Source organism: Quercus suber, unplaced genomic scaffold (genome assembly GCF_002906115.3).
Source record: "Quercus suber isolate HL8 unplaced genomic scaffold, Cork oak 2.0 scaffold_929, whole genome shotgun sequence".
In the NCBI taxonomy this organism is placed as follows: domain Eukaryota; kingdom Viridiplantae; phylum Streptophyta; class Magnoliopsida; order Fagales; family Fagaceae; genus Quercus; species Quercus suber.
The window spans coordinates 162-72,250 of record NW_027070352.1 but is presented as its reverse complement, the minus strand read 5'-3'; the positions used below and the strand labels follow the sequence as shown (position 1 = coordinate 72,250).

The 72,089-nt window shown below is 36.2% G+C and overlaps 2 protein-coding genes, 1 non-coding gene and 1 pseudogene across 3 annotated transcripts in view; all 4 read right to left on the bottom strand.

Moving 5' to 3' along the window:
• Positions 1-3,658, bottom strand: part of LOC112033864 (uncharacterized) — a 5,338-nt gene extending 1,680 nt beyond the window's left edge. The window contains exons 1-4 of the transcript XR_010626976.1: positions 2,930-3,658; positions 2,627-2,827; positions 816-1,061; positions 1-368 (exon numbers count right to left, since the gene is read on the bottom strand). The exon at positions 1-368 is cut by the window's left edge and continues 1,680 nt beyond it. This is a non-coding gene — a transcript (uncharacterized LOC112033864). The remainder of the gene's footprint in view (positions 369-815; positions 1,062-2,626; positions 2,828-2,929) is intronic.
• A 50,885-nt stretch (positions 3,659-54,543) lies between these two features.
• LOC112005070 (fusarinine C esterase sidJ-like) lies at positions 54,544-57,560 on the bottom strand (annotated as a pseudogene).
• Positions 57,561-64,918: 7,358 nt separating this feature from the next.
• LOC136065333 (G-type lectin S-receptor-like serine/threonine-protein kinase At4g27290) lies at positions 64,919-66,247 on the bottom strand. The gene has a single exon (XM_065768402.1). It carries the CDS (start codon positions 66,245-66,247, stop codon positions 64,919-64,921), a length of 1,329 nt encoding a protein of 442 aa, XP_065624474.1.
• Positions 66,248-70,820: 4,573 nt separating this feature from the next.
• LOC136065330 (RCC1 domain-containing protein RUG3, mitochondrial-like) lies at positions 70,821-71,501 on the bottom strand. Its single transcript, XM_065768399.1, has 2 exons — positions 71,147-71,501; positions 70,821-71,058 (listed from the first exon to the last, which is right to left on the bottom strand). Exons 1-2 carry the CDS (start codon positions 71,452-71,454, stop codon positions 70,821-70,823), a joined length of 546 nt encoding a protein of 181 aa, XP_065624471.1. The 5' UTR covers positions 71,455-71,501.
• Between the last annotated feature and the right edge of the window lie 588 nt (positions 71,502-72,089).

Here is a 72,089-nt window from a genome sequence, read left to right as displayed (position 1 = left end):
CTGTGAACCAGGATTCCAGACAACATATACTTTATCCTTAACAAGCTGGTCGGCAACTTTTGCCCATCCACCTTGTATGACAACATCAGAGTCTGGAATCTTCAATGCTTTGCGCCAAGATGTTAAACCACTCCTCCACTCATCTTTCCAATATCGTGCAAAATCATCCTTCCCTGAGTACTCATCAAGCCAGAAGTAAGAATGCACTTTTGTACCCAACTTATCAACCAATCAATCAGCACATTGATAAACAACAGGGTCCTTCTCATTCAACAACCTAAGCTTCATCTGGCTGTGGTAAAACTCCATTGCTGCACATGTCTCCTGGCTCGCAAGTGGAAGAGATTTTAGTGCCGCAGTCCATGCTCCTGAGTCCTGAGTCAGAACAAAGTCTCAAGTCAGTAATTTCTTAATAAAAGAAAACAGACTTATATAGAAAAGCCAATGGACCCCATAGTATTTTAGAGTAAGACTTCATATCTTTCACCTCATACGATCAAGTTGATCTTTAATAATTAAGATTACTAATTCATTGGGTGACCAAATCTTAGGAACCCCAAACCAAGTACAAACATACATAAACTACACATACACACTCATATATAACACAAATCTTGATCAATACTTGGAAATGACCACCCATTCAACAGTGTAAATTAGCAGTTTGGCAGTAAATGTGGAAGACTGCAATAAAATATATATATATATACACACACACATATGTATATATTTTATAAGTGAAATAAACAATATATATTTTCACTTCCCTCACACAAGGGAAAGAATTCCTCCATTTAGAAAAGACAGTGACCAACCTATTCTAGGATACCATATCGCCTTAAAGGAATCCATAAAATCTGACTCATCAATAAAATCTTCCAATAAATCCTCAAACAAATTAACTGCTCCTTGTCCTCGGCAGATGTTATCCACTGCCTGCTCAAGCCGTCTTGATATCTTGACTTGCATCATAGTTTCCAAAACATTTCTTTACTAAGTTTTTATGCCACGCATGACGGACCCGCCAGAAGCATATCAGTACAGAGCACTCAAACACATCCCTGAGAAAATTGCATAAAACATATATAAATTCAACAATTCAAGTATGTACAATTCATTAAGAATATAGAAGAAGTCACAGCCACCACGCTAAAAGGTCTGGCTCCACTACGGTAAATTTTCAGCATGCTTAGTAATCCAGGCTACCCAAGTCAAACTCATATATTGGACTAGAACCACCAAAAATTATTGTTAATTTGTCCTTTCAGCTTGATCAATGCAAATCTTTTGTCTTATGCAACTATATACGAAATATAATACTTCCAATGGTTAAATACATATTACTGAAGCTACTTTTGAGCCATAAAATACAATAAGAGATGAGACACCAACAAGATAGTCTGAATCAATAAGCATGTACACCCTATATTTGGGAGCTTTGAAATGGGAATTTTAAGGGTTGGTCACTGATTTTGATTTTGTGTACCAAAACCCTACATATATTTATGATTAAACTCAAGCAAGTGCATCATAAACATGCGAATCAAGTTATTGGGTAACCAGCTTCCCATTGATGCAGGACAATGAGCTCTCAAAAGGGGACTTGGTGCTTTAGGGAACAAAAAGATAGGTAGGACCCTAGGAATCACCGCATAGGGTTTGCTTGAAATCACCATTAAGTGATGAAAGTAGAAAATAGAAACGTATACGGTTACTTGGAATCATCACCAAACATGAGATAAAGGTAGGAACCTAGGAATCTAGGCTTCCTTGGAATCACCACCAAGCACTAGAACTCTAGAAGTAATCTTCCAACACAAATTTCATTCATTTAGGATCAATTGCATTTTCAGAGCCTAAAAATAGGCCTCCCAAACTACATCATAGAAGGAAAGGAAATAAATTGAAACTGATTACATTAAATACAAAAACAAAAACAAATTAAATATTAAAAAGTGTTACCATCCATTAGCATCAATCTATGTTAACTGTGATCAATCAGATTAATGGGCATATTTGGTGTCTACACCACCACCCCTATATGGAGAAATTATCAGTCCTCCTGGAGGACCATGTTAGCAATGCCTAATGGTCCGCCCATCCAATAATAAAATTTCATGTGTATCTTAATCACAACCCTAATCACAATATTGAATTAAAAAAATAAATAAATAAAAACCTTTCACGAGAACAGCTAACATCATTGTAGCCTTCTTTGACTCTGGTGTTTGCAGATTCCTTACACAAGAATGCTCAGATAAATCAAACTGAAAGCCAACCTACACCAGCATTGTGGTGTAATGAACTTGCAGGTGCAGGTGTGAAAGTTAAAGGAGGCAGCGGTGATAGTAGGTATTGCCGTGGACTTTTTATTTTATTTTGTAAATGCTGTGATTAGGATTTGACTTAATTAGTTTGAACACATGGAATTTTATTTTATTTTATTTTTTGGATAGGTAAAAACATGGCATTTTATTATTGCTGAACTGGTCCTCCTAGAGGACTGAATAATTTCTCCCCTATAAGCCAATGAGATCCATGGAATAATTTTCTACCAAAATGTTTATTAAATCATATAGTTATTAATATACAGTTTGAAATGTGAGTGGTCAACTTAGCAACCAACCTGATTGTAAGGACATCAACTAGAGGATCATCCACAATGAACCCAGCCAATTTCCAAGTAGGATCTTTTGTGCGAACTCTATTGTAAAAGAGCCCTCATCCATCTATGCACATCTGAACTTGCAAATCTGGGTGCTATAATCCAAGCTACAGGGATTGCCTTGTTGTCCGAGTTGAATACAACAAGACTGTGAATCGGATACTAGATGAATTTGCAAAAAGTGCAGTTAGTTTCTAAGGACACTAAGGACTTAGGTTACATAAACTTTAAAAAAAATGATATATAGATAAAATAAAATCAAACCTTCAATTTGTTTGTTCTGAACCTTGAATCAGAAGCCAGAAGGCTGCAATTGCCAAACTGAATCATTTGCTGTAACTGCCACTCTGTTTGAATTCCCAAAGTGAAAGGCTCTGAATCAGAGAAATCTTCATAAAAGAAAACATGATTCTGATGGCTTGCAACCCACATGCCGATGCTGACTGCATCATCTGCATCAAGTTCATATGTAGAACGTCAGATGCTCCTCTCCTGTCTTCGAACATACCGGTGGCTTAACTGGTCATCACAGTTACTTGGTCCACCTTGTCTTACTACCGATTCACTGTGTCTTTGCATTATTGTCTCCACAGAAACCCCAACATGTAGTAGAGATAAGACCCGCAGATAGAGATCCTCTAATATGTATGGAGCAAACATAGCACGCGTTCCAGCAGCCTTAGTATCCTATGGACCATGGCATGGCAACCCCTTCTTATCTACATGCTTATCTTCAGTATATATGATTAGTGCTACTGATGGTTCAGCAATTAAGCGCTTCATGATAAAGTGGCATGTGCACCCTCTCTTAGTATTTGGTTGGCCAGCATTTTTCTTATTTGGGACATAAGTTGTCCTACTGGGTCATACAATGCCACCCTTACGGTGGTCATCAAGACCAAAGGAACACTAATACCTTCACAATCAACAAGCTATGTGAAAACTCATGATGTACTAGTTACTAAGAACTCCTCTAAAGGAACAAGTTTGAACTTATAGAATATATTCAAGAATGCCATCAACCTTTGGCTTGCACGTCATCTCTGGATGTCGTCGTTGCCTTGCTTCAACATGAAATCTTGATGGACAGTCTTTATTTTCTGATTCACCCTTTACAAAATCATTCACTCTAGCAAAAGGGATTAGAGCAACTCTATTGATTTTGTCACGCCAACCTTCCACCTTTGACCACACAAGGTCAGCAGCAGAAAATTCCAAGGTTGGAGGATTCTGTACAGGAAGGGATAGAATCTCGTCCCACCTGGCCATCTGCAACTTACACAGCCAAAAATAAAAAGGCAATAATATCAAATCAACCAACTAGGTCTATTTGCTTCCGTTCTTTCAAACAAAAGCTCTTTAAAACCCCACAATTTTCTAGATACAACTATTTCAAACACCAATTTTTCAAAAGGGCACTAAAAAAAATTTGTACAAAGCTGACACTTAATAAGCCAAAGTTAATCTTTTTAAAAACTCACGTTTTTCTGGGTACACCTTTTTCAAACGTGACTTTTGCAAAAAGCTACAAAATAAGAAAGAGAACTAAACTAACAATAAACGCACATATCATAACATCCAAAGAAGCAAAAACAGCTGCGCAAGACATGTTTGATAATGAATCCTTGAACAATTTTAGTAAAAGGTGGCACAACACAAACAAATGGCAATTACCCAATTCAAACATAATATCAAAAAATACACTTAGAACACACACACGCACACAAAACAGAGCATCATACCCCATCATCAATCATCCAAATTTTCGCACACATCTCATCATATCACACAATAAAAACAACCCAATTTTGGGTAGAGGAAAACCGAAACAGAAAAAGGGTACCTTCAATCGGAGACGACGGTTGAAGAAGAAGTGGTTTGGTTTGGTTTGGTTTGGTTTCTCTGGGGTTTAGGATTAGGGTTTAAGCTGGGTGGCACTGTGGTTTTGTTGTGTATATCTTTCACACTATCTACAATCACAAAGAAACGGTAGCAAATGAATATCTCTATTTTATTCCCTTTTAAAATTTAGCCACCTGTCTCACTAAATAACTCAACTAAATGCTGGTAACAAACAGTATCTATTTATATGTTTTTCAAAACTCTAAATTCAATAATAAAATAACAACTTAAATAATTTTTGAAAAAATAAACAGCAAATAACCAGTGCTTAACATCACCTCCAACATAACTGAGACAAACCTAGATGCTACCATCAGAGAGCATATTACAGCGACAATATCTTGTTCTCATAGTCAATAATACCACCTCGACATTACATCATACATAACTCAGATTCTTTTTTAGGGGGTTGGGAGGAGGGAAGGCAGGTGGGCAAGGGGGGTTTTGGGGATATAGAGAGGCAGTGCTTACCTATGGTTTACGAGGAGCGGCGGCGAACTACTGCGGCTGCTGTTGCTACTGCTTCTTCCTTTAATGGGCCTTCTCGAGCTACGACGACTCCTTGATCTCCGAGGTAACTTGCGTGGACTAGGTGATTCAAAAAAAAATAGTATTAATTTAGTATTAAACAAAAACCTCATTTAAAAAAAAAAAAAAAAAAAAGAAAGAAAAGGCTGGATCAATGCGAGTGAGTGAAAACGTGTGGGTTATGGGTTATGTAGGGTAGGGTTTTTAACTTTTGTTTTTATAGTTTAATTAGATATTAGATATCTAATTAGTAATTAATTTAATTATAGCTATTTAATTAATGATAAAATGAAAACATTGAAAAGGCCGGATTATCCTATCAAAAAAAAAAAGGCAGGATCATATGAAAAAAATAAAAAGAAAGGCCCAACGGTCTTAAAAAAAAAAAATGAAAAGGCCAATATATACAGGAAGCCAAATATTTATAAAATTTATATTATATATTTAATATAAAATATATTATAATATGATTCGATTCGGTTTTGGCTGGTTTAGTGCATTCAAACTTGCCACTAAAACAAAACCGAGTATTTTCAGTTTTTAAAAATTGAAAATTGAAACTGAACCGAACCAAAACTGAACCAAAATTTTGGCAAATGTTCAATCAATTTTTACAATTTGTCGGTTTTGTGCACACCCCTAACAATCACAAAGAAACAATAGCAAATGAATATCTTTATTTTATTCCCTTTTAAAAGTTAGCCACCCGTCTCACTAAATAACTCAACTAACGGTGTTAATAAACACCGTATGTTTATATGTTTCTTTTGTTAGAGAACTCAACCACATCCAAAACAAACCTAATCCCCAAACCCACATAAAATCAAATGAGAGAAGAGGAGAATAGATAAATTAAAGGAAACTAGAGAACAAACAAAGGAGAAGGAGGAGGAGGATCAGTGTGCTTTATTGCCTAAGATGGAGGCAGAGCTCAAGGGTTTCAAGCTTTCAAGCCTAGGCTAGACTTCAGTGAGAAGAGAGAACCCAAAAGAGACACCATAAAAGTGGCTAATGGTGGCCTACTATGGCCACCCCTAGACAGGAGCCATAGAGATCCGATAGTGGAGAGAATGAGAGATCTTCAAGAGTTTGAGATGAGAGTGAGATATTGGAGGGATATGGTTAACAAAATTAGAGAAAGAGAAGGTGTTAACACCGTTAGCTAAGTTCTTTTAACAAGATAGATGGTTAGGGTTCCAATTAGCTCAATTTATAAAGACTCTAATTCTTGAAAGTATTCACATCAAAGATGTGAAAAATGCTAAAAATTCATTTTAACACTAAACCACCAAAAAAACCCTCTACATCAATGTTGCTAATCCTAAAAATTTTCAGCAACTTGTTATAGTAAGTTGTTACTGCTAACAACTTACTATAGCAAGTTGCTGTGTTTTTTAATTAATTTATTTCTTTCTCTCTGACTCGTGTCTCTCTCTTCTCTTTGCAAAATTACCTCTCTTCTCTTTCTCCCATGCCTTGGTTCGTTGGTTGTGGTTCATCGATTATGGTTCGACAATTCGTTGGTCTGATTTGGTGGGTGAGGTCACATGGTGCTTTCGTGGGTTTGATTTAGTGGATTTGGTGGGTTTTGTGGGTTTGATTTGGTGGGTCTCAGTGGCTAGTGGGTTTTGGTTGTTTTGTCTCGGTGGGTCTCAGTAGTTTTTGTCTTGGTGGTGTTTCTTAGCGGTGGTGGGTTGTTGGGTTGCTCGATAGATCTCGATGTTGTTGTGATTGGTTGTGTCATGGGTTGTGTTGTGGGTTGAAGCCAGTTGTTGTGGGTTTGTGGTGGCTTGGATGGTGAGAGTGAGTGGGTTGAGTTGGTTTTGTTGTGGGTTGTGCTATAGGTTGAGACCGATGGTTGGTTGTGTTGTAAGTTAAGGCCAGTGGGTTGAGGTTGTTGGTTCTAGGTTTGTGGTGGCTTGGGTGGTGAGGGTGAGTGGGTGGTACGGATAAAAAAGAATTATAAATCATAAATAAATAATATTTTAATGAAATGTTAAAACAAATAAAACCTTTTATGTTGGGTTTATAAAATGAAGTGTGAAAATAGATAAAGTAGTATTTTGGAATGCTGCTAAAAACTATATTTTTTAGTATTCTTGATGTGAATGTTCTGAATAAAATATTTGGAGTTCAATCTCCATCTACACCAAAAATCAATTAATGTTTTGGTATGATAATAAAGAACTATCATTAGATGGTTGAATTTTAAAAATGGTATCTAAGGTACTGTATACTATACTTAAGTTTTACCCTTCAAATATATATATATATATATATATATTTGGTTGAAAAATATATTTATTTGAGTGTAATGTTAATGTAAGGACTAAGTTGAAAAATGCTAAAAAAATTATTAAAATATACCATTGTCCCTAAAATTACCCATAATCGATATTAGTTCCTGCAATTTAAAGTCATGGCTTTTTTAGTCCCAACAAACCTAATTAAAGGGAACATTTTTTTTAGACCTAGAATACTTTTTTTTTTTTATGAGAAGAAAGACAGTGCATATTATTAATAAAGGAGGCTATTGAAATCAGATTGAAGAACAAGAATAATGTTAGGTGAAACATCTTCCATCTAGAGAACCATATGGGAAGAACAAATGGTTCTCCGTGCAAGTGAATGTGCTACCGTATTACAAGGCCTGCTTACATGAGAAAAATTAAAATCAATGAAAGATAGGGAGACAATGTGCTGCACATCAGTTGCTATGTGACCAAACTGTGCTAGTGATCTACAGCCACTTCATAGGGTGTTGATGAGAATCAGGGAGTCCCCTTCCAATATAATTCGATCCGAACCATGTTCTGCAGCAAATTCCACTACCCTTCTACCTGCAAGTGCTTCCAATTCTACAACCGTGAATGGCAAGGGAATATTTTGGGAGAGAGATGCCATCACCAAGCCTTGCTCATTTCTTATCACTGCCTTGATTCCTGCTCAATTTTCTTTAGCAAAAAGGGCGCCATCAGAATTAATTTTATACAATGAAGCGTTTGGAGGTTTCCAAGAAGTTGCTGGGAGGATCCACGATGGAGGTTTGCTTGTAATGCCGAGAACTCCTGAAACCGATCCTTGGCCTGTTGAAGAAGCTGTCTCAGTGTAACAATTTGTTTATCTAGGCGTATATTGTTTCTTCGGTTCCACACTGCCCAGATGACCATTGAGAAGAGACTGGGGTCCTAATTTTCAACCAATATGCAGCCAAGTAAATCAATAAAATTGTCACACTGTTTTAGCCTGCTGTGATTCTATAGGGGGACTTCTTGTCATAATTCAACAAGTTTCGGACAGAGGTATAGGGCATGGTGAACATCTTCATGTTTGTCTTTGCATAGATCACATCTGTCATCCGTGATAACCCGGCGTTTCACTAGATTCATCTCTGTTGGAAGGGAGTTTTGGCATGCTCTCCAAACTAGATTTTTGACTTTGCCACGTACTTTCAGTTGCCATATAGCTTGCCACAATGGTTTTAACGAATCGGAACTTGAGGGACCCGGTTGTTGCTTGTGAATTTTTGCCAATAAAAATTGGTATCCAGACTTCACAGTATACTCCCCATCTGCATTAAAAGGCCAAGTTAAGATGTCACTCTGCTGGGTGCGACAGAGAGGTATTTTTCTCACCTCAGCCGCTTCAAAATCCAATAGGCATTGGTCAAGCAACTCCTCCTTCCATACCCCATTTTCCTGATCGATAAACTGACATACCTTTATTCCTATGTCCATATTCTGGATTGGTGATACAATCTTTGGCCTATACTTGACAGGAACCCAATTATCTCCCCAAAAATTGATTGATCTTCCATCTGCAGTTCTCCAAATCCCACCTTTTCTAATAACATCTCTCCCTTTCATAATACTTTTCCAAGCATGCAAAGCAGAGCTTGAAGTCTTCACTTCCATAATAGAGCAATTCGGAAAAAATTTGGTTTTAGTCCTTATAAGATGATGGCACATCAATTTTCAATTTGACTCTAGCATTTAAGGTGCTGAAACTGATCTCATTAAATTTTAGGAACTAATCACTTATAGGCTAAACATTAAAGGATGAGTGTATTTAGTTCTAAAAATTTATGCTATAAGAAACCCGGAAAATTGTTACGTGGTTGATGGATTGGCTGTTTTACAAAGTAGTGGTGACATTATCATACTCATAAATTAATTCATCTATGTAAAGCCCATTAACACACCATTGAAAACCCAACAAAAAGACAGACCCTTCCCCCACTAGTATAAAGCCCAAGTTAAGCCCATACAAAGAAAGGGAATGCAAGGAATGTACAACAATATTTTCTTTCCTTAATTTCAAACTTTGTTTTGGCACTGAATTTAGAAGATTAATTGGTCAAGTTGATAAGTTGAATACAATCACACACTTTAATTGTATGTTTGTTTCTCAAAAAAAAAAAAAAAAAAAAGATTGGGTAATTATCCCACATTTACTTAGGAAAGTGTGTTGTATATGGTATAACTTACGTCACGCTCCCTTAAAAGTTACCATGGCTTTTAAGTGGAATTGTAGTGTACCTTTGTGTTAGAATCCTTTTCCCTTTCCCTTATGTGTGTGTGTTTGTTTCTCATAAAAAAATAATTGTAAATAAAATATAGGTTAAATTACAAATTACACCTTATAATTTTGCTTAAAATTTAATTTAGTAATGTAATTTTAAATCTATTCAATTTATTCCTCTGTCTTTTAAATTTATTAAAGCATGGTCTATTTATAATAATTCAATTCTAGTTCCATTGTAGACAAGGAATACATTACTTATTTGGAAATTAATTGATTTACATTTCAGTACTCCAAAAACATAGTGTAGGGTATATTTTTGTGGCCCAAGCTCAAAAGGTTTGGATTATGAGCCCAATGAACACAGAACAATGAATTTGTAGAGATTGGGTGAAGAACTAGGTTGATTGTAGACTACGCAATAGTTAACTATGGTGCTAAGAAGGAATTGATAAAAAACACACTTCACAGTCTTTCAAATTGATGTCCGAAGAGGAATATTATTCAATGAAAAATCAATACAACCCTCCAAAAGTCCATTTTTTCTCTAGAAGCTCTTTCTTTATATAGCATCCTCCCTCATCATCTTCATCGTCCACTTGTTCTTCATCTAAGTGTCCACTTGAGTATATGTCATGTCAGATTTCTTCCTCGGCTTTCTGTGAGTGGTGGTAGCTGGATTGACACTGTTCAGGGGTCTTCTCCACATTAATGCGGCCAGAAAAGCAGATGTAGTGCATTTAATGTGGTGGTGGCAGCTTTTCCTTTTAGATATTTCTCCATTCTTTTTATCTCCAGGCATGTCCAAAGCTTATCCAGATTGCTGAAGTCATTAGTAAGCTTATTCGAACCCCCCAGATATTTATTTGACCAAGAATCTTTACATCCGAGGAGAATGATCTCTTTGGAACTGGTGTTTTCTTCAGACGGATCTTCTTCAATCCCAGGTATCTTTCTTTCGTGCGGAATACTCCTCAACAATTTTCACATCTTCGAACATACAGTAACCTTTACATAGGGCTTTGGGCTCAATACATAAGCTTGAGTTTTTGCCCCCCACAATAGCCCCTCAAAATTTTAATTTTTTCCTTCGCATCCGAGGAGAAAAAATAAGATTTTGATTTGCTACGAAGTAAAAGTCAAAAATACAAAAATATCTTAGTTCATACGTGTAGGAGCATAGATTTATGCGCTTCATAACTGCTGCTGCCGTTTCAAGATTTCCAAAGCGCTATTAATTACTTTAGGCGGCGTTTTGTCTTTGCCATCTAACGGTGGACTAATGATCCAACGGATGTGGTTCTTCCTCGAAATTTGGGCGGGATAACTTCTGCCCCTTCATTTGTCTCTATATAAAGCCCTAGAGGAGGTTTTTCTTCCTTTACTTTACATATTCTCAGACTTTCCAGCGAACAAAGGCATTCAAATCGACCAAGCTCTACAATCATCAAATCCAGAATCTACAAGCATCTCTACGAGTTCAAAGATCATTTTCCGATCCTGTTTGTGTAAGTTCTCATATACTCGTCTTTAATCTGCTCTCGGACACCTTTCTTGGCCTTCGAGTAGTCGCCCTCTAGTCACTGCATTTAGAGTCCCTTCTTTCTCGTTTGTTTAAGATGGGTAGATTCCAGTATCTGGTGGACAGCCCCGCTCAGATGGAGTTTAGGGCCACATATCGTATACCTAAAGATGTGGGTTTGAGATATTGCCCCCTAGAAAAAATACTAATAGATCGGAAGTTGGGTGAAGTGATAATCCCCATCATCATCTTCCTGGAAAGGGGAATAACTATTCCTATGGGCTTCATCACCACTAACTACCTTTGAAACCATAGGCTTAGCCCCGAGCAATGTCCGCCCAATGTCTTTAGAGTCTTAGGAGCCATCGATGATTTGAACCGCCATCTAGGCTTGGGACTCACCTGGCGGGACGTGGTACATATGTACAAGTGCCACAGTCAGAAAGGAGCAGGATATTACTTGAAATCCCGATCCGATGCTGTTAGGCTCGTCTCCTGTCTTCCCAAGTCTAACAAAGGGATGAAAGATGACTATCTAATCGTCTCGGGCACTTGGCATGACGGTCTTCACTGCCCAACCCAACCAGGAGAGCCAGGTAGGGGCATCCTAGATTCAGGCTTGCTAACAGTAGACTTAGGATTGACATTTCTTTGCAATTTTGTCCTCTCTATCTTGTTATTTTCAAGTTTCTGATTAAGTTTTATTGTGATGTTGACAGATAAAAACCATGTCTCTCCTCGACTGAGTCTTACCAACACCACCGCGCTCAACTATCTATTACGATCGAAAATTTTTGTGAATGAAGACGGGCAACTCTAGTCGGTTCCCCTCATTCTTGGTTACACACCCAAACCGTCCGATTTCTAGCCGGTCGGAAACGCGATAAGACAAGGAGACTATCGCATCAACCGAATTGACGTTGCTCGGAAGGATTTTTTGGCTCCGTTCGATCTTCCCCCGGTGCCACATCCAAACCCGCAGGATGTACCTCTGCTCATCCAGCCGGTTCAACAAATTCCCCTCGAGCCAGCAGCAGAAGGCGAGGGTGTTGCTTCTTTGACTTCATCACTCGAAGAATAAATTGACAAATTCACCTTCGGAGAGGCCTCAGAAGAGGTTCAAGTGATACGCGTTCCGGATGCCAAGGAGGAAGTTGACAGGCAATCCAGTGTCCATCCTCCTATCTTAATAATAGTTATTCCAGAAGTCTCTTCGGACGAAGAAGACGATATGGCAAGTTTAAAGGATTTGATGAAGAATAGGAATAAGAAGGTTGGACCCAAGGACACTAGGACATCTCAACTAGTTGTCAGTCTCCCTCCACCAACTCCCCAAATTTCTGCTAATTTGGGCCTAAAACCAATGCCAGATATGAAGAAGAAGAGGCCCATCACGATCGAGGAGGAGAGGGAGGTGGTGCCTACAAAAGGGGCAAAGCAACAGAAGGTGGATAAAGGCCAGCGGGGTAAAAGGGCTTCATCCACCGAGAGCCGATATCTAAACCCCATTGAGCAAAGGGCCACGGGCTGGATAGCGGATTAAGGGTTCCCCCTGGCTGATGAATGTTTGGGGTAAACCGTTGACATTGGTCGCACTTCTTGACATATTCATGAGCTTCTTTTTGCATATTCGGCCACCAGTAACCTTGGGTAATGGCTCGATGAACCAAGGACCTACCTCCAGTGTGGCTCCCACAGATTCTTTCATGTAGCTCTTCCAGTAATAACTCAGCTGCTTCAGGATGCATGCATAATAAATACGGTCCTAAATAGGAACATTTGTATAATTTTCGGTCTTCGAATAGTCAAAATCTGGTCGCTTTCCTCCGAATATTTTCAGCTTCGCCCCTCTCTTTAGGCAAAATATCCTCCTTCAAGAATTTAATTATAGGATCCATCCAGCTGAGTTCGGCCTTGATTTGGTGAACTTGGGCTACCTCTCTTCGTGACTCTACAGGGCCATGCAGGTCCTCCATGAGGATAACCCTCGGCAATCCCTGCGCCGAAGAGGTAGCGAGGATGGCTAAAGAGTCAGCATGCATATTACCATTTTTGGGGATATGCAGCAAGTTAAAAAATTCGAACTCTGATTGCAGGTGCTTAACTCGGCTCAGGTATCCTTGCATTCTCTCATTCTTCACTTCAAACTCACCTTGTACTTGGCCAACGACTAATCTCGAGTCCAAGAACACCTCCACTGACTTTCCTCACATTCTTCGAACCATAGCCATTCCCATTAGTAGAGCTTTATACTCTGTCTCATTGTTTGTTGCCGAGAAATCCAATCTTAGTGACTTTTCAATGATGATTTTTTCGAGGGATATCAGCACTAGCCTCACTCTAGAACCCTTCTGGTTCGCTGCACCATCCACATACACTTCCCAATGTGAGGGGCTTTGTTGAGAAATTATGCCAACCGATTTTTCATCCATGTTCGAGGTTGGTGTTATTTCTTCTACCCTAGGCTCCATGAACTCGGCCACCAAATCTGTAAGGACCTGGCCCTTGACCGATGTGCGAGGCATGTACCTGATATCAAAAGCCCCTAAGATCGTGCCCCACTTAGCAATCCTCCCAGTGTAATCAGCACTTCGGAGTATGGACTTGAGCAGGAGCTGGGTGAGAACAAAAACTGTATGAGCTTGGAAATAATGAGGGAGTTTCCGCGTACCAAGTACCACAGCCACGATAGCTTTCTCCAATGGTAAGTAACGAATCTCAGCCTTATGCAGCGACTTACTTACATAGTAGACTGGCCTTTGCACACCGGGATCTGCTCGTATTAACACCAAGCTCACAGCACATGTAGGGGTCGTCAATGGGCCGGGTCGGGCCGGCCCGACCCATTTTTACTTGGCCCATGGGCATAATGGGCTGGGCATAATGGGCTATTAGCTAGTTAATGGGCCGGGTCGGGCTGGGCCGAAAGAGGAAACTTTAGCCCATGACCCTACCCATGGGCAATGCCCATTTTGTCTTTAGCGAATTGGGCTATCGGGTTGGGCCTAATGTGTCACCCATGGGCTTGTGTTAGCATATTATTTTATTATTTTTATGAGGAATGAATCAATTTTTTATAAGGAAATAATCAATCTATTTTTTAAAAGGAAATAATTAAAGAATATAATACTTAATTACAAATTTTTTTACAGTCAAATCTATTTAATTTTTTGTTTTGTTGATGAAAACCTATTTAATTTTTTATTTATTAAGGCTTTAAATAGTTTTTTTTTTTTAATTTTTATCTTTAATAAAAAAAATGTCAAATGGTTAATTCAAATTTGATAGACTACTAAAAAAATATATATTTTGTAAACTACGTTTATCACAATTACTTTGGATATCTTAGTGGTTGAGGAAATTCTCTTAAGAAATTCCTCTATGATATCTCAAGATCAATCCTTCATACACTTCTTATATATTTTTGTTATGAATTATGAGTTATTAGGCTGGGCTAATGGGTTAGGCCAACGGGCTGGGCAGCGGGTTGGGCTACTGGGCTAGCCCATCGGGTACCCATGGGCATAAAAACTAGCCCATGGCTTGACCTACTGGGCTAGTGGGCTACCCATGGGGCTCAATAACAACGGGCCGGGCTGCCCATTAACCCGGTGGGCCGTCGGGTTTCTGGGTCGGGTTGTGGGCCATGGGCTATTTGATGACCCTTAAGCACATGGAGCCACAGTAATGTAGGCAAATAGGACTTCGTCTGGTTCAGGACTGGACATGATGGGTGGCTGAGCGAGATAGTCCTTAAGTTGCTGAAAGGCCATAGCACATTCTTCAATCCACTCAAATCCCTTCCACTTGTTGATCAACGAGAAGAAAGGTCTACACCTATCTGCTGATTGTGAGATGAATCAATTTAGGGCAGCAGTCATTCCGGTCAACCTCTGAACCTCTTTAGGATTCCGAGGAGCCTGTAGATTATGGATAGCCTTTATCTGATCGGGGTTAACTTCTATTCCCCTGTAAGTCACCATGTATCCCAAGAACTTGCCTGACCCCACACCAAATGAGCATTTGGAGGCGTTTAGACGTAGCTTGTGCCTTTTTAGAATTTCAAAAATGTTTTCAAAATCCTTTACATGTTCCGAAATGATCTTGCTTTTCACCACCATGTCGTCTATATAGACTTCAATACTTTTGCCCAATTGCGGCTCAAACATCCTCGTCATCATCCTTTGGTAAGTAGATCCTGCGTTTTTCAACCCAAAGGGCATCACCTTGTAATGGTAGTTACCAATAGGGGTGACAAATGCAATCTTCTCCTGATCGTCTAGGGCTAGCGGTATTTAATGGTAACCTTGGAAGGCATCTAGGAAACTCATCCGAGGGTGGCCGACCGTGGCATCTACCAACTGATCAATTTTCGACATAGGGAATGGGTCCTTAGGACAGGCCTTATTTAAGTCGGTGGAGTCTACACACACCCGTCATTTCCCATTCTTCTTCTTCACTACCATAGTGTTTGCTAGCCATTCAGGATAAAAAACCTCTTTAATAGCTCTAGTTCATTTGAGCTTTGTTACTTCTTCTCTTACTGCATTAGCATGCTTCTTAGATGGGCGCTGAGGTGGTTCTTTCTTAGGGGTGATCAATGGGTTAACCTTCAAATGGTGGCAAATGAATTCTGGATCCACCCTTGGGGCCTCGTAGGCGTTTCAGGTAAACACATGAAGGTTTCTTTTAAGGAAAATACTAGCTCTTCCCTCTCTGGTAGAGGTGTCTGAGATCCGACTTGAAAGAACCTTTCGAGATTGTCTCCAATTAGAACTTTTATTAAATCCTCACATCTAACGCCTTCATCTAGATCTTCGTCAGGCGATACCCGACTTTTTAACTGCTATAAAACTCTCCTAGCCCCGGCCAAGGACTCAGTCTCAGGCTTGTGCTGGATGGCAGCTACCAAGCATTGTCTGGCCGAGGATTGATCTCCCCGAATTTCACAAACTTGCCCTTCGAATGGATATTTAACTTTTTGATACAAAGTAGAGGAAATAGCCCTTAACGTATGTAGCCAAGGTTTGGCTACAATTGCCGTATAAGGGGAATACACATCTACAACAATGAAATCCACCTCCACTACTTCTGAGCCAATTTGTACGGGTAACCGTATTTGGCCCTTCGGGGTGACGATTCTTCCCTCGAAGCTAACCAGGGGAGAACTATATGGTGTTAAGTCATTAGGTTTTAGGTTCAACCCCTTGTAGAGGTCAGGGTACATTATCTCTACCGCGCTACCCTGGTCCACCATTACCCTCTTCACATCGTATCCTCCAATTCTGAGGGTGACTACTAGAGCGTTATCATGGAGTTGGATGGTTCCAATCTTGTCTTAGTCCAAAAAGCCTAAAACCAGTTGAATATCCGGTTTAGCTCTCTTCGGATCTTGGCTAAAGTCCCCTGCCGGTAACCGGGCTACCGACATAACCTTGGACGGCCAGGATCCTATTCTCCTCGACGTGGCAAAGATGACGTTGATAGTTCCTAATGGAGGCTTTGAAGAATTATTCCTCTGGGGCTCAGAATTCATCTGACCTCCTCGGCCGCTGGAGTGATGCAAGAGGTGTCTCAATTTACCTTCGCGGACCAATTGGTCCAAATGATCCTACAGACTTCTGAAATCTTCTGTGGTATGCCCATGATCTTGGTGGTATTGGCAATAGAGATTATGGTTACGCCTTTCAGGGTTCCCAATCATCTTGTTCGGCCACTTGAAGAATGGTTCATTCTTAACTTTTTCCAAAACCTGGTGCACTGGCTCTTTGAATACAATGTTAACTGCTTGAATGTTTGTTGATCCTGACTGCCCAATGAAATCTCTCCGTGGTTTGTTGTTATTGTAACGGTCTGTTCCCTTGCTGTTGATCTTCTTTTACTCTTTTATATTTTTCGATGCGGTCCATAAGCTGACGCATGTTGATTACTAGTTTCCCAGTTAAGGACTTCCTCAAACCATGGTTAGTAGGGAGGCCAAGCTTAAACGTGCTAAGGGCCATGCCATCAAAATTGCCCTTCATATCATTAAACATCTCCCAATACCTATCTGAATACGTTTTCAAGGTCTCACTCTCTTGCATGCTCAAGGATAAAAGTGAAGATAGGGGCCTCGCCACTCTTCTACATGTGACAAAACGGGAACCAAATGCTTGAGTAAGCTCTCCAAAAGAGTCGATGGAGTTTGCTTCTAGACTGTCAAACCATCTCATTGCAACCGGTCTAAGACTGGAGGGGAAAACTCTGCACATCAGAGCCTCATCTCTGGAATAGACAGTCATCCTCTGATTAAAGTGACTCACATGCTCCATAGGGTCTGTTTTACCATTATAAATGGTGAAGGTTGGCTGGTTAAAATGTCGAGAAAGTCTCGCTCCTTCGATCCTGTACGTGAAGGGTGACCTAGAGATTTGATTCAAGGCTTTGCTCATAGCATCGTTCCCAACACCTCCACATGATGGGCTTCGAGGTTGCCTTTTGCGACGGTGCTCCTCTTCGTAGGAAAAGGATTCACTGATTGGTGTTCGAGATCTATGCTCGTAAGTGACATCTTGCTCGTCACCCCAATCCTTATCAGAATGCGAAGAAATCCGTTTTCTCTTTGCATGGTGCAACTCCCTCTTTAACCTCTCAATTTCCAGTTGCATGTTGTTGTTCTTCTCTGCATGAGACATGTGACTTCCTCCATATGGTTGACTTCGCTCAGGGTGCATAGAATGCATGTTGCCTTCACGATCTTATCTCTGCTCCAAATTGAGAAAAGGGTCTATGTGTTGGGACGCCCTAGATTTTGCTGGTTGTTGCCCTGGTTCAGCCATTATCAACTGTTGCTTCCACTTTTGCTCAAACTCTTCCCACAGACGGCGCCAATTGTAGGGTATATTTTTGTGGCCTAAGCTCAAAAGGTTTAGATTATGAGCCCAATGAATCCAGAACAATGAATTTGTAGAGAATGGGTGAAAGAACTAAGCTGATTATGAACTATACAATAGTAAACTATGGTGCTAAGAAGGAACTGATAAAAAACACACTTCACAGTCTTTCAAATTGATGTCCGAAGATGAATATTATTCAATGAAAAATCAATATAACCCTCCAAAAGTCCCTTTTTTCTCTAGAAGCTCTTTCTTTATATAACATCCTCCCTCATCATCTTCATCGTCCACTTGTTCTTCATCTAAGTGTCCACTTGAGTATGTGTCACGTCAGATTTCTTCCTCAGCTTTCTGTGAGTGGTGGTAGCTGGATTGACATTGTTCAGGGGTCTTCTCCATATTAATGCGGCTAGAAAAGCAGATGCAATGCATTTAATGTGGTGGCGGCAGCTTTTCCTTTTAGATATTTCTCCATTCTTCTTATCTCTAGGCATGTCCAAAACTTATCCAGATTGCTGAAGTCATTAGTAAGCCCATTCGAACCCCCCAGATATTTATTTGACCAAGAATCTTTACATCCGAGGAGAATGATATCTTCGGAACACTGGTGCTCTCTTCGGATGGATCTTCTTCAATCCCAGGTATCTTTCTTTTGTGTGGAATATTCCTCAACAATTTTCACCTCTTCGGACATACAGTAACCTTTACATAGGGCTTTGGGCTTAATACATTAGCTTGAGTTTCTGCCCCCCACACATAGCATTTTCTTCCACACCAAAAAAAAAAAATATATATATATATATATATATATATTCTACATCTATCTATCTATCTATATATGTATATATATATATATATATTTTGGGCCAAGAAGAAGCTTTATTAGGTCCCAAATTTTCATGTATGCTCTACTCTTTAATGCACCTTGGTCAGATGAAACATTGATTAGTCAGTGCATAATTCAAATCTATTCAGCTTTGAATCCTAGTTATTTTTATTTGTCAGATCTGTGTTCAAGTTTCCATTACTTTTGTGGTTATCACTCTCCCTCACTTTTGATTATTTATGGGCACCCAATGTAGTGGTAAACCATAATTCATTTCCTCTGGTTATTAAAAATGATGCTTCATCATTAATATTATTCACTTGATCATTCTTACTCATCTGTGTAAACCTCATATGTGGCATAATCAGATTGAAATTAAGCTGAATGGCAAGAGGATCTTACTAAGATTTGATATCTATCTAATTTTTTACACAAAATTGTTAGGTTATGATTTTTCTCATTACATTAGTGTTGGCTTATTCCATGACAAAAAGTGTCGTAATTGCATAAATTTGTTTCCTTGTATTTTTGTGGAATTTTATTGTATTGGATTTAGTATTAAGCTGGTGAAGACTCAAGCTTAATTGAAGATCAAGTGAATTTTGTGAGAAGCTAACTTGCAAAGTAGCCACATGAGAAGTACATGACTGGAAGCTAAAGAGTCATGTTAGGCTGTCAGTTTCGTAAGTGTCTCGCAGGTAAGGCCTTCCCACGAGATACGCGTGAAACATCCTGCTTAGAGGATTTTTAAGAGCGATTTTCTTATCTTTCATCCATACTATATATACCATCATTACCCACAAAAGTATAAGGAGGCAATTCAGAAAGAAAAACCCTAAATAGGTTTTCTACAACACATACACACACCCATCTTTTAGAGAAAGAGAGAACTACTCATCCTTAGTGAGAAATCATTCTAGTCTCTTCTCCTTCCCTCTCCCATTGTCATACCTTGAGAGGAGATTTGTACTCAAACACAACCCACACATTTTTAGAGTATAGAGAGTGTTTCGGAGTTTAGGAAGTTTTGGAGATTTGTCAAAAGAAGCCGGTAAGGCTTGGCGGATGCAATCGGGCGTATTGCAGGACCTGGAGAGCTAAAAAAGACAAGGCTTCGTTAAGTCAGTTGGTAGCAGGAGCTTGGAGGGCTCAAATACATTGGGTAGATTAGGCTTGGATGGTCTTTTGTTATTTATATACTCCAACTTTATTCTCTAGTGAATTGATTTATCGCTTGGATGGCGGCAGAAAGGTTTTTTGCCGATTTTTTCGGTTTCCTCTTCAATAACACGTCTTAGTGTTATCTTGTGGTTGCATCTCTCTTCTCTAACTCTTGTGCTTTACTTTTATTGTTTGTTGATTATGCACTAAAGTAGTTATCAGTTTATTGCGCTTCATTTACTCTTATTTCACACTTAGATAAGTTAGAGTAAAAATAATCTAGCCGTAATTTTTAATTCGAGGTCTAAACAAGCTCTTGTGTTTTCACACAAATTCGAGCTTTAAAATTTTTTTAATTTCATATGGTTTCTAGTTTGACAAGGACTTATAAAATCAAATGTATGAATTTAGCAGGTATAGTCAGCATAGGTTTTTAGTATATTCTACAGCCAACCATAAAGCTGAAACACTCTTCATGTGGTCTCATTGTTTCTATTAAGTTCTACACTACAGGAATCTTTTCATATTCTGAAATATGACCAGTGATATTCAGATTGTCAGGCTTCCCGCTTCCATTCTCACTTCTGCTACATCTTGGATTTCCTCTCATTATGAGAAAAAACCTGGGACAGAAGTCCGGATTGCGAAGCTACCCTTTTCCCCTGCATTATGGATTGCCTCCCAATTATTACATTTACATGAAAACCTGGGACAGATTTTCAGCACATTGTCATTGTGGGACTACATCAAAGTAGATTGGGGGGCTTTCCCATGAAGAGTAGAGCCCTAAATATTGCTCTGCAGCTGTGTCCCTCGCTTTGAATACAACCATCATCTGTAACATCTTTTGTGGATTTTGATTTTCTAGCATAAGTGGAGACATGAAAAATATGATATTTTTCTGTTTGCCTCCTTTCATCATTAGATATAGGATCATCAAAATGCTGCTTTGAAGGATTGATAGCATGTTGTGAAAGTTCAATATGGGTATGAAACACCCTTGAACGTTTAGACCCCAAATATAAAAATACCAATTCAAGCTATATATCAAATAATTAATGTGCGAAACATGATAATAAGCCAATAACAGAATTGATAGACAATCTAAGCCAAATATAAACACATCCACAGCAGTAAATATAAGGCAAAGATAAAGGGAAGAACGATGCAAATACACGGACAACACACGATATGTTATCGAAGAGGAAACCGAAGTCCTCGGCGTAAAATCTCTCCGCCGCCCTCCAAGCGGTAAATAATCCACTAAAGAATGTAGTTGGGATACATGAACAGCAGAAGACCCTCCAAGCCTAATCTACCTAAGTACCTAAGCCCTCCAAGCTTCTTGTTCCAACGAGGTTACGCCGAACCTATTTCTTCTTTAGCTTCTCGGATTTCGCTACTTGACCGTAACATCAACCAATGTATATTGGTTCTTTCTAAACTGCTTCCCTCAGCACCAAATAAATCTTCTCACAGACGTGGATGTGGTGAGATAAGGATTTGGTAAAAGACCTCTCAAGGGTATGACAATGGAGAGAAAGAGAGTAGAGGAATTTGTAGAGTTTCTTAGTGAAGATTGGGGATGAGGCAATCTTGTTTTTCTCTAGGGTTTTCTCTCACAAAAATTCTCTCTAGAAGCTCTACACATTTAGTGGGTATAAGGGTCTATATATAGTGAGGTGGTATGAGAATATGAAGAGACACATTTTTGCTAAACAGGGTAAATTGGAGGCTTGGTCTCGCGGCTTGTCCAAGTCTCGAAATTAAGTCGCGACATAATGGCCTGGCCAGCCTAGGACTTTTGTCCTGTAGTACGACAGCTGGCGTGACCCTTCAGCTTCCCTGCGTGCATCTCACGTGCTTAAAGTTGGCGACTTGCAGCCGCGAGCCACCTGCGAGTCCTAGCCGCGAAGATTTGCTTCTTTGCACATACTTGAGTTTTTCTTCACAACTTCTCACACGCTACCCTTATAATAATCCCACCTAAATACAGGGTTACTAAGTGCTTAATTTACAAGCAAATTGGCATGGAATAAAGCCAACACGATGGTTGATAATTTTTTCAACCTTACAATCTCCTCCTTTGGCTATTCCGTGACAAAACCCTAAAACAAACTCTAGACTTAACGCGTGAGTTAGGAACAGTTGGAAAACTCACTCACACCTAACTCTAGTATCTGTGAAGCTTTAGAACCATAAGAAGCAGTAACTTCTGAAACACAACAACATAATAAGTTCATTGTATACAGAAACTTGTAATGCATATGGAGCAAGCACAATGCGATCATGCACAATGGAATAAAGCCATAAACCATGGCAAGACCAAAACAAGTAATCACTATAGCCAAGTGATCACAATGCTCATTCACACTTGGAATGAACATCTGGACATTCAAGACAATAAATGCAAGGTAAAATTGCTTGAATGACCAACACTTAACCAATGCATAGTACATGAAGTATGTGCATCTAGGAACAATCCTACAACGGGCACAAGAGTGACAGTACTTAGAAGTATTGATTTAACAAAGCACAAAAGCTGCGTAAAGCATGGCACAAACCACAAAGGCCTACAAAATGTGCCTAAACAAACCCTTGAAGCTTACAGAAGCAACATGGGTACAAATACAAAAACATAAAGTGCTGAAACAGAATAACATCATATAATATATGCTGAAATAAAACAACTACCACCATAGTATTTTGAGGTATCAAGGTTTTATATACAGAAAATCAAATGAAAAAGAAATGATGAAGAAATCTCCCCCTTTCGTTGAGCTCTCCCCCTGCCAACAGCATCTCCTCCTTTTTGTCATGGAATAGCTAGTCGTTATTATCTTCTAGCTTTCTTTGAATTTCATCCAATTGAGTTTGAATCGAAGTGAACTTTGTATCCCATCGAATGCTGAGATGATTCAAGGTAGAAGTAAGGTTGGATATATTGGAACTCAGTTTATGAACAAAAACTACAATAGAGTCTAGCTTCTCGTCAGCGGGAAGCGAACTGGAACGTGAGCCACTGTGGGGCGCGGAAGCTTCTGATTTGATTCCCTTCTTGCTATGACCAATGCTAGCGTTGAATGTGCGCATGTTGATTGGACATGGTTTTGCGCAGGGAAATTCATTCTCAGACGGATGGAGCCCTTTATGCTTCAGAATCCGTGAGATGAGACAGCAAAATGGGATGCACATCCTTGATTCGGTTGGTAGAATAGTTTTACGAAGGATATTAAAGATATGAGCACAGATGTCAATCTCGACATCAGAAATCAGATCATGAAGAAACAGTGCACGCCCGAGATTCATATACCCTGTGCTGGATAGGGGATACAAGTTGTGAAACATGACTATCGTGAGCACCCTCAATTTTGGAGGAAGAGATGAAACACTGACTGAGTTCCCATTTGAGGAAAATTCTAGATTTTCCCCTAGAGCTGCTTTAAGTAGTACTTCATCCGAATGTAGATCATCATAGACCGGTGGGACCCCAAGAATTGGTCTATTGATGTGCAGAATCTCTGCTAGGTATGCGGGAGAGACTAAGAAACTTTTTCCTCTAACCCAGCACTTAAGTTCATCTCCTTCAACAATTGCATTGGTATAAAACTTTTTGACCAGATCTTCATATGCATCATCAAGGTCAAAGAGGAGATAATTCCAATCCTTGCATGCAAACCATTGAGGAATGTTGGTGTCAAACAGAGAATGTTGGTCAAAGACCCTTTCAATCAAAGGTGTAGCCTTTTTGAAGTAATTGTCATGAGTCTGAAAGGCAGCATATGATCGAAACCTGTTGGGATCGAACACACCAGATGGGGAACGAGCTCGCTTTGGTGTAGGAGAAAAGTCATCAATGTTAATAACATGTTCCATTCCTTTGCTGTTGCCTCCTTTTACAGTTGATCTCTTGAATAGAGACATTTTAACTCTGCACGATGAATTAACACACATAAGAAACACCCAACAAGACAACAAACATTATTAGTAATGTGTCAGAGTCATTCCATGTGTAAAGAAGGAAACCCTAAATACTTGACATTTGGGTTCAAAACATGGCAATGAGTGTGTGTAACCAAACAATACCACAGTAGGTACACAAGATTGAGAAGATCAGTGTAAGAACCAGCACAAACAAGCCATATATCCCGAAAATCGGAAACCCATGTACAAATATGGTAAGTCACAACCCACAGTAACATCTTCACAAATTTAAAAAAAAAATGTTCAAACCAGTAAGTATGAAGGGAAAGGAAGAACGCCCATACCTTTTTGTGGAAGATTTGAGAGAAGATGATGCAGAAATGGAGAATTTTCACAGAAAAACTCGGAGTGTTTGTGAGAGTAAAATGAAGAAGACAATGAACAGTCACAAATGGTATGAGGGAAAGAAAAAAATTGTCTAGAAAACGCAAAACACGTGTTTTTCGCGACTGGATCAAGACGCCAGTAAGTCACCAGGTTAAGCCGCGAAACACTGTGTAGAGACAAAACTTGAGAAATTTCTCTAAGTGTTTTTCGCGACTAGGAGGTCTACCCGCNTCGGATTTCGCTACTTGACCTAACATCAACCAATGTATATTGGTTCCTTCTAAACTGCTTCCCTCAGCACCAAATAAATCTTCTCACAGACGTGGATGTGGTGAGATAAGGATTTGGTAAAAGACCTCTCAAGGGTATGACAATGGAGAGAAGAGAGTAGAGGAATTTGTAGAGTTTCTTAGTGAAGATTGGGGATGAGGCAATCTTGTTTTTCTCTAGGGTTTTCTCTCACAAAATTCTCTCTAGAAGCTCTACACATTTAGTGGGTATAAGGGTCTATATATAGTGAGGTGGTATGAGAATATGAAGAGACACATTTTTGCTAAACAGGGTAAATTGGAGGCTTGGTCTCGCGGCTTGTCCAAGTCTCGAAATTAAGTCGCGACATAATGGCCTGGCCAGCCTAGGACTTTTGTCCTGTAGTACGACAGCTGGCGTGACCCTTCAGCTTCCCTGTGTGCATCTCACGTGCTTGAAGTTGGCGACTTGCAGCCGCGAGCCACCTGCGAGTCCTAGCCGCGAAGATTTGCTTCTTTGCACATACTTGAGTTTTCTTCACAACTTCTCACACACTACCCTTATAATAATCCCACCTAAATACAGGGTTACTAAGTGCTTAATTTACAAGCAAATTGGCAGGAATAAAGCCAACACGATGGTTGATAATTTTTTCAACCTTACAATCTCCTCCTTTGGCTATTCCGTGACAAAACCCTAAAACAAACTCTAGACTTAACGCGTGAGTTGGGAACAGTTGGAAAACTCACTCACACCTAACTCTAGTATCTGTGAAGCTTTAGAACCATAAGAAGCAGTAACTTCTGAAACACAACAACATAATAAGTTCATTGTATACAGAAACTTGTAATGCATATGGAGCAAGCACAATGCGATCATGCACAATGGAATAAAGCCATAAACCATGGCAAGACCAAAACAAGTAATCACTATAGCCAAGTGATCACAATGCTCATTCACACTTGGAATGAACATCTGGACATTCAAGACAATAAATGCAAGGTAAAATTGCTTGAATGACCAACACTTAACCAATGCATAGTACATGAAGTATGTGCATCTAGGAACAATCCTACAACGGGCACAAGAGTGACAGTACTTAGAAGTATTGATTTAACAAAGCACAAAAGCTGCGTAAAGCATGGCACAAACCACAAAGGCCTACAAAATGTGCCTAAACAAACCCTTGAAGCTTACAGAAGCAACATGGGTACAAATACAAAAACATAAAGTGCTGAAACAGAATAACATCATATAATATATGCTGAAATAAAACAACTACCACCATAGTATTTTGAGGTATCAAGGTTTTATATACAGAAAATCAAATGAAAAAGAAATGATGAAGAAATCTCCCCCTTTCGTTGAGTCTCCCCCTGCCAACAGCATCTCCTCCTTTTTGTCATGGAATAGCTAGTCGTTATTATCTTCTAGCTTTCTTTGAATTTCATCCAATTGAGTTTGAATCGAAGTGAACTTTGTATCCCATCGAATGCTGAGATGATTCAAGGTAGAAGTAAGGTTGGATATATTGGAACTCAGTTTATGAACAAAGCTACAATAGAGTCTAGCTTCTCGTCAGCGGGAAGCGAACTGGAACGCGAGCCACTGTGGGGCGCGGAAGCTTCTGATTTGATTCCTTCTTGCTATGACCAATGCTAGCGTTGAATGTGCGCATGTTGATTGGACATGGTTTTGCGCAGGGAAATTCATTCTCAGACGGATGGAGCCCTTTACGCTTCAGAATCCGTGAGATGAGACAGCAAAATGGGTATGCACATCCTTGATTCGGTTGGTAGAATAGTTTTACGAAGGATATGAAAGATATGAGCACAGATGTCAATCTCGACATCAGAAATCAGATCATGAAGAAACAGTGCACGCCCGAGATTCATATACCCTGTGCTGGAAGGGGATACAAGTTGTGAAACATGACTATCGTGAGCACCCTCAAATTTTGGAGGAAGAGATTGAAACACTGACTGAGTTCCCATTTGAGGAAAATTCTAGATTTTTCCCCAAGAGCTGCTTTAAGTAGTACTTCATCCGAATGTAGATCATCATAGACCGGTGGGACCCCAAGAATTGGTCTATGATGTGCAGAATCTCTGCTAGGTATGCGGGAGAGACTGAGAAACTTTTTCCTCTAACCCAGCACTTAAGTTTCATCTCCTTCAACAATTGCATTGGTATAAAACTTTTTGACCAGATCTTCATATGCATCATCAAGGTCAAGAGGAGATAATTCCAATCCTTGCGTGCAAACCATTGAGGAATGTTGTGTCAAACAGAGAATGTGTTGGTCAAAGACCCTTTCAATCAAAGGTGTAGCCTTTTGAAGTAATTGTCATGAGTCTGAAAGGCAGCATATGATCGAAACCTGTTGGGATCGAACACACCAGATGGGGAACGAGCTCGCTTTGGTGTAGGAGAAAAGTCATCAATGTCAATAACATGTTCCATTCCTTTGCGTTGGCCTGCTTTACAGTTGAATCTCTTGAATAGAGACATTTAACTCTGCACGATGAATTAACAACACAAGAAACACCCAACAAGACAACAAACATTATTAGTAATGTGTCAGAGTCATTCCATGTGTAAAGAAGGAACCCTAATACTTGACATTTGGGTTCAAAACATTGGCAATGAGTGTGTGTAACCAAACAATACCACAGTAGGTACACAAGATTGAGAAGATCAGTGTAAGAACCAGCAACAAACAAGCCATATATCCCGAAAATCGGAAACCCATGTACAAATATGGTAAGTCACAACCCACAGTAACATCTTCACAAATTTTAAAAAAAAATGTTCAAACCAGTAAGTATGAAGGGAAAGGAAGAACCATACCTTTTTGTGGAAGATTTGAGAGAAGATGATGCAGAAATGGAGAATTTTCACAGAAAAACTCGGAGTGTTGTGAGAGTAAAATGAAGAAGACAATGAACAGTCACAAATGGTACGAGGGAAAGAAAAAAATGTCTAGAAAACGCAAAACACGTGTTTTTCGCGACTGGATCAAGACACCAGTAAGTCACCAGGTTAAGTCGCGAAACACTGTGAAGAGACAAAACTTGAGAAATTTCTCTAAGTGTTTTTCGCGACTAGGAGGTCTACCCGCGAGATAGCCGCGATATGAGCCACGAAATTCTCTAAGTACTTCTCGTGACTGGACCTTTCACCCGCGAACCAGTCGCCACACTGACCCGCGAAAACAGGAAAATTCAAATTTTGAAAAAATTTTCTAAGTCTTTTTTGCGATTAGGCATTTACTCGCCAGTTGCCGCGAAAAGTCTCTGAGTGATTTCGCAACTGGGACATGCGACTGGGCCAACCCGCGACTTAGTCGCCAAAACAGGCAACACTGTTTTTTGAAATTTTTGACCTTTTTGTAAAAACCAAGTACTTCACAAATCAACCTTTTCATGCAATGATCTATTTCTTCTTTTGTATTTCTCAATCAAAGAATTAGACTCACATAGACTATTGTGTAGAATGTGGCTCTTATTTTCAAAGTATTTCAGCAAGTGAATGAACATCCTAGCATGTTTTCTGGATTTAATTAGCTCTAAAAGTTCATTTTTAGAATATCCTTCAAGCATACTCATAGAGTCATTATCACAAACACTTAACTCACAATTCAGAATGACTCTTTTTACAGCAGTATCCATAGCCAAGGGGTCTAGGATCGCACTCAGGTAATCAAACCACAAAGAATGCACCCGTTCTGATACCAAATGAAAGTTCAATATGGGTATGAAACACCCTTGAACATTTAGACCCCAAAATATAAAAATACCAATTCAAGCTATATATCAAACAATTAATGTGCGGAACATGATAATAAGCCAATAACAGAATTGATAGACAATCTAAGCCAAATATAAACACATCCACAGCAGTAAATATAAGGCAAAGATAAAGGGAAGAACGATGCAAACACACGGACAACACACGATGTGTTATCGAAGAGGAAACCGAAGTCCTCGGCGTAAAACCTCTCCGCTGCCCTCCAAGTGGTAAATAATCTACTAAAGAATGTAGTTGGGATACATGAACAGCAGAAGACCCTCCAAGCCTAATCTACCCAAGTACCTAAGCCCTCTAAGCTTCTTGCTCCAACGAGGTTACGCCGAACCTATTTCTTCTTTAGCTTCCCGGATTCCGCTACTTGACCATAGCATCAACCAATGTATATTGGTTCCTTCCAAACTGCTTCCCTCAGCACCAAATAAACCTTCTCACAGACGTGGATGTGGTGAGATAAGAATTTGGTAAAAGACCTCTCAAGGGTATGACAATGGAGAGGAAGAGAGTAGAGGAATTTGTAGAGTTTCTTAGATGAAGATTGGGGATGAGGCAATCTTGTTTTTCTCTAGGGTTTTATCTCACAAAAATTCTCTCTAGAAGCTCTACACATTTAGTGGGTATAAGGGTCTATATATAGTGAGGTGGTATGAGAATACGAAGAGACACTTTTTTGCCAAACAGGGTAAATTGGCGGCTTGGTCTCGCGGCTTGTCCAAGTCGCGAAATCAAGTCACGACGTAACGGCCTGGCCAGCCTGGGACTTTTGTCCTGTAGTGCGATAGCTGGCGCGACCCTTCAGCTTCCCTGCGTGCATCTCACGTGCCTGAAGTTGGCGACTTGCAGCCGTGAGCCACCCGCGAGTCCTAGCTGCGAAGATCTGCTTCTTTGCACATACTTGAGCTTTTCTTCACAACTTCTCACACACTACCCTTACAATAATCCCACCTAAATACAGGGTTACTAAGTGCTTAATTTACAAGCAAATTAGCACAGAATAAAGCCAACACGATGGTTGATAATTGTTTCAACCTTACATGTTGGATACATTGTTATGCACATGTTATTAAATGATATGAAAATTTTCAGCTGGACATTTTTACACTTGTGGGTGAGTTTGCCTTAGCATGACAGAATTTTTTTCTGATAAGCAGTCATTACACTGTAACAAGCTAACAGCAAATGCTTAGCACTCGTAATTGAGCCCATGGTTGATCGCATTTCGTTCAAAACTAGGAGATGAAATTTGTTGATAGGATTTACTGACCGCTTTAATTTTCTACTGTCTCAAGTGATCCATCATTTGGAAAATAGAATGACACATTCTCAACTGAAATGTTGTAAAGGCATTAAAGTGGTTCTGATTCCTTTACCATTTCCAAAATTTTAAAATCAAAGCACAATTAAGGTCTCTATTTACATTTTCAACAATGTTAGGCCAATGTCTCTGCAGCCAAGTAATTGTAAATGCGTCAGCAAGCTTATCTCTATACCTGAAGAAGTGATCCACATTAGTTAAGTTGGTTCTGGTAGCAATATACATATCTCTATTAGAGTTGTATTTATGCATTTAGTTTGCTAGCTGAATGATGGAATTTGTTTAATTTTGCCAGTGCTTTATTTGAAAGGATCCATAGCCAAAAATTTTAGAACTTATTGTGGCCAACCATAACCTCTCCAAAATCCTGCAAAAGTAGGGGTTTAGATACTACCTTTTCTTTTTAAATTGTGACCGTCCTTGACTAAAATGTTAAGGATTCATAGCTGATCCCAAAATTTTGGGACAAACAAAGACATTGGTATTGAATTGAAATGTTTGACCCCAAGCTTAAGGTACAAGTAGCAGAGACACCTAACCGAATTGGAAGAAATCTTAACACAGAAAGTAGTATGAGTATGTCCAGCATAAATAATAGGAAAAATTATAGTAAACTCACTTGTGGTTTAACCTATTTTCACTTTGCCTACCTGTGATTTAAAACTTTACACTTTGTCCACTTGAGCTTCAGTCCATTTGTTTCTGTTACCCACCTCACCCTCAAATGTTAGAAAAACACCTTTTTAATACAAATCACAACATAACACAGATCAAAACACGAACTCTTTGAAATCTTTCCTCACAAGCCCTAGAATCACAAAAATCCTTCTCCAAAATAAGAAGGCTAGGTCAAGGCTAATTTCATCTATAAATGTTCAAATAGTGTGTAAAACACCTATAAACGTTTAGACCCCCAATTTACAAATTACCAGCACAAGCTTATAATCAAACAATATATGTGCGGAATATGAAAATAAGCTAAAACAGAATTAGTAAAACAATCTAAACCGAAATTAATCATAACCACAGCAGTAATTAAAAGGTAAAGATTAAGGAAAGAGAGATGCAAACACAAAGACAATACAGCGATGTGTTATCGAAGAGGAAATCGAAATTCTCGGCGAAAAACCTCTCCGCCGCCTTTTAAGCGGTCAATAATCCACTAGAGAATAAAGTTGGGGTACATGAATAGCAGAAGACATTCCAAGCCTAATCTACCTAGTGCACCTAAGCCCTCCAAGCTTCTTGCTCCAACAGAGTTACGCTGAACCTTGTCTTCTCTAACTTACCGGATCCCGCAATCGCCCATTGCATCAACCAAAATGAATTGGTCCCTTTTGAACTGCTTCCCAAGCACCAAAATACTTTCTCACAGATATAGGTATGATGAGATAAGGATTTAGCTAATGTACCTCTAAATGATATTTCAATGGAAAGAGTGAGAGTAGAGTAATTTGGAGAATCAAAAAATGAAGATTATGGATGAGTCAATCTTGTTTTTCTCTAGGGTTTCTCTATCAAAATTCTCTCTGGAATTTCTTTACACTTCATGGGTACAATGGTATTTATAGTAGGGTGTATAAGAAACGTGAAGAGTCAGTTACAACCAAACAGGGCGTTCTGGCGACTTGAGCTTGCGACTAGAATGAGTCACGAGCTAATTGTCTGGCCAGCTGGAGGTTTTGTTCTATAGTGCAACAGTTGGTGTGACCTTTCAGCTCTCTTTGTATGCTTCACACATGTGCCATCCTTGGCGACTCGCTAGTCGCGAGCCAGTCTCGAGATCCAGTTACAAGGCTCTTCTTGAATGCACACTCTTGAGCTTTTTTCACACTCTCTCACACATTACCCTTACATGATTCCCACCTAAATACAGGGTTTCTAAATGCTGAATTACAAGCAAATTTGACACGGAATAGAGCCAACAAAATGATTGAATAAATTCAACATTACAATCTAAAAGAGCAAAGCTTGAAGAGATACCTCCAAAAGAAACTACGGAGCTTGAGCCATTCTCAGCTGCAAGATGTCGGATCTTTAAAAGATTAAACAATAACAAGAAGGTAGCTTGCATGAAAGATTTAGATCTTCATGTATGTTATAATCGTCTGAGTAGTTGGTTCTAATTTTTCCCCTATAGCCAAAGATTTTGTAGTTGAATTGACACTTCTCCCATGTACAAAGTGCTTGGAGGTTTAGGGGGGAAAGGGTTCAACCTACGGGGTTGGCAGCATGTTGTAATTATCTCTTAAAAAAAAAAAATCACCCAATATATAAATGTTTCAGATTTAATAAATTTTGCATTATATGATAATAGCGTTAATGTTACTATTTTTCTCACTTTTTTTTCTTTTTAATGATTGCTAGAGAACAGAAGATGAAGTCGTTTCCCACAGAGTGATGGGGCACTGTCATCATCCTATAGAAGCAATACAAAGCTTGAACACATATAGAGTAATTCTCTTTTCCTTTCTAGATTAGATGTGACTTTTTATACTTCTGTTCCTAATATGGGATTCAATAAAATCAATCAAGAGGTGACATTAGTTTTTATTTATTTATATATATATATATATATATTTAATATAAATAAATTTAGCAGGTTGTAGAGGAGCCGAAAACCTTTTCTTCTTTCAGGAAACGGCTTTACCACTTGCAGGCAAATTTTCAACCTTTCTGTTCAGTAGTAATCTTCAAAGGGGTTTTGATCTGTGTTATGTTGTGATGTGTACTAAAAGGTGTTTTCCTAACGTCTAAGGGGAGCAAACAAATTGAAACTCAGGTGCCAAAATGTTAAGTTTTAAATCAGAAGTAGATAAAGTGAAAACAGGACAAACCACATCAAATTTCAAATCCTGATTCTCAGTTATCAAACTCTTGACAAATGATCCTAAATTTAGAGTGTCTAAAGTGCATCTAAGAATAATGTGATTCCTATTCATTTTCAGCGAAGGATGTTGTTATCAAACACATTAAACGTGCTAGTTATAAAAGAGAAGAAAAGGACAAATTACTTGAGAAGCATCTCTACAAATCTAGAAGCAAATATAATGCAAACGTCCAAGAAAGCGTGAGCAAGCTTAGGGTTCAAGTAATTATATGACAAGATGCAATCCAGAACTTGTTGCTAATTTCATCCCAATTTGATTGAATATCCTAGTATTTAGCTATTTTTGTACTAGATGCTTTTGATTTTTTTTTTGATTTAATTTTTTTTATGGGATAAATTTTTTGTTTTGATAAAGCTTTAAGGGTTTTATTTTATAAAATTATGTTAACCTAAGAAAATGTTTTCTAATTGCTAGTTCACTTCTAATCAAAATGAAGGCATGCTTCATCAATTCTAAATGAAGAATTTGATAGACTTTGCTACCTTTTAAGTTGTTGTTAAATTTATTTGATCAATATATTAATTTGTGTTCTAATATTACTAAAATATTTTTATATATATAATTTTATCAGTTATGCTTGTATTTCTATATTGATTGATTAATTTTTTTGAGCAGGCTCTCTTATTGTTGCTGAGCAGTATAACTTGAATAGTTGAGTATGAAATTGTATCTTGATGTCTTTTGCAGCTCTAGTATACAAATATATAATATTTACATAGATGATGAAATGGATGATGATGATTAGGAATTTAGGACGGTGGTTAGAAGAACTTTAGAATGAGAATAATTAAATGTTCACTTCACCTTAATATTCATCTTACTTTTGGATTTCATATTATAGTTAGCTAGTTTCCATTTGCTAATTTATTTTGGATTTCAAACTTGGAACTTAGAACTTGGAAAATATTTTCCATATGTTTTGATAAATATTTTGGTATTTGTTCGCTAAATATTAAACATTTATTGAAATACATTGAGTCAAAACTTAAATATATTTGTTTCGTTAGTATAGACTCAGCGATATATGACATGATAAGGCAAATCTAAGTTTCTTATGGATGAATTTATAATTTATGTGATTATTCAACATACAAAACCATTATCAATGTGTTTTTTGCTTTAAATCTAAAAATATGTAGGATCTTATGATTCACGATCCGATTCTATGATCTATAATCCTACCTATCTTCAACGATCCACGTAAGATCCCGATTTTGACAACTTTAGTCCATACTTCTACCATTCACAATTCATCACATAGCAAGTTGTGACTAAATTTTATAGAATTATGTAATCCTAGGCTCTTTTCTAGAGAGGGTTAGATGGAGCAATCTCCCATTTCTACTTCTAGGAAAAGGTGTCCGTCAGATTTTGCCACACAAGTTTTTGGTAGATTCCAGGGACCGCTAGAAGTTTTGACAGCTTTATTAATTTCTTATAAAAGATTTTTTAAAATTAATGATTAATTCATGTCCTAAATTCATAAATTAACCGGATCCTTATTAATTAATAGACACACATATATATATATATATATAATTTACTAAAGTACATCAAACCATATTTATTGCCTTTGGTGCTCAATACAGTTACATAAAATATTGTTGTAATACTCATCGTTTCATGCTTGTATTATTTATTTATCTATATATATATATATATAACAGAAACTTCTGAAACTTTCTCAATTTTTCACGTCAATACAATATTAAAAAAAAAAACAAACAAAAAAAAAAAAAAAAAACGTAATAAACCCAACACTCAAAAAATAAACCAACAAAAAAACCCGATACTTAAAGGCTTTCCCTTTCACGATGCTCTACCTCCCGATGCACTGCCTTCCCTTTTCATGATAGTTTGCCATCTTTGGTGTACGTGGAGCACACAAAGGACATCAATGGCTTCCCTAAGGTCATTCTCCGTGAGNGATAAAGTGAAAACAGGACAAACCACAAGTGAGTTTATTGTAATTTCCCCTAAATAATATTATTTCTTACAGTAGCACTCATTATTTAGAAATACTACTACTATTTAGAAAAAGTTAAGTTAATAAACTCAACTACTCTATAGCTTTCGGTATTGTGGAAATGTAACGTCGCCTACCAACGTTTCCTCTTCTACGAGTGAATTTTGTGGCCTCTGGAAGTGGTCGGTGGTCATATATATATATATATATATATTCTTTAATCAATTGCCGAGTTTGTTCCCACTCTTAAAATAAAAAATTATGAAGCACGGGTGCGTTTCGGGACTCGGGTGCGGGTGCGGGTGCGGGTGTGGGACTCGGCATTTTTGAAAAAGTAGGGTGCGGGTGCGGCGGGACTCGGCGATTAAAAAATTATTAAAAATATTTTTATTTATATTTTCTATATATTTTTACTATTAAAATATTCATAAAAAACACATTGTTATGCCTTGATTCACAAAACAAAGAAAGAAGAAGACAAGAAACACATTACTATGCCTCTAAGGTCAGAATTTCGGCTGTTCCGGCGAGTTTCAAGGCCGATATCGGCCTGTTTCGGCCGTTTCCGGCATATTTCGGCCATATCGGCCGTATCGGTCGCCGGCCGATACGATCCGATACGGCTGATATTTACGATTCTGGCCGAATCGAAGCCGATTCTGCGTCGAACGATTCTGTCCAATCGAGCCTCGTCGGCGCGAATCCGAGAAAAAAAAAATCAGACAACTGCGAGTCGCCGCGTCCTGCGTCAGGCCGCGTCGGACTCGGGGACTCGGGTGCGGCACCCTCCCAGCCGCGTCCATGCTTTCTAGATAAAAATAAAAAGCTAAAATACATTTTAAACAATCAAGTTTGAAGTCACTTCTATATTAGCTTTCTGAATTTCAATTTTTCGTTTTTTCTTTTTTGTTTATCCAAATTTTTAATTTAAAAAATTGCAATTTGTTCCCTTAAGAATTACAATGATATCAATGTGACCCTTTCATTAAAGTGATACTAACAAAAGTACCACATTAACATCATTATAATACTCGAAATATCAAATTGGAATTTCAAATTTCAAATCCTGATTCTCAGTTATCAAACTCTTGACAAATGATCCTAAATTTAGAGTGTCTAAAGTGCATCTAAGAATAATGTGATTCCTATTCATTTTCAGCGAAGGATGTTGTTATCAAACACATTAAACGTGCTAGTTATAAAAGAGAAGAAAAGGACAAATTACTTGAGAAGCATCTCTACAAATCTAGAAGCAAATATAATGCAAACGTCCAAGAAAGCGTGAGCAAGCTTAGGGTTCAAGTAATTATATGACAAGATGCAATCCAGAACTTGTTGCTAATTTCATCCCAATTTGATTGAATATCCTAGTATTTAGCTATTTTTGTACTAGATGCTTTTGATTTTTTTTTTGATTTAATTTTTTTTATGGGATAAATTTTTTGTTTTGATAAAGCTTTAAGGGTTTTATTTTATAAAATTATGTTAACCTAAGAAAATGTTTTCTAATTGCTAGTTCACTTCTAATCAAAATGAAGGCATGCTTCATCAATTCTAAATGAAGAATTTGATAGACTTTGCTACCTTTTAAGTTGTTGTTAAATTTATTTGATCAATATATTAATTTGTGTTCTAATATTACTAAAATATTTTTATATATATAATTTTATCAGTTATGCTTGTATTTCTATATTGATTGATTAATTTTTTTGAGCAGGCTCTCTTATTGTTGCTGAGCAGTATAACTTGAATAGTTGAGTATGAAATTGTATCTTGATGTCTTTTGCAGCTCTAGTATACAAATATATAATATTTACATAGATGATGAAATGGATGATGATGATTAGGAATTTAGGACGGTGGTTAGAAGAACTTTAGAATGAGAATAATTAAATGTTCACTTCACCTTAATATTCATCTTACTTTTGGATTTCATATTATAGTTAGCTAGTTTCCATTTGCTAATTTATTTTGGATTTCAAACTTGGAACTTAGAACTTGGAAAATATTTTCCATATGTTTTGATAAATATTTTGGTATTTGTTCGCTAAATATTAAACATTTATTGAAATACATTGAGTCAAAACTTAAATATATTTGTTTCGTTAGTATAGACTCAGCGATATATGACATGATAAGGCAAATCTAAGTTTCTTATGGATGAATTTATAATTTATGTGATTATTCAACATACAAAACCATTATCAATGTGTTTTTTGCTTTAAATCTAAAAATATGTAGGATCTTATGATTCACGATCCGATTCTATGATCTATAATCCTACCTATCTTCAACGATCCACGTAAGATCCCGATTTTGACAACTTTAGTCCATACTTCTACCATTCACAATTCATCACATAGCAAGTTGTGACTAAATTTTATAGAATTATGTAATCCTAGGCTCTTTTCTAGAGAGGGTTAGATGGAGCAATCTCCCATTTCTACTTCTAGGAAAAGGTGTCCGTCAGATTTTGCCACACAAGTTTTTGGTAGATTCCAGGGACCGCTAGAAGTTTTGACAGCTTTATTAATTTCTTATAAAAGATTTTTTAAAATTAATGATTAATTCATGTCCTAAATTCATAAATTAACCGGATCCTTATTAATTAATAGACACACATATATATATATATATATATAATTTACTAAAGTACATCAAACCATATTTATTGCCTTTGGTGCTCAATACAGTTACATAAAATATTGTTGTAATACTCATCGTTTCATGCTTGTATTATTTATTTATCTATATATATATATATATATAACAGAAACTTCTGAAACTTTCTCAATTTTTCACGTCAATACAATATTTAAAAAAAAACAAACCAAAAAAAAAAAAAAAAAAACGTAATAAACCAACACTCAAAAAATAAAACCAACAAAAAAACCCGATACTTAAAGGCTTTCCCTTTCACGATGCTCTACCTCCCGATGCACTGCCTTCCCTTTTCATGATAGTTTGCCATCTTTGGTGTACGTGGAGCACACAAAGGACATCAATGGCTTCCCTAGGTCGTTCGTGGTCGCTCCGCTAAGGTACGTTACGATCTTTGCTGTTTTCTCTGTAAATCTTTCGCCCTAATTGTTTATTACTATTAAATCTATCACTGTGTTATGACTCTTCGTTGATTCAATGATCTTTGATGAATTGTCGCCTAAATTTTGCAAATTGTGAACCGAAATTTGGTTGATTAATGCAATGGTCCACAATTCACATAGATAAGAAAACTTGGCTAATCTTGAAATGAAGTTTGATATGAAAAGGGTTTTTTTTTTTTTTTTTTTTGACGGTTTACTCTTTTGAAACCAAAATCCTAAACCTTAATCTTTTAGAACTTTGTTTTGTGTGTGTAATGCTGCCAAATCTTTCTTTGTTTTGTATGTGTAATGTTTTTATGTACATATATAGTTTCCTTGCCACCATCAAATTCAAAGAATCTGCAACTTAAGCCAAGCTTCTCTAAAAAGCAAAATCCGAACCTGAGTAAGAATTATGATTCTCTTTCACTTGAAAACCTACCTACCCTGTTATTATTTACTTTTGGTGTTTTGGGTTGCTATGGCTAAATGATTGGCCTTTAGTTTGCCAAACTTAAAAAAGGTTTTCCAAAAAAAAAATTAATTGTATTAGCTTTAGGGGCTATGGTTTTTCTGCTTTATATCTTATTGTGGTAGAAGTCGAACACTTTAGTGTGTTTTCAAACTTAGGCTTCTTCCTCTAGAGGTGGAAGATTCTTTCTTTAATTTTTGGTTATTGGTTCTAGATTTACATTACTTTGCTATTATTATTATTTTTGTACGTGATTGTGTTACCCTTTATTGCATGCCAATAGGAGTTTGCATTAAGTAGTGTAGTTGAGCCTCTGACATTATCTAGAAAGCCTAAGAGTTTATATTCAACCTTTCTAATGGTTTCCAAAATGTCCAAATATTATCCAAAACCTTCAATTATGTATTTTTTTAATGGCTACCTTGTCCTAAGTGTTCACACTATGCCAATACCCTTAAAATTAACTCTAAAAAGACATACAAATAGCCTATGATTAAGCACCTCCAGGTAGCAGTTACTGCATCTACTCAGCAATGTAGAATGCAGCATTCAATGATGGTTTGTCATGAGTTGCATAGAGACTCTATCCATACCTGGTATATGGGGCATGTCCTTTCATAATCATGGACATGGCCATAAAATGCAGTATCTACCCTGTACTTCTGCCAAAGCTTCTGCATATCATCCCTTCCCATGGGCTCTGAAAATGAGCCCTCTTGGCCAAACCAATCGTTAGAGGAATACCAAAGGGGACGATGAGCAGCAAAGATCAACCAAGGTTGTTTTCACCTATCAACTGATGCAAGGCACTTCTTAATGAATTTATATTGTTCTGAACCCTCTCTCCAATCATGCTCAGTGTCAGCTATACAGAAGTGAAACATGCCATAATCCGTTGAATACATATATATAAATGACAATTATGGCCACAAAACTTAGAATGAAGGATATACTCCACAACAAACAAATCAATGTAAGAGAGATGGACCAAACTGATTGTTGGAAAGGTTTGGCAACTCCTCTAATTTTACCTTCATCTAAAAATAAAAACACCTTCAAATTTTTTATGACTCTCTATATTCAAACAATAACGAGGGTGTGCAAATGTAAACAACATATAAATTCAATTTACCAGAACTTAGAGCATTCACATCAGTCCGTATATAAGTGTGTATAATAGAAAAAATGCTCAAATTTACACATTTTTGTTCAAAAACAGCCCACATCAGTCTGTTTAAAATCTTGCAAAACCTTCTAAAATTATCCACGAGCTACAGTACCTGTGTAAATTTACATAAGCACCGTAGCATGTGTATATCATTTTTTAATAGTTTTTTTCTCTCTCCCCGGTACTGTAGCAAGACTTTGCCTGACACTGTAGCACTGTAGCATTGTAGCATTGGGTTAAAGAAATGAATATTTTATTTGAATAAATGTGTATAATAGACAAACTGATGTGGGTGTTTTGTAAAAATAGGTGTGTAAAATAGAAAAAGTAAGTTTTAGACTTGTAAAATGGAAAAAAAATTTCACAGACTGATGTGGATGCTATTAGCTCTTTTCTTAGCAGGAGCATGTATAAGGTCTCAGCAATCACACCACATTCCCCACCTGAATCTGTACCAGTATAGAAGGAACCTGAATCCGGCCAATCACGTTCATGATTACCACTGCAAGATGATCAATTGAAAGATTCATTAACCAATTTTATCAACTAAGGCATACAATTAGTGATCAATTACACAAACCTTGCAACCATATATGGAATAGTAGATGTAATAGGCTCCACCTGTTGCAGGAATTGATCCCAATCTGCAATGTATCCATCTGCATATGCAATATCTCCTATGTGGAATACTATAAATATTGGAGCCTTGAAGCTTACTTCATCATAATTTACCACAAATTAATTGATATTGTATGACCTATTGTCTATATATCATTAAAAGAAAAGGTTTGTAAAAGGATTTTATTTTATTTTTTAAAATTTTTTTTGCCTTGAAGCTTCTTAGTGGGTATCACTAAGACTTAATAAGAAAACCACAAATATGATAAACCATCTGTAAATTTACTTTAAAATTTGATTCACGGTTCACCCTATTGTTTTCATTACATTCCTATGTGTTATTCTATAGACTCTTACATTTATTATCATTTTCATTATGTTATGATGTTTAGAAATCATTTATTTTTAGGAGTGACCTTCTAGCATCAATTTATAGTGGTAGGTGATAAACTTTGATAAATGTCAAGTTTTGCTGAAGTAGCTTACAGGTATTGATATAAATTTCATGTACAATTGTGAGTGGTGTTAATGCATTCACATAAAAGTGATTGTCTATTCAGTACTATTAGACATAATTCTTGCTACTAGCTGGGTCATGTAATTAATTGGACGTGGGCATAAAAGAAATCCATTTATGAATGAGGAGGAGGAGGAATAAATGTTGCGTACACACCTTTTTTAAGGGTTTAATTCATTCAATTGACTACCTACAATTGTAGTTTACTTTTAATTTTTTTTTCTTCAATCCGTTTATGATGGTTGCTGTTGAAAGGTAGAGATAGAGTTTTTTTTTTTTTGGGTTATTTGTTGGCTTATAAATTCTATTCAGTTCTTTTATGTGTTTTTATACAGTTTTATAGGCTTTATTCAGTACTGTTAGTGGAAGCAATTGGACTTGCTTGGTGATTTTGTTGAAGGAGCTTATAAGTATTGATATAAATTATTATTATTTAAAAATTTTCATCAATTATTAATATACAATGAATCATTGGATGCTATTAAAAGAGAAATGGAGGTCTAATTGTAGAATAAATTTCATGAGTATGGTTGTGCTGAGGGTGTGGGGTTAAGTTTGAAATATAACAACATATGGGATTAGTATTTGTTTGTCTTCATTGGGATAAGTATTTTTTTTCTCTTTTGAAAATTGAGACTGCTAAATTTTTTATATTGAAAGCACTGATTAGCTTAATGCCTAAGATAGTGATCAATATATAGCATATGTTGTCTCATTTTAGTGATTTTAAGCATTCTTTGTTAGAAAGGTTGTTTTAGATGGAGGCAAATAAACCTGAGTTTGAAAGAATTTAAACTAGAAGTCTTTTTTGGATTTTTCATTGGCTTCTAACAAGAGTTTAATAGAATTCCTAAATAGTTTTCATATGGCATGATTTGTTTTCCCACATAAATTAGTTCCTAAATCCATACTAGAGCTTTCTACTTCTAGTTCCCTAAACTTTTAAATTCTAAGTTTGAAAAGATTCTCCTCCTTGCTAATTTTTTCAGGTTATTTTTTCAAGTCTTCTAGTATTGAAATTTATAATATAATTAAGCCTTTTAATCTCATCTCTTGAGACTATGTACCAAGATATACTTTTTAGGCAGTATAAGCCATCATGAATTTATTTATCTTTTGAGACCATATAAGCCATCATGAATATTATATCTTTTCAACCATGCTTTGGTAATCCAAAGAAGTAAATAAGTTCATTACAAAAGAGCTGTTTCACATTTTTTCTTCAAGCAATGGTGTGACTTTAAATTTCAAGATATTTCATACTTAATTCAATCTGCCTTGATACTATAAATAAATTACCACTTATCTAAAAATCGTAAATTGTTAGAAACTAATAAATTTAATCATTCAATCAAAATTCTTAATTGCTCTTTCTGAAATCCTATTGCAAGGAGGGGGGAGAATATTGTCCAAACAGTGATGGAAAACTGGCAATTTATTCACATGATTTCAAATCAGTATCTAATCTAATACTATATATGTAAAACCAAAAACTAAGCGAAAGTAAGGCCCTACAATTAAGGATGTTGGGACTTGTAGGAAAAAACCCCACTTAAAAATCTACCACGTTTCTAGAAAAGAATGCAAAAAAGGAAAAAAAAAAAGGAGGAAGCGTTTCAATTTCATTATCTGAATTTGATTGCATTTTTCTTTTTTCTTCAATCCTTATATGATGGTTGCTATTGAAAGGTAGAGATAGAGTTATTTTATATTTTTTGCTCCCATGCCTTCTTGCTTGCTTTGTTGTATATGTTCTTGCTGTTGGTTGTGCAGGGTGAATGGGAAAAAGAGCTACCTTTGCTGGGTTTCTTGGTTCAATAAGAAAAAGGAGGAAGCTTTATATGTTTCTAGTCATGCTTTCTTTGAGTTTCTTTGAGAGGTTGGTCTGACTGCTATAGAAGAGTTGTTGGTGGTCTCGGCCCTCTCAGGCTTGTGGGAAAGGAGGGAACTTTTTGTATTTTTGGGCTAGGAAAGGGTTCTGTTTATGGAGTTATGGAGGGTTGGAACAGTGGTACTTTTTGTATTTGGTATGTTACTTTTTTCTTTTCTATCTCATTTGTCTGTATTGAATTGTGTTGAAGAACAGCCAATGCTATTGCCCGTTGTTCCTAGATAAATAAATCACTTTGTTGTATACTGCAGAATATGAGCAGCAAGATAGAGTCACAAAAAATTGCCCCCCTTTTGTAAAATATGTTGCTATCTAATTTTATAAAGAACATTTTTCTACCGTTGAGTTGGCTTATCACACTTGGAATATATATAGTTTGTTTTAAATCTAACCTACATATGTAAAGGGTTTGTGATGTTTCCTTCCTTAGGGGTATAGAGAATGGCTATGAACACTTTACTTGAAACTGTAATTTGTGTATACACAAATTTTACTATTAATAGAAAATTTTTTGTTGCGATTGTTTAAATATGAGTTAAATAAACAAGTTTTGAGTAAAAAGTGAAGAAGAGGGTTAATTTTTTTGATAATTTGATAATTCAAGAAGAGGGTGTTTGAACCTAACAAATATAACTATAATGTTATATAGATTTTGTAGATATTCTTTATGCTTTCCCATGCATTGCATGGGTTAGCAACTAGTTTATATATACTAGTGTGGATGGCACGTGCTACCTCTTGTATAAGAAAATTAAGATAGAATTTTTATTTGAAGAAGTAAGAAACTATATACGTACAAAATGTGTCATACAAAGTTAATCTCATTTGTATAAGAATTTTGATATGTATTTGCTAAAGGCAATATCCACTCATTAAAAACTTTTAAGAATGACAACGAATATCATTATTTTCCAATAATAAGCAACTAAGTTTTGCTAAAACTTTGTCGCAATATTTAAATTTTCGCAATGAATGATGTCATATGCTACAATTAAAACTCCTCATCAAATACCTTCAACCATACACAATAAAAATAAAAATAAAAAATAAAAAAAAATCATTCATATTTTCTTCTTTATCATTTTACATGAGTCTAGGTGCAATCTTCAGTTTGATTAGTTTTTATGAACACCCATTTTAGGAAAGAAAAAAAATATGTAACAAAAGGTATGTGTCATCGAATTTTTTATTAGATAAATTATAAGTTTTGAAGATTTAACCCTTTTTTTTTAGAAACAAAACCAAGAATTTTTTATTAATGAATGTGGGCTAAATTAGCCTGTAAAACAGAAACAACATTCAGTGGAACATCTTCCATCCAAACAACAACGTCAGATACATGTAAATCACATTTTTCTAAACTATAAGCAACCGTATTACGCTCCCTCTTAGTATGAGAGTAGTGTAATTTAGTAAAAAGTGTCGAGCTAAAGCGAATATCTTCAAACAATAAACCATCCTGTGTGAAAATCTCCATCGCCTTCCGCAATACCATCATCACAGCCTTTAAGTCGCCTTCCACTACAACTTTGTGAAATCCAATGTCCAAAGCTAGTGTGATCCCACTGTGAACAGCTAAAGCTTCAATAACACCAGGACTATATGCTTGATGAAGCTTCAAGCATTGTGATGCCATTACCTATCCTTCATGATTCCGATAGACTTGTCTTTATCGGCGAAAACCGCTTCGTCAACATTTACTTTGACAAAATCCACTAATGGTGGTTTCCAACGAGCATGTGGGACTGCCACTGGTTGTGGAGGAATAGGTTGCACCAATTTGAACTCCTGTAAAAGATCCTTGGTATTCTGAGCTAAGAGGTGGAGTGAGCAACTGGGTTCTTGGCATCTCACCTTGTTGCGTTGATTCCAAATCGACCAAGCAAGCATGGCAAACATTTTTGGGTTTTTTTCAGTGAGATACCATCCATGCCGCCAGGTGTTTGAAGTTAGCAAACTTCGAAGTGAAATGAAAATCCCATAGAGTTGCATCGGTTGTGAGAGACCACGCCCTCGGCCCATTTTGATGGATGTTGGGCCAAACCCACATGAATGGGTGGAGTCTATTATTGCCTCTCAAAATGGAGGTTCGACTAGTTATATTTTCCCCTTTAGATTAAGGGTTTTACAATGGAATCGCCACTTATTTAATTATTGGAAAAATAAGAAAACCATAATTGAAAAATTCATAATTTTATTAATTTGAAATTGAATTTACATTGAACATAGGAAATTTCATGGCTTCGGTCCTAGATACAATCTAAGACAAAGTACATGGCTTTGTTTCCTAGTTACAATCTAGAAATTGAAAATTACAAGGATAAGCATTTGATCTACTAACCCTTGATCTAAGTTCGGAGGCTATGTTACAAGGTGGGAAGGTGTTAGACACCCACCTTGCCCGGTGAAACCAGTCTTCTAGACTATGGTGGCCAACAATCATATTATATCATCTAATATGTCAATCAATTTACATGTTGAATTTAATGTGTGTGCATGTGATAAACCCTAATTCAATTTATAAGCATTGCATTTGGATTGAAAAATAAATTCTAGTGAATGTGTATGAATGGTGATAACCTAGATTTAAGGATTTGAAAGAATTATTAAACAAAATTGTTTTTCATATTTTTGATGTAGATTTAAGATTAAAACTAGTGATATGCATAAACATGTGATGAACAACCAAGAACATATAAGAACAATTAAGAACATTTAAATATATTCAAGGGAATTTAAATGATTACTATCATACTTTAATCTTAAATTCCCATCATGGTAACACAAAAAACAAGTTAGGGAAAGAGATTATACCTTCATGCAAGATCAATATGGTGGAAGAGGAGATTCTTGGTGGAGGTCCTAAGGGTGGAGGAAAAAAGAAGAACTGGGAGAGGGAGAGTGAGCCTTACTCAATACCTTGAGTCTCATGAAGACCAAGATATGACAAGACTACTCAATTTCACTAGACCTCAAGAGAGGAGAGGAGAGGGTTTTATTTATTTATTTTTTTTGTGTTCTGGAATGAAGGAGGAGGAGAGTTTATATAGTAGCGGTGGAGGAAATATGAATGGAATGCCATTTAATGAGGGTTGAAAAAGAATCATGAACCTCATTTTAGCCTTGGAAAAAATCTGGTACATTAAATGGAAAGATTGGTATGAGTGAGGAGCAAGCCAAAATTCGGTTTTCCTGTAGCTCCTGTAACAGCCTGTAGAGGCAACTTCGAAAAATCATATCTAACTCGATTCTGATCGGAATTGTCACGTTCTTATGCTCAAATTGAAGCCTTGGATGTCTAGTTTCTGGGAAAATTAACCTCATTCATAGATTCAAAATATTCTGAGAGATATCGATGAAATAGTGAGCAGAGGTCATTTGTTAGAAAATGGTTTCAACCAAATTAACATTAATATGTCCCAAATTAGCTCCCAATTAACATTAAATGACTCCAATCACTCCCATTTCAGACTTAATTGGGTTGAAATTTACTCTAATTAAAAGATAATTGTACAAATTACTCATTGAATAATTAATGTTTAACTATCTAATTAATTAGGTGTATGCAACTTCACCATAAAATGTAGTCCTAACCAATTAAATTATGACATGTCATTGATCTCAAATTGATTATACTTATAACCAATTGAAATCAATTGTTCATAATCACATATAGTCGGACTCAATTTATGATAGTGCATCTCAGCCTTTAAAACTTGATTTGATGATAACTTTCAATCTGGTAGTTTGATTAGAGCTTATGACCAGTTGATTTGATCATTACAACATCAAGATCATTTTGGTGAAATGAGATTAAGGATCTAATGGCCAAAATCAAGATGCATATTTTCAATGCAAAATTACCCTTTTACCCTCCATGTGAGGTTAAATACGAGTTGCAAAATGGGGTGTCAATAGAATGCCCCTCATTGGCAGAGCTTGAAAAGTGAACGTCAATGTATGAAAGAGACACCTAACTTTGCAATCAGTATTTAATCGTGGTGAATGTATGATGCATGTAGATAAAAATGTAGATGGTCATGTTATGGATCAAAATGTGGACCGAATCTTGAGGGAGATTGCCTACGTACCTCTTAATGGGAGTATCAGGTCCAAACATAGTTCATGCATGCAAACTTTTTTTTTTTTTGAAAAAGAAATGAGTACAAGACTATGTTTTAGTTTTAATCTTGTGGTTGTATTGAATTTATGAACATCTGTTTTAATTATTTATCTTACTATTGCTTAAATTTGGTATATGTTTATATAATGTGAAAAAGTGTGCTTAGCAATATATTAAAAATATAAATAAATATATTTTAATAATTTTTAATCGCCGAGTCCTGCCGCACCCCGCACCCACCTTTTTCAAAAATTGCGAGTCCCGCACCCGCACCCGCACTCGCACCCGAGTCCCGAAACGCACCCGTGCTTCCTAGCTTTTTGGAGAAGACGGGTTAATGTGCTGCAATGGAGCCATAATGCTGAAAAAATTTCTGGTAATACCCAGTCAAGCCTAAGAACCCACGTAATGCAGTGACTATGGTTGGTGTGGGCCAAGTTTGCATACACTTGATCTTTTCTGGATCTACTGAGACGCCCAAAGGCTATATATAGCCTAATATTCTTCTTGTTGCTGCCATTAAACACTTGGAACGATTTCACATGTAACTGATTAGTCATTAGAGTGTGAAGACTATCTTGAGATGTTCCATATGTTCAGCCCATGTTTACTAAAGATCAAAATGTCATCAAAAATTACTAGGACATACCTTCACAGTGCAAAGCGAAAAATATCATTCATTAATGATTGAAACATGGAGGGTGCATTGGTGAGTCCAAACAGCATTGCCAAAAATTCGTAAAATTCGTAATGACCATCATGAGTGCGAAAAGCCATCTTTTGCACATCTTCAGTGTTGTACCTAGATTTGTGGTACTCAGATTTTAAATCTAACTTGGTGAAGTAAGAAGCTCTATGCAATTCGTCTAGCAATTCATCAATGACCGGAATTGGGTAGCAATCTTTAATGGTGACTTGATTCAAAGCACGGTAGTTCACACAAAACCTTCATGAACCATCTTTCTTCTTTACAATAGCACCAGAGAAGAAAGGGGCTGGTACTTGGTTGAACTGATTCTAATTGCAAGCATTTCTTTCATTGCCCTCTCAATCTCTTTTTTTGAATGTGGGACATCGGTTTGGACGCACATTAACGGCCTAGTGCCGAGCTCAAGTTGATTCGATGGTCGTGGCTCTGAGATGGTGGTAAGTGGTGTAGTAACTTGGAAATTTTGTTGATATTCCTTTAAAAGTGCTCTAACTCTTGTGTCTGCTCACTAACAATTGCATTAAGGGGTAATGAATCTATGACTTTCACCATTTGCATCATAAACATTGTCAACCCATTAGCCATCAATTTTTGTAGTGAGTGCATTGTACCATGGAGATGGTTTTGATAGTATCCCATGAATAACGTGCTCCTTGCCATCCATAGTGATGTCTCACCATCTATCTTCTTCTTTTTTTGAAAATTTATCCTCTTTTTTATTTTTTATTATTATTTTTTTTTTTTTTGAAATTTGAAGATTCGTTCATTATCAAAAAGTGACGAAGATGAAGATGAAGATGAAGATGAAGATGGAGTAAAAGTGATGAAGATTTATTCATGATTTTTTTTTTTTTGAAAAACATATCCTTTGAATGGGAATAACTTTGGCTAGAAGTTGAAGCGGATTGCTGGATAACTCCTTGCTTAATTCCTACAAAAAGATAATTTCAATTAGCAATGGATTTATTCATTGTAATGAATTGGAAGTACTTACCCAATGCCCCTCGTTTGGGGCATATTTCATGCTTAGATTGAAGATGAATTTATTTGATGTTATGACCATTGGGGAACATGAAAGAAGATCATGGTCCATCATCCTTGGTTCCTGCAAAAAGGCTTTCTTTCTCTAGCTTGTTAGAAATCAATTATCGTGAAAACATTTTTTGCCAATGTCCTTAGTTTGGACATGCTTGCAAACAAATGGATTAATGCCTCAAATGAAAACATACTTCCATGCAAGAAGAACATATTTGCACACAATATAAATAGGCCAATGCTCCAAGTTTAAACATAGTTAATGCAAACAAATGGGCTTAACCTAACATGCACCTAAACAATTTTGTCACATTGTTTTAACTTTAATCTCCAAGGTTGTTTAGGTGATTAGGACCGGGCCTCTGCAAGGCTGTCTACGTACCTCTCTCATAGAGGATCAGGTCAAGACGTAGTTTAAGAGAAATGGATTTTTAAAAAGAATGATTTTTTTTTTTTTTAATTTTTTTATGAGATGAGGTGATCCTTTGAACAACCATTTTGGAAAATCAAAGTGTTTAAAAATCAAACAAATCACTTTGATTAGGAAGGATCAAGATCATTAAACTAATTTAATCAAATTTGCTTAATCCTTTTGAACATTGTTAGATTAAGTCTCCAAAGACAATCAAGAAATGAAATGTGATAATATTTATGAATCACATTGTTGGGTGCAAACAAGGAGAGTGCTCCAAGTTTGGAAGTTCTTTTGAGTCACTTTGAGGATCTGAGAATTTGAGAAATTTTGTCCTAAGACATATCATCCTGTAAGATTTGACAATTTTAAGCATTTTTCCTTTTTAATTCAAGAGAAAAATATTATTAAAGTTTAAGATGCGCCTACAATTAGCAAGATTTTAAAGAGGTCTTATTCATGGGCTGTAATGTAGGCTGGGTTTAGGTTATGAAATAAATAATATAAAAATGATCAAAATTCCCTATGATGTTCCCTCAAGCATGCATTACTCTAAATCAAGTATTGGATGAGTTTTCTTATTTCTTCGTTGTCATCTTCTCACTAGTCTTCATTGGCCACTCATATCAACATTTGTTTTTATTCTCATTCATCTTGTATCAGAAAGTAAATTTTATAGCATATGACTAAAGTATAAAATTTTATTCCATTCGAGGTTTAGACAATTGTCTAAGTAAACAGTCAAAAAGAAGAGCTGGCCTTGATTATAATACTTGCTGTACCTATAGGTTGCGTTTGTGATATTATGCCAGATCTTTTGTAAACTATCTCGTTTTTCTGAATAAAATTTTCTCAGTTTATTAGAAAAATAAAAGGTGAATCATATCTAAGTGCTGATACTTTGGCCAAAATGGGTGCTTCTCAACCCATGGACTTTTCTTCTTTTGAAACTTTCATCATTAACCTCTTTATATATATAGGATAATGCATTGTGTACATATCAGCAATACAAAACTTGTTTATTTATTCATTTATGAAAAGAATTACTGTGTTATTAGATGCATGCGTTTTGTCCTCAAGTATGTAATCAGTCAAACTACAAATAGTTAATGAAATGGTCAATGGCACTAGGGCCAATGAGAGACATTAAGGGCCCGTTTAGTAATATTGTTCTAGTAACGTTGTTTAAATGTTATGAAAATACGTATGAGTGAAAAAAGTGTTGTGAAAATATGTGTTGTGCTGTTTAAATAATGAAAACCATTGTTAAAACAACACAACCAAACAGGTCCAGATAGTCTGAACCTGCATAGCATTGCAATAGAATCCCTAAATTTTTTCTCACTATTTTTGGATAGAATTTTATTTTTTCTATTTTAGCTAACTACTTTTCGAGATACCCACATGAATTATTGATTTTGGCACTCATGTTATCATCTTCCCTCAACTTAAAAACACTTCTGCTAGAAGTGGTAGCATTAGTTCTAGTCCTATTAGTAGAGTACATAGGGGTAGGTCTAGTCTATGTGTTAGAGTTTTTTGCTATTTCATCGAGGTAATCCATTGCATCTTTGGGTTTTTTTTGGAGGGTGGGGGGGGGGGGGGGGGGTAAAAAGTCCCCTCTGCATGAGAGTTGAAAAAACTGTCAATCCCTATGTATAAGTCCTTCATAAAAATAGCTAACCAACCTCCAATCTTCATACTTATGAGTTGGGCAAAAATTGAAAAGATATTTGTACCTTTCCCAAGCTTGGTATAAGGTCTCATTTTCTCCTTGGGAAAAATTAGTTATCATTCTTTTTACTTGTTGGACTTTGTGGGAAGGGAAATGTTTCTTAAAAAACTCTTGAGCCATCTCCCCCCAATTACCTATAGACCTAGGTTTTTAGGTGTAAAGCCAACTTCTTGCCTTATCCTTAAGAGAAAAAGGAAAGAAACGTAACTTAGCAGTCTCAATAACATTTTGTGCATAGAAACTACTAATTATCTCTTCAAAAGCTATAATATGGACATAAGAATTTTCATTTTCTTGTCCCCTAAAGTCAGGAAGTATTGNAAAAAAAAAAAAAAAAAAAAAAAAAAAAAGGGAAAAAATAAATCAAATAAATAAAAAAGGGAAAAATGAAACGAAGTTACCAATAGAAGAATTTCTATTAGTTATGATTTGCTTCTAAAAATAAATTTCCTCTGAATACACAGAAGCTCCCGATAACGGCGCCAAAATTGCTTGGTCACTCCCAAGTGCAGGAGATCATAGCAATATAATTTTCGGAGTACCAAGGTTGAACCACAAGAAGTAAGGTAAATTCAAAGACAATGTAATCAAATAACGATTTGGATGAATAACAAAAGCAATTTTTTTTTTGCTTGGTGATTGTTAACAATTAAATAACGGCTGGTTTAAATCAATATTTTAAATACCAGGGCATTCGGGTGTTTTCCTATATCGATATGAAATTCTTTGTGATCTAAGAAAATATATATTTCATAATTGATTGTTCTTAAACAATTAAAAACTTACGATTCGGTTGAACTGAGACAATTCAAGAACACATGATAACCTAGATTAATAATGCGTTTAGAATAGTTTTCGAAAAAACTCTTTCACTTTAAAACATGATTTTTATTTGAAACTATTATAAATTCATCTAAAAAATAAGAAAAAAAATTATTGAACTTACATACAATAAATGATATCTTATTCAAGAAATTATGTAAAGATAAATAATAGGGATAACTAATGCAAATCATAGCTTAATTATACAAATTAAGTATAGTAATAAAGAGATAATGCTCATATAAATATATAACAAGTGTACATTTTAAGGCTTATCAATCATCTATTTTAAATCATATATATATATATATATATTATTTTAAAATTATTTCTCACACTTTTTTTTTCTTTTTTCTTTTTTTTTTTTTTGTGGTTAAAATGGTTGATCTGCATTAACTAGCTAGCCATAAAAGGCGAAGTACTGGTTGAAAGCCTTAAGAAGTACAAACCAAAAGCATCAGAATCTAAAATGATACAAAGTTCATCCGAATTAGGAGAGTCTAAAACCACAAAATTCCCTATCAGGGTGCAGCCTCCTTTGGCAAGGTGATCTGGGCATCTTTTCACTTCCCGATAAATATGGTTGATCCTGACTTGGTTGAATTGGCAAACGAGGTACCTGCAATCATTGAGTAGAGCAGAAAAGGAGTTATTGGAGGATTTTGAGGAAAGCATTAGTTCCACAACCACTTTAGCATCCACCTCCACAAGGAGTTGAGTGATGCCGAGCTGAGAAGCAAGCATCAACCCATCCTTCTATGCCCAAAAAACAACCCACTGTGGATTTAGCTTTCGTAGGAATGAAGCCTGAGTTTCAGCAAGACAACTTTAGTTCGAGTGAGGAAGAAGCAGAGCTTGAAAAGAGCGTAAAGAAACCAAAAGATATTTCCATAGAGAAACTCTTTAAACCTCTTCGCCCTCAGGTCAGTTACAAGGATAGTCTCCTGGGAGACATTCCCGGTGCTTATGCTCAAGCATTTCGTTTTGATAGGGTGGAAGAGTGTGAGGTGGAATCAGACACAGAGCTTGATGAACTTGTTGAGGGAATGGTGGACGTTAAACTCTCTAAGGACACCAAGTCTAGGATGAGAGCCTCCTGGACTAAGGCCTTGATCGTGAAAGTGTATGGAAAAACCGTTGGATATAGGTACCTCACTTTCAAAATCAATACCTTGTGGAAACCAATGGCAAAAATGTATTGTGTTGATCTTGGAAAAGATTTTTTTCCTTATCAAGTTTAGCGAGGATTCAGATTATGACAAAGTGTTTCATGGAGGTCCTTGGTTTATAGGGGAGCATTTTCTTGCGATTAAACCATGGGAGCCATATTTTAAAGCCTCTAAAGCTACCTTTTCTTTAGGGGCTGTTTGGATCAGATTTCCAAAGCTTCCTATAGAATTCTATGAGCCTTCGGTCCTTAGAGAAATCGGTTCAACTATTGGAACTGTCTTGAGAATTGATTCCTATACTGCATTGGGCTTAAGGGCAAATTATGCACGCCTTTGTGTTCAAATTGATCTCTCCAAGCCACTGATCAACATGATTAGAGTAGGACGTCTAAGGCAAAAAGTAATGTATGAGAGGATTTCTTCTTTATATTTCTCACATTTTTCAAAGCACCCACTTTTCTTTATCACATTTACCAAAAATACAAAAAATAATAAAGTAATGAAATGGGAAATGAACAGTGCAAGGAAGCAACTGTAGCAAATATGGGATAGGGAAGCTAATGTGGGGGTGTTTTTTGGGCTTTCCATTCTATTTTGTTTTCTTACCCTATTTTAGGGAGACTAATATCAATGCTCACGTGAATGCGTTCGAGGCAGGTAATAGTGCAATTTCAACATGCTTCCTTTGTATAGCCCCCATCGGGAACACCATGGTGGCAATAACTAAATGACTAAATATAACGAAAAATATCATAGACTATAAACACTCCGTGTAATTGTAGTTTTTAGATTCTAACTTTTATGTTTCTCAAAAAAAAAAGATTCTAACTTTTATTATATAATATAGTATATCCAATATGATCATATAGAGGATTATTATGGGACCACTCTGTGATACTTCAAGAGGGGCCAACCGGCCAAGCCGCCAAGGGTTCCGCTATAGTTACATTCATGGAGTTTGGAGGCTGATAAGAGTATTCCCAAAGCTCGCTCTGTTTGTTTACTTAGGAACAAGTAGAGGGGACAAGGGACCCTATATGGTTATTCATGGAGGTGGTACATGCAGATTGGAGACTAAAAAGTGAAAATAGTATTCCCTAAAGCTCAATTTGTTTATTTAGAAAAACAACAAAAGAGAGAAACATGGAGATCGATTTTTGACTGATAAGAGTATTCCATAATCTATATTTGTTTATTTAGGAACATCTTTTCCTTACTCTGGGGCTTACACTTATCTCTAATAAAGATGAGAGAATCCACGTCAACCTTCTTAATTTGGGGCTTAGGACAAAAAGCAGTGGCAAAAAAGGAAGAAAAAGACGAACTATCAGCATTGGTTGCCTTTTGAGATACGGAGGGTTGCTTTTGTTCCTATAAAAACCAATTCTCGTTCAAACTGTGAAACATAAAAAGAGAGCTTGATGAAGCAAAACATGTTTCGGGTAAACACTCTGTCAAACATTGTAAAGATGGTGGTGATTCTCGCATTGTTGCTTTTTAACATCAAGCCTCTTGAAGCTGCAAGGCATTTGGACGTGAAGATGTAAAAACTTGGGACAATGAAGGTGTCGATTTCACATTATCGAGCACTACCACCTTCTTCTTCTAATCCATGCACTTACATACCCGAGTTGGATTCATGTGGATATGCCGTGCAGCAGTGGACGGGGCTCCACGCGCGTCCACCAACGATTTTTTTGTTTTTGTTTTTGTTTTTTGTTTTTTTTTTTTTTTTTATGTGGCCCAATTTGGTCTGAAACGGTTTGAAATAGGACCCAATATGGGTACAATTCAGTCCGAAACGGTCCGAAATTAAGCCCGATATGGGCCGAAATACTTATAGATTTTTTTTCAAGAAAAATTTAATTTCAAATTTATCTTTTATTTAGATTTAGTTTCAAACATTTGATATTGTATTCTAATTTATGAACATCATGTAATGATTATGTATTTACTTTATTATCTAATATTGCTCTTAAATTGATATATGTTTACTATTATATGAAAAAAAAATTTTAGCAATATATAAAAAAATATAAATAAAAACATATTTAATAATAAATTAATAAACGTATTCTGTCGCACCCGCGTCCTACTTTTTCAAAAATTGTCATGTTGTTGACCCGAATCTGCACCTGTGCTTCCTAGTATATAATATACCTGTTTTGAGAAATTTTTTATACAGCTGATATCGCTAGTAGTAGTGATGCACTAGTACCACTAAATAGTATTTGCTACCCAGGTGGATTGAGCCAGGATTCAGATGCAAAAATTAAACAAGGACACACAAAAAAGCCTTTGTTATCAGCTAAAAGCCATGCCATTCACTGCAGAAACTCATTCTAACATCAAGAAGCACAACTAACGATTTACTTTTAGGAATGGATATATAGATCTTTGAATCTATTACATTACAAGGAGCAGAGCAGGGTATTGATAGGTGAGTACCTGCAAATGGCAGCACGGACTGCTCTGGAGCATGCAGCATTTGTACGCATATAATGCACAATATTCTAGATATTCAAGGACAGTCTTGTGAGTGATCCAATGAAATTGGGATCCAGTTTTTAGATATTAATGCAACTGGTACTAACCTGACAAGCAGTACTATGCCCCAGTAGTACCACACCTTCAGAATCTTCTTTGTTGATTAAATGACTGATCAGCTGATCAAGCTCCATTGCATCCTTCAAGGTAGATGAAACAGCGTCATAAAACCAGAGTAGCATGAATAATTTCAAAAGAACCAACCCCCTCCAACCCCATCCCCCCTCCCTTTCAAAAGAAAAAAGGCAAGACCAAGTTCCATACATTAATACCTGACTCAACACAGTATGAAAGTAAACCTGAGCTCAGTATCTAAATAATCTAAAATCTGAATAGTAAGTTCCAATGTAAAATATCCATGTCCAAGGTCAATGCAACTGTAAAAAAGGAAAATTACCATCTCTTTCTCACTTTAGGGTTTACACAAGCACTATACATTTTACAATTAGAGAGGTGAATTTTTACAATATTTATGGTGTAAAAAATCCAATTGAATTTTTACATCAACAAAAAAACACATCTAGCTTCTTAATGCACTTTCAAAAAAATATTAGATATTCAGATTTGCAATGTCTACAATTCAAATAGAACAAACCACCCAACTGTGCATAGGAATAGCTCTAACTCCCTATGGCATGACAAAACATTGGAAATAACACACGTGAGACCTAACAGTTAAAAATATGATTGATCAGGCATCATTAACATTAAAAAGCATAACAGAAGTTACCTGTTTCAAGTTGGAGGTGCCATATCCACTATATGAGGATGACAAAAGTAGTTGAACAAGTGATCATTTCTCTTTCTCCAATGCAATTGCAAAAGGTTCCAAGTATCTGCAAATCATCTGAAAGAAGAATCAGGAATTTCAAGTTTTCAAATTTAGCTTTGAATATTCAGAATAGTTTAAAAGAGCTGCGGTCTTTGTTAATTAGTTGAAGAACTGCCTCTCAGTACTAATCAAAAACCGTCTCTCAATGACCATCTTGAAAAAGAGATTATCTCATTTTCACCACAAAGAAAGACTGAGACATCAGTTCTTTACGAATCAGCAACATTTCACTTCAATCAAAGTAATTATGTAAAAACAGCAAAGTAAAAACATACTCTGTGGCGAGAAAGCCATCAGTTAATCCACCAATAAAAATTACTTGTTGTTTATAATCACCTGTTTTAAATGCAACCTGCACAATGAGGAAAACAATCACAAAATCATGAAGTTTTAAAATAGATGTACAAACACAAGTTTAATATCTCCGGGGGAGCACAAATGTGGCAATTGAGCCACAAACAGCAACAACAAAACAGACATAAAAGCAGGCTCACGCACACGCACACATGACATACCTTTCATATTGTGCAAATCGCAAAATTAGAGAGCCATAAGACACGTCTTCCCATTGACCTTTTGTTCTAGTTGATGCAAATGAACCATGTTTAGGTTTTCCATGATCCCAAAAATTAGGTAAAAATATACAAAACCCCACTTTGGCTTCCCTATAAGACACAAAACATCTCTTGAGGCTTTGAGTGTAACACTTAACCCCATGTGGTATTGTTTAATGTGTAAACCGTCAATTGTATAACACTTAACTCCCTTGGATGCTTTGAGTGTAGTACACTAAACCCCTACGGGGGTTTTTAGTGTAACATAAACCAAAACCCCACTCCCCTCTAGTGATACTATTTTATGTGAAAATAATATGGGCGAGGGTCATTACATGAGCCAGTCACTGTTTGTTTGTTTTCGCAGATATATTACGGTTTACCATGATTAAAATTTTTCACCAGCATTCACATCAATTTCCATAATTTACTACCTGGACAAACTATTCTCAACCAACACACGATCAAAATTCAGTAACAAAGAAAACATTTTTCAACATTTATTTTTATTTTAAAGTGATTTAATTGCAGAAACCTTAACATCTCTATCTCTCTCACCAAATATTGGGTTCAACATCAAATCAACTCACAATCACATGACCCCCAGCCAAAAAAAAAAAAAAAACACACACACACACACACATAAAATTTGCACCAACCAAGCACTGTATTAATTACAAAATCGAAAATTTCCTAATTCATTTCATTCTTGAATCATTTCAGAAAATTGACTAAAATTACTTAATTTTTACTACCCAGAATCCAAAATAACCAAATTTAAGACTGATGACGAGCACTCAAACCAAATCGAGAACCCAATTAATATCAAAATCTCCTAACCCAAAACCAAAAAAAAAGTGAATTCGAATTCTCATTCCCAGAGTTTTTTTTTTTTTTAATAATTAAAGAACACGAACCTGAATAGGCTTGGGACCATACTTGAAGAGCACACCTCGCCAGTGATTCTTGTTTACAATCGGAGAAACACTGTCACCAAAGCCGGCGGCGGCGGAGGAGTTGCTGCTCATCTTGGCGGAGCCGGAGTGGCCTCTGACAATGCCATAGAACCACGACGTCGAAGAAGAAGAAGACGAAGACGATGTGGTTGATGAGGTCGATAAAGAAGTGGAGGAAGAGAGCGAGAGATTCATAATCAATGGATCTGATTCATCACCATAAATAAATTAATTAATTTCTCTGAATCTGAATGGTTTTTAATTTTTGTTCCCAGAGTTTAAGGACGTGGAGATAGTTTGCAGTTGTTGTTTGAGTTTGAGTTTTGAACTTCCATAGTTCGAGTTGGTCGTCTACTTTTGTTCCTCTGCTGACGTGCGCTCCACATGAAAACAACCATTTAACTGGAATATGTTACGCCTAGGATCAAGATCAGGAATTTTTTTTTTTAATTATTAATTATTATTATTATTTATATTAAAGATAGAATTTTTTACTTAAATTTAGAACTTCAATTTTAAGATTTTCTTTTCTAGAAAACTTAAGTTTTTAAAATTAACCACAAATTAACCACAACGCACATTTAGCGCAATGGTCACTTTATAAGTATAAGTGCTTATAGAGCATAGAAAACAAAAGCCGTGGTTCAAGTTTTTAGAAGAGAACTCAACACAAATCATAGGTAGTAAATTGTTATTAATTTTAATATGAATTCACAATTTAAACTACTTTTTTGTCTGCTCGTAATAGCCAATAACAACCTGTCGCTTATGATTTGTTGTGAAAGTACTGTGAAAATGTTGCAGTCATAGTATTTTTCTTATTTAAAGGAAATATTAATTAAGATTATCATGAAAATATTTGTCGGGGGCAGTTTTTTTGTTACAAATATGATATTTGGGAAACCAAAACCAAGACTCGATTTTGGGTTTAGAATATGACCAAAAGGTTATTAGTGAAGTGTGAAAAACCCATTTTGCTCAAGGTACAAGTTGCATTCAACAAAAATTATAATAAAGCCCAAAAATACCTCTTGCAGAGATAAGCGAGCACAAAGGATGACAAACCACAATAAGTACTTAAATAATAGTCCAACGGTAAACAAGAGAAATGTCTAGTGATAAGTGTCTGGAAAATTAATAAATGTATTTGCATAGTAAAAATTATGCATTTCCTCCGTAGTCGGTTAATGTAAAATTGAGCCCATTATAACAAGTAGACAAGAGGAAAATGATCCAACAGTGAATATGACAAACCCCCATCGGTAACGTCTGATAAGTTAATAAATGTGTTTACATGATACAAATCATATATTTTCCTCATTATTATTAAGTCAATTATTAGGGAAAATTTCCATAGTATCTAAGACATTATAACCTTCATTATAATAGCAATAAACAAGGATTAAAAGCTTCATAATTACAAGTAAAAGAGGAAAAATTAGGATGGAATGAAGGGAAAGAAAGAGTGTCCATCTAGTGCAGCAAATGTTTAAACAAGATCTCTATATGCCATATTATGCCCATAATGATGAATATATGTGTGTAGTAAGTGGTGGGAATGATTTATGGAAAGTATGAGTGAATATATGGAAGTATGGAAGAGACATGGAGTGGTGTTTACCCATTTTCATATATGGTGTATAAAGGGGCTGTTTATGACTATTTTAAGGTGCTGAGATTTTTTGAGAAGATGGAATGAGATGTTTATAGATAAGTGTACATGAGTATTTATAGATCAAAAGCTGATTTATGAACTAAAGTTTTGACTTATGAATTGCAAATGACATGATAGATGAAGAATTTTATGAAAAAATCTCGTTCCCTTTCTTGAGTTGATGGTAGCTCCCTTTTATAGTGAAGCTTAAGAGATTGATTAGAAAAACTTAAAGGGGACCAGGTGTGATCGCAGCAAAATCCCATAATATCTCTTCTGAGATTTGACCAAAAATAGTGATACTTGCTTTTAGAGTGTTTTGCTTATTTGGGTAATCCAGCTAAAGGCTAAAATACTTATAATCTAGGCATTAAATGACGAGATTTGGAGATTAATTTTGTCTGGTAGGATTAGAGCATGTATGAGGATTAGAGATCTTGCTTGTTGCAACTAGGAACAAAGCTTAAGAGGGCTGGTTGACAATCCAAGCCCAAATTTCAACCATTGATGCCTTTGCTGAGAGCTTCTATTGGACACCCCCTTATGCTCTCCAAAACACTTTTCCCTAATTTTTCCCTTTTGGGATTTATGAGTTTGGTTCATGAATCAATTATATACGTTTTTAGTAATAAAATAAAGGCGTAAATGCACTTTTAGTCCCTACATTTTGTTTTTACCACTTTTAGTCCCTAAACCAATTAACGTCTGACATTTAGGTCCTTTCCATCACTCAACTAACAACAAAAGCTGACGTGACTGATGGTGGAATTAAAAAAATAATATAATCACACAGAATATAATGCCACATTAGCATATAAATTTAAAAATTAATTTATTAATTTTAACTAAATAAAATAACAGAATTAAAACCAAAAATCACTAAAATTAAGATCTAAAAAGTATCTTGACTCAATGATCACTTCTGGGAAGAGATCACAAAATGGGTTCGAATTATTTTCTCTTCCTTCTCACTTTATTAAATTAGTTTTTCTTCTCTCTCTCTATCTCATCTGTGTCTCACTCTCTCTCTCTCTCTCTCTCTCATTTGTGTTTCTCACTCTCGTGGTAACTGGTGGTGCAGTGGCTCGTGGTGGTTGTGGTGGGTGGTCAATTGGCACTTTTCAAGTGCTGATTTGCACAAACTTGGGCCTCGGCCCGAGGGCACTTGGTTTAGATTAAAACACATCTTTTCAATTTTTTAGAGATAAGAACACATCCCAGTTCATATTTTGATCATATAGCTAATTTTTCGAACACCCCAGCCTATATAAATAGAGGCTAGATCTCAGAATTTAGCACACTTTTTCAAGCTCTCTGATTTCCCCTCTTTTTGACTCTCCTTTCTATTATTCTCTCATTTACGTTAAAGATGTTCTGGAGGCTCTAGCCTTAAGTATTTCTTTTTTGTAAGCAAGGTATTTTAGGTTTCAAAGATAATTGAACAAATTTCTTTGAACCCTAAAATATTCCCTTAATAAGAAGAGTACGCCCATGCAAGAGGTGGTTTTTCTTTACCTTTTTTTTCTTCTATTTTTTATTTTGATGATGCATGAGTAAATATTCTTTTAGTTTAAATTTCTAATGTTCATACCATGTGTTGCTAATATTTTTTGTTGAAACATGTTCTTGATGTTTTTGTTGTCATGATTTACCTTTTTGACTTTCGAAAAATATGCATATTGTTACATCATTTTCAAAAACCAAAAAATAGATTTGTATCTTCCTTAGATGCAGATCTAAATTTTTCAAAATCAAATGATTTGCATCTTCCTTAGATGCAAATCTGAATTTTTCAAAATCAAAAACGGATTTGTATTTTCCTTAGATGCAAATTTGAAATTTTCAAAATTAAAAACTGATTTGTATCTTCCTTAGATGCAAATCTGAATTTTTCTAACACAAAAACTGAGTTGTATCTTCCTTAGATGCATATTTGAATTTTTCTAACACAAAAACTGATTTGTATCTTCCTCAGATGCAGATCTGAATTTTTTTAAACATAGTAGATTTTGAAAAAAAAAAAAAAAAAAAAAAAAAAAAGTCATGAGTAGTGATATTTTGTTCGTTTTGTTTGATGCAAGTAGCGTAGGTTTATTTTATGAGTGTAGTTCTCTTCCAAGAAAGATTTTTTCTTTTTTATTCACAAAAAACAGATCTTTTTTTTTTTTAAGGTTTTATACAAATCTAAATTTTTAATTAAAAAACAGATTTGATTTTTCTTCACCAAAACTTTTTTCTTTTTTTTTACCTATACTAAAACGGATCTAAATCTTTTATAAATCAATTTTTTTTTTTATTCACAAAAACAAATCTGAAGTTTTCTTAAAAGAAGAGGACACATTCATAAATAGATTTATGTGACTTAGTTTGGTTAAGTTTGTCATGTATGCAACATATCATCCATATCATGCATAAAAGGTACATTGGTCATAAGAGTCTAGAAGACCAGGCTCTGTCTGGGCAGAATGGATGCCTAACACCTTCCCATTCCCTAAGCTAGCCTCTAAATTTAGTGTCTTTGGATAAGTAGACCTAGGCTTTGTAAGGTTGATTTTAATCAACCATTGTATTGGCTTTATTTCGTGCCAAATTTTCTTGTAATTTAGCAATTAGTAACCTTGTATTTAGGTGGGAATCATGTAAGGGTAGTGAGCAAGAGAGTATGAAGAAATGCTCAATATTGTGCAAGATGCAGAGATTCACGACTGGGATTCATGGGTGACTCGCGATTGGCAAGCCGCCAAATGCAGCACACAAGTGAAGCGTGCGAGAAAATGAACAGTCGCGCTAGCTGGAGCACTACAGGACATAAAGTCCATCCTGGCCATTCTATTATCTCGCGGCTTGAACTCACGACTCAATCAAGTCATGAGGCCAAGTCGCTAGACCACCTTGTTTAGGAAAAACTAACTCTTCGCATTCCTTTCTCACCCAAGTATAAATACCCCTTAAACCCACGAAATGTAGAGAGCTTCTAGAGAGAATTTTGAGAGAGAAACTCTAGAGAAAAACAAGATTGATTCATCCACAATCTTCACATAGAAACTCTTCAAATTCCTATACTCTCATCTTCTCCATTATTACATCCTTGAGAGGTTCTTACCCAAATTCTTTTCTCACCATACCCATATCTATGAGAAGGCTATTTGGTGCTTTGAGAAGCAGTTAAGAAGTGACCAATAGTTATTGGTTGATGCTATGGTCTATAGCGGAATCTGGTAAGTTAAAGAAGAAATAGGTTCGGCGTAACCTCGTTGGAGTAAGAAGCTTGGAGGGCTTAGGTATTGGGTAGATTAGGCTTGGAGGGTCTTTTGCTGTTCATGTATCCCAACTTCATTCTTTAGTGGATTATTTACCCCTTGGAGGGTGGCGAAGAGGTTTTACATCGAGGGTTTCGGTTTCCTCTTCGATAACACATCGTTGTGTTGTCCTTATGTTTGCATCTCTCTTCCCTTAATCTTTGCCTTTTAATTTTTGTTGTGGATGCGATTTTAATTGGTTTAGATTGTTTATCAATTCTATTATTAGCTTATGTTCATGTTCCGCACATTTATTGTTTGATGATAAACTTGAATTGATATTTTGTAATTGGAGGTCTAAACGTTCATAGTGTTTTCAACGCTATTTGAACTTTCAATTGGTATCAGACCGATACACTTATTGTGGTTTAAATACCTAAGTGTGATCCTTGACCCCTTGTGTTTATTTGCCATGAATTGTGCTTTATATGTCTCTTTGTATGATTTGGTTGATGATAAATGTAGCATGTCATGTGTTTAAAAATGCCTCTATGAGTGTGAATCCTCATGATTGTGATGCTATGTTACATGAATCTTTTGGTGTTGTTGATATTCCAAATGACAAACTCTTGAAGAAAAAGGCTAAGAAGTTTCAAAAGAATTTGAGCAAGTTATTTTGTGAAAATGATGATTTGATTGCTAAGCTCAATGAATCCAACAAATTGATTAAAAAATATAAGAAACTTGTTGAAAATTCTCTTGAAAAGCTAAAAGAGTTTGAATGTTTGAATATGGACCTGGATGCTAAACTTGTTTTGTCTAACAAACTTGTTGATGAGCTAACATGTAAAAATGAATCTCATAAGATGCATGCCAAGTGTTTGATTGCTGAACCTATTGCTGAAAAGGATGAAAATATTTGTTGCAATCATAATGTGATATCCGATTTTGTGTCTATTGTGAGTTTTAACTCAAAGGACAAATCGGTGTACATTCCTCCACATAAAAGAAATCAAAAGGTGGAGAGAAATGTTGTTAAGTCAAAGTCTCTGTTTTGGTCTCAACCTAAGGCTTTGAATGGATCTAAGTTTGTTTCAACTTGTCACTATTGTGGTGTGATTGGTCATATAAGACCTCAATATCATAAGTTGAAGAAAGAACAAAACCATGTTGCTAGATTCCTTCCCAAAAAAGCCTAGTAGACCTAAACACATTGTTTGTCACCATTATGATGCTTTTGGTCATCTAAGACCTCATTGCTCTAAGTTTCATGCTCTTAAAAGAATCAAAAAAAAAGAGAAACTTGAGTTTCTTGGAAGTTGTGCTAAAAAGAGTAAACCGGATTTGAGTGAAAATAGCATGTTGTTAAAAAAAGTGTTTAATGCACTTAACTCCTTGACTATGTGCATCTTCAGTTTCAATTCTTCCAACCCTCGTCTCACTTCTTATGAGACACTCATTCCAAACAATCATTGGATGAGAAAGGGTTCCTATGGTTGAGCTTTTGCTCTTTTGATCCTTGATCTAATTCTTTCAATCTTTGTTGGACCTTTCATGCATTAGATGCTTCATTTTCATACATTTTGTGCATCTTGCATTTATGCATATGCATTGTTTTCGTTTTGATCTTACTTTTATGTTTTAGTTTTGTGTAAGTAAAAAATCTAAAACCACATAAAAAGTGAAAAATTCAAAAAGTTTGGTCGTATATGTTTGAGCACATATCACATGTGAGTTTTGCCTTGTACCGTTGTACTAATAGCTTTGTGCATTTACAAGCTTAGCTTGTTCTTTATGCACTTATATCTTTGTGGGAAAACTCTTGACATCTTTGTGTAATTGTTGTAAATCGATCTTCAAGCTTATTATGAATGATTAGTCAATAGTCATGTTGGTTTAGATACATGCGTAGATTTATGCCTATATATCTTCCCACACTTTTTTTTTTCATTAAAGATCTCAACCAATGTAAAATTCAAAAGAGATAATGAGCTGCAAAAGTCGTCGCACGTACTAGTATTTGATTAGGAAAAAGGGAAAGCGGCTTTTATGAATGTGTATGATGCCCATAAAGCCAAAGGCTTGTTCATCAAATTGAAATATCAAAAATTTCAAACATCGATCTCAAAATNCAACTAACTAGAAGAAATGCTATGTGGTTTTGAACTTTGGATCACAAGATTTTATAAAACTACTAGGATTCTCTCAAGAAAGCTCATGGATGAAAGGCATGGTTTTTTCACTAAAAGTATTGTGCTAGTTTCTGCCTTTCCAACTTTACTGGAAATCTTGCATAAAATAGTATAAATTGGTGTTTACATATACGGTTATAATCCTAATCAAAACAAGATTTAGATTATTTTTTGTGATTCTCGTTCAATGGGCCATTTCAGCCCATTTTTTTTTTTTTTTTTTTTTTTTGGGAGCAAATTTCAGCCCATCTATATTTACTAGCTTGAGTCAACCTCTTGGTCCCCCTGCTTTAGGAGACAACATATTTTAACCTTGCCATTATTTTTCTTAAGTTCAAATGGCTAAACTTCATAGCTTTTCTTGTTCAACATTTTATTAGCTGCTTTGTACGTTTCTAGAAGTTCAATTAAACAATCTTGAAATATTACCTCTGAAGTTTGTCCTTTTGCTTATGCAGTAGGTAAACAAGAGCACCCCAAAAACGACCGCACTTGCAACCACAACTATCACTATCACCTTCATCTTTTGCTTGTCTTTCTTCTGTTTATGATTGACTTTGCAGAAGAAAAGCAAAAATATTTTAGTAATGCAATAAAATAGATGGAAACAACAAAGATTATAGCTTCAATGGCATGTAAAAATATAAATTAAAGAGTAATAAAGACCATAGGCCTATTACCTTGCTCTGAAGCAGGCATTCGAATATATACATCCTGCATATAAGCATCCTGCCCATTAGCCTCAATCTGTCTAATATCAATTAGATCCCCAAACCACATGGCGCAGCCACTTCCTCCATTTTTAATATTTGAGTTTGCATAAGCCGTACAGGAACAGTTGTTCAAACATTTGACTCTGCATTCGTTAAGATTCATACTTCCGTTCACCCAGGAATAAGTGGTATCTGGCATCTTGAGCCCAACAAATTTAGCAAACCCAATTTTATCTTTATCCTTGCAGCTCAATTGGGTAACACGTACACATCCCTTAGACCACTCATCTGGGTTCCATGTATCTGGTGACTTATGCTTGAATCCTTCTACACATTGACAGATAGGTGACTCACCAATGATACAATTTCCATAAGGACCACATAAATTATAATCTTCACATTCGTCTTTTGGCAGAGTTAAGTACAGGCTCCATTTTTTATCTTCTGAGACCCATATGTAGCGCTTATATGAGGACAAAGTTTCGTTCAAAAGTGCTCTTGAGATTACAGAATTGTTAATCAAACTGTATATGTAGTATACCTCATCGCTGTTGATGACAAAATCGTAGGTGTAAACTGGATTGTCCTTTACGACTGGTAGGCCACTGAAACCATGGCCATTCCATGGTCCTGTCCGGAAGAACTTCTCGGTGCCTTTGTTCATGAATATCTCAGGGTAATTATGAAGTACAATCCCCCAACTCAGTTCTCCTGGAGATGGATCATCTGGACTTTTCCAAGCAGTTAGGCGCCGTTCCAGACCAGTCCTTAAGTCCCATCCAAGCTTCATCCCCGGCAGCCAAGTATCAGAAGGATAGTCAAAGCTTTGCCACAAATAATTTTCTGGGTCTTCTTCGTTCTCTTCTCTTAATACTAGATTTCCGGAATCTAAAAGCTGGACTATTGGATTCCAGGCCTGTTTTGTTGAGTTTGCCGACCAAGCAACTGTTCTATTCTGGCTGAGGAGAACAAGACTACCTGAACTGTTTACCATCAACATGCCAGACGAGTCGTTTATTGGATTGAGCCGGTTTGCTACCCAAACAACCGTTCTAACTGGGATATTGTTATACCATATTCCCAAGTAACGGTTACTGGAATTACCAGGACTAAAGAACCCCAGAGCGTAGCTTTCATGTTTAGAGACCAAGGTTATGCCCTCACTGAGGGATTCGGATTTTGTAATGCTGTCAGCAGCATACGACAATACAAAAAAGAAAGGAAGCAAACTGGAACTCAACAACACAAAAGCAAAGATGTCCATTGCTTTCTGTTCTTAATTAGAGCTCTTAGTCTTGGCCAACATTTTAAAGTTAGGCCTATTCTAATGAGCAATGGCTATACCATGGAAGGTCATGCGTTGACCCAGACTTGTGGTCGTTCTTTCTTGAATTGGTACATTAGAAATCTCCACATTTCTTTTCGAACAAAAATTTCCACGTGTCATTACTCTCTTCTGCGATGTCGCATTCTATGTAGTCTGTCCTCGCGCTCACTTTTTCTGAGGAGATTGTGAAAGGTTGACTACAGTGCCGACTTTATGGGATAAGTAATTGATGTGGTGGCCTAAGGTCCAAGTAGAAAAAATATTTCAAATTTTAATTTAATTAAGCTTCAATATATATTCACAATATTTTTTATAATATTTTTACAATAACTCCTAAGTAATAGGTTATTAAATTGGAACTCAACAACACAAAAGCAAAGATGTCCATTGCTTTCTGTTCTTAATTAGAGCTTTTAGGGCCCGTTTGGATACAGCTGAAAACTAAAAACTGAAACTGAAAATTGAAAAATATTATAGCAAAATAATTTTTAAATGTGTGAATAGTACCGTGGGACCCATTTTTAATGAAAAAGTTGTTAAAAAGTGAAAATTGTAGATCCGTAAACAGTAAAAGTTGGGTGTAAAAGTCACATGTTGCGGCTACTGTTCAATGAACAGTAGCCGAAACAATGTTGCTTAAAAAAAAAAAAAAAAAAAAGAAGGTAAACGTGCAACGCCAACGCGCCAGCCAAATGGTCTCTTTGTCTTGGCCAACATTTTAAAGTTAGGCCTATTCTAATTAGAAATGACTATACCATGGAAGGTCATGCGTTGACCCAGTCTTGTGGTCGTTCTTTCTTGAATTGGTACATTAGAAATCTCCACATTTCCTTTTGAACAAAAATTTCCACGTGTCGTTACTCTTATCTGCGATGTCACATTCTATGTAGTTTGTCCTCGCACTCAATTTTTCTGAGGAGATTGTGAAAGGTTGACAACAGTGCTGACTCTACGGGATAAGTAATTGATGTGGCCGCCTAAAGCCCAAGTAAAAAAAATATCTCAAATTTTAATTTAATTAAGCTCAAATATATATATTTACAATAATTTTCATAATATTTTTACAACAGCTCCTAAGTAATAGATTATTGAACTAGAACTCAACAACACAAAAGCAAAGATGTCCATTGCTTTCTGTTCTTAATTAGAGCACTTAGTCTTGGCCAACATTTTAAAGTTAGGCCTATTCTAATGAGCAATGGCCATACCATGGAAGGTCATGCGTTGACCAAGTCTTGTGGTCGTTCTTTCTTGAATTGGTACATTAGAAATCTCCATATTTCTTTTTGAACAAAAATTTCCACGTGTCGTTAATCTCTTCTGCGATGTCACATTAATTTCCACATTTGTCGTTACACTCTTCTGCGATGTCGCATTCTATGTAGTTTGTCCTTGCGCTCACTTTTTCTGAGGAGATATTGAAAGGTTGACAACAGTGCCCACTTTTGATGCAGTTGCCTAAGGCCCAAATAGAAAAAATATCTCAAATTTTAATTTAACTAGTTGCTAACCTGTGCGATGCACAGGAAAATTACTAAAAATGAAATCTAATGAATGCAAGCAAAGTAGTTATGCAAAATACATTTAAATTAAAAGACAAATATTTGTAAATGTCATTATCCTTAGTTGTTTGTGTTGTATCTAGAGTTTCATATCTAAGTTACTACAATACTACTTGCAGCCACTAAACCTCACAACATAAGTATATTATATAAGGCCAAAACTTATATTATCTTCAAGCTCCCCTTAGCCTTATAGAGTCCCTAACAAAATTTCTTTTGTATTGAATTTGATTTCAGAGGACTTATTCAAAATTATTTGAATTAAACCTCACAAATTAGAAGGAAAAAAAAAACATTACAACATTGTAGCTAATTAATATACAAATAAACTACCAATTTAACATGATAAATTACTATTAGTAATTTAGAAAGCAAAAATTAACAAAATTAAAGTTATTACCCACTTAACCTAAAACTTTTCATATTCTAAAGTTGTCAAGCAACTATTGATATAAAATATTTTGTAATTACTTCAATACCGCAAGTTGTTCATGCTATAAAAAATTTGAGAGAATAACATAGCAAACATCTTAAACTCTTTCTTGCTTGGATCCTACAAAACAATATATATATATATATATATATAGCGATGGAGACAGAAAATGCCTTTAAAGAGACAACCAATTACGATAGTGTTGGAGGCAAAGTAAAAGATTAAAAAAAAAAAAAATGAAGAAGCAAGCGGTTTGGCTAGCATACCAGCTAGTTAATTTATATCAAAAGGCATAAAAATCTTACAATCAAATAGAATTCGAAAGTAAATAAATACATGTGGTACAATCAAATAAATAAAAGGTTTGTCAAGATGATTAAGTTTGGCAATGAAGAAGATGCAACAACTACTGATGAGGTAATCTCTATCTTAAATTTGTGATAATGATGAAGATGCAACAACTACTAATTATGCAGATCTAGCTTAATCTTATTTTGATTCAACTACAACAAAAATGACAATAATTACCACAAAAATATTATATAAAAAACAGTTTTTTATGATATAGCCAAGAGTACAATCAAAGCTAATAGAAGGAATTTAAATTGATTTCAATGATGAAGGAGGGATTCACTTAAACGAGGAGACCAAGAAAAAAGGAGAAGTATCGTGTTCTGAGTATAGTATTGAATTTTAAACTCTATAATTCAATTTGCTAAGATATTTTAGTAGTTAGCAAATTGAATTTCTTTAGGCACGGATTACATCATTTAATTGAATTTCTGCAGGCATGATAGTACTAAAACTCTATTATTCGATTTTCTAACTACTAAAACTCTATCACATGGATACTACAAAAACTCTATCACACGAATTACACAATATAAACCAATAATGTTAGTGTCTCAAACATTAAAAAAAAAAAAATTTTAAACATAGAAATAAACAATCACCTATCAATACAAATATCCAACCTAAATACATATAAAATCATATATGATCCACAACACAAAAGAGGTAGTAACAAAATTAAAAAAGAAAAAAAATCAATAAAAAAGAAAAAACACTATTAATCTAATCCTTACATTGAACTATTATGCAGGCAACTACAAGAATAGAGATCAAGAGCAATTGAGATTTAGAGATACCTAAACTGAATCATCCAGCTTTTCAGTATTAATATAGTGTAAGGAGAGGAAGAGATGAAGGAGTTAGAAAGCCAAAGTCTAGTATTAGGAAGCTGAAGGGTCGTTGTTTGAGATTGTAACCATTGAACACAAAGGGTTTCTATTTAAAATTGTAACCTTGGAGCACAAAGGGTTGCCATCTAAAATTGTAACCGTGAAACACAAAGGGTTGTCATCTAGAATTGTAACCGTGGAAGACAAAGGGTTGGGAATTATTTCCTTTTTATTAATATTTTTAAATTTAAAAAAACTTATTTTAAATTGTAGGAAAAATTCAAGAAAAAGAATTGTAATGACATGGCAGCTGATATGGCTCAACCTGAGCGTAGTAACATTAAATGTTATGCTTCAGCTTTTAGTAATATATAGATTAACCTCAAATATATGCTCACAACATTTTTCATAATATTTTTACAACAAATCCTAAGTAGTAGGTTATTAAAGACTCTTACTTATTAATAACAAAATAAATAATTTTAATAGTGATTTCAAATTAGAATCAGTAACAAGTTATTAGAGGCTGTTACTTATTGATAACAAAATAAGTAATTTCAGTAGTGAGTTTAGTTAGACGTACAACTTAATAATTAGGATTGTGTGTGAAAATATTGTGAATATAACATCTAAAAAAAAAGAGAAATACACAAAAAAAAAAAAAAAAATTTTCCACAATAATTGTTGACAATACACTTTTTATTATTTTTTACCTAGGTCCACTTACTATTACCTTTTACTTACTGTGGGTAAAAGCTCAGACATACCTTTGGCTGGGCTGTCTTGACTGGAGATATACTGTACATCCGAAGAGTAATTGGGTCGGGTAGAATTCATCTGAACGCACACAGAAGCTGTAGGGAAGATCCGAAGAAGTCACTTTCAAGTGGTCGAAGAGTTACACTCCTCAGACGCAAATAGTCTTGACCCAGCCAACGAATGGAAGGTCCGAATGGACTCTCTGGCAATCCCAACGACAAAGATGAGCTCTGGGCATGTCTGGGGATGATTAGAACTAGAAAATATCTCAAGGAAAAGCTGCCACCACTGCATTAAATGCACTACAGCTGCTTTTTTGGCTGCATTAATGAGGAGAAGACCTCTGAACAGTGTAATCTCAGCTACTACCACTCACGGAGGGGTAAAGAGAATTCCTGATGGGACATGCACTTAAGTGGATGCTTAGATGAAGAACAAGTGGACGATGAAGATGATGGGAGAGGTGCTATATAAGCAGAAGAGGTCTCTGATAATAGGGATCGGAAAATAGTGGAGAGAAGGAGGAGATAATTTTACTGTAACTCCAAGAGTTGTAATCATCTTTCATTCAAACATTANCAAGAAAAAGAGGCCACCTTGGCAATCTTTTCTCCTGAAAGTGCTTCAACTCTGGAAGGCACAACAGCCTCGATGATACCTTTTCCAAGGCCAAGCTGTCCACGCTTAGACTTTCCCCACACCCACAAAGACCCATCATCTCCAATGGCAGCAGAAACGACCCCAGATGCAAATGCAGCACAAACATTCACTTTATCCAACCCTTCTACTCTCTTTGGCTCATTCCATGAATCCCTGCTAATAATAACTCAAATCAACTCCAACTTTCATCAAAATCATATATTCATGACACACTCTGAGAGAGAGAAGGATTGATAACAACCTGGGATCAAGAGAGCCACGGCCGAGCTGAGCTTCGTTGTTTCGGCCCCAAGCCCAAAGTTGGGCTTGGGAAGTGAGAGCCAAGGAGTGGTAGTGTCCCGCAGCAACACTTGTTACATCGGAGGGGAGGCCAGGGACTCGTGTGGGCTCGTAGGCGTCGCCACCGTGACCCGTCGTTGAGGTGGGCAGTCCCACCGCACCTTGGCTCCCATCTCCGAAGCTCATAACTACAGCACTGCTCATCCATCTCCTGAGACCTTGGAGTGTCAGCTCAACCCTTGTAATCGATTGTCCGACCAATTTTAACATTTACAGATTTTTTACTTTCTTTCTTCTGTTACACAATTTCAATGGAGGAGTAATTTCGAAGGCTCAATTCAGCCTTGCTTCGCTTCTTTATGGGCTGAGGTTACCGTGGATAAATAAGGGCTTGGGCCTTGTATTGCCTGATAAATAAGTAAAATCCTTAGTGGCCCACACTTTTTAAAATGAAATAGATATTAGAAAAAAGTTATTATTATTATTATTATTATTTTTGGTGTCTCTTAATTTTTGTGTCATTGTTATTTTGGTCTATTAGAGCATCCACAGCAGTGGATCTATAATTTTACCTATTTAGTATCAATAAAAGTTACTTTATCTATTTTACCTACACACGTGCTGCAGCAGTGGATCTATTTTAGTTTTTAACACAATAAAATAATATAAACACTATAATAAAATAATATATCTATTACAATAAAATAATCTATCTCACACCAATAAAAACACCACAAACCGATCCACCAACCAAGAGCAACCGCCCACAACCACCCAACAACAACCACTGCCAACCAAAAACTACCACACAAATCACCACCACCACCATCAGGAACCCAACCCACTCCACTGCCCATCAAAATCCACTGCAAAACACACTGAAATCCACCACCGCCTACACCCAC

Coding starts and splice junctions, on each gene's coding strand:
- LOC136065333 (XM_065768402.1), bottom strand. CDS start 66,247: ATGGACATCTTTGCTTTTGTGTTGTTGAGTTCCAGTTTGCTTCCTTTC.